Source organism: Choristoneura fumiferana, chromosome 15 (genome assembly GCF_025370935.1).
Source record: "Choristoneura fumiferana chromosome 15, NRCan_CFum_1, whole genome shotgun sequence".
NCBI lineage: Eukaryota > Metazoa > Arthropoda > Insecta > Lepidoptera > Tortricidae > Choristoneura > Choristoneura fumiferana.
Genome location: NC_133486.1, coordinates 14,519,154 through 14,591,242, shown reverse-complemented (window position 1 = coordinate 14,591,242; position 72,089 = coordinate 14,519,154). Strand labels below are relative to the sequence as shown.

Genomic DNA, 72,089 nt, shown 5'->3' with positions numbered 1-72,089 from the left:
GGACGAGATAACGGACGGTAATTACCTTTACGACGCGCGAGTTCATTGTTTTTTCCTAAACGTTCAACTGATCTAGTTTGAACCATTTGCAGCAAGAGATGCAGAAACAATTTGGTCTGTCAGGTAGATTATCAAAAAATATTGGACACGTATTTATTATTAACCATGAAAGCAATGCTAGGGGTTTCTTTGAAGGATAAAATCCGAAATCACATTATCCGGCAAAGAACGAAAGTCACCGACGTTACTTAGAGAATTAGTTCGCTGAAGTGGCGCTGGGCTGGCCACGTCTGTCGCAGGACCGATGAACGGTGGAGTAGATGAGTCCTCGAATGGAGACCACGGACGGGAAAACGTAGTGTAGGGCGTCCTGAGGGACGGTGGACGGACGACCTTAAGAGGGTCGCTGGCGGCGGATGGATACGAGGGGCTGAAGACAGAGTGTTGTGGCGCGCCATGGAAGAGGCCTATGTCCAGCAGTGGACTACTGTGGGCTGGTGATGATGATGATGATTTTATTTTGTTATCAATCAAACAAAAAATTACAACGATAAAGCGCGTCAAAGTTCGTGACGTCACTCCTTAGTTAAAGATGTATGTAGGTGTGACGTCACACGGAACTTTAACCGGCTATAATTCCGCGCCCGATATTTTTTGAAAATCTAACTGACGAACTAATTACATTTTTAAACACTAGCCTATTGGAACTGCATTGGCGTTAACAGTTAGTCTAACTTCTAGACGGCAATGAGCTGCCTTTTCTTATGTGTGTCAAGTAAGTCCTCAGAGCTGAAGAAGGCGTTACAGTAGACGCAGACGGCGCGAAAGTAGAACCTAAATTCATATTCCCCTCTCACTAGTTTGAGAGAAAAGTGAGCAAGAGAGTAATATGATTTTTAGTTTGACTTTCGTACCGATTACTATACTTTGGGATATTCCTGGATGTCCGTGTCCCTTTGTTTGTACTACGAACTAGAGTGTGATTTCCACAGTGCTAACTGGGAAAAAAAATCAGTAGTTAAATACAAAAGGGTGTGGAGAAAAGGGAATGCTTGTTACTTAGTAGGGCGCTAATTTCCAGTCCATTAATGAACCAAAACCTGTCTTTGAAGTAGTTGGGGGGTGGTTCTGGTTCATTGAGTCCTTTTGTCCTGGTCTATTTGGTAAAAGACGTGACATAAAGAGACCCTGAAACTTTAGTTTGTAGACCCCTAAGCATGCAATCCGCATGTTCCTTGCAGCTTGATATCGTGTATTTATCGTTGAACAGAACGACTGTGACCTGACCTGGCCTTATTGTCTAACACACTTGTACTAACAATCGTTTCCACCATTTCTTTCTGTCACACGATGTAATGCGAGGGTAGAAAGAGATGGTGAATGCGATCTCGAAAGTCAGCGCGTTAGACACGGCCTCTGATTGTGACTTTAATGTTTCCTTCTGTTATTTTGCTATCGTGGAACAGCGAAAGGTAAATAGAAAAAAAAATGTTAGGCATTGTGTTCGTGGTTGTCGCACTTCATTCCTTGCAATGCCTGCACATACTTCATTCAATTGGTTCTTTAGTAGGTATTTTTTCATTCATGCTTCCGAAATTAGGGTGACGGCACCAATCATGGACATGTTAAGCACAGTAGTATCCAGTAATGGACAGCAAGGATTCAATGCCTTATAGCTCACCATTCATGAACTTTACCAGTACGTCCGTTTCTTAATATCAAGTTAGCGGAAAAAATATTCCATTATTGGTTCCTGTCCATGACTGGTGCCTTCATAATTCTTAACTTCTTGTAATAATACTTGCATTTATATCACTTTTCTAGTGAGGGGTAAAACATCTATTTGTAGATTAGTACTTTGTCTTGGGTACATTTTATGGGTACCAGGGTTTTTAAGTAACAGGATTTTTCGATATTTTGACGGAACATATCGCGTTTAGCTATGATTGTGACTCTAAAAGATGCGTCGAAGTATCAGGAACTCATTAACAGTTATCGCGTTCTAGATCCAGTATAAAATATGTCTGACATGCCTACAATGGCAGTTTACAAGGGTTAGTAGCACCACCGGTTCCACGAATCAACTTCTCTTCTCCTATAATAAAAATTGCAAAGAGGACCATTTTGAATGGGGGTCCTTCCAAGTAAGTGTATTTAGCAATTATTCTGGCTTGAGGCACCCCAGCAGCTTTAGTGGAGCTCTCATTCTTTCTCAGGAACTTCGCGTTCCTAAGTCTACTTTGCATTCTGACGTAAGGCGCTCCAGGGGCTTTAACCAGCGTTCTTCCGCAGGGACTTTGCGTACGTGGCACGAGACCGCGCGACTCGGCGCCACATGTGCCACGTGTTCCGGTGCGAGGCGCCAGCGCGGTCTATTGCCAACGCGCTGCGTGATATCTGCAAACGCATCATGATTGAGCGAAGCCTGCAGCCGCCGCCGCGCCCCACTGACTTGCCAGCCGCGCGCCGCCCGCGACCGCTCTCCGGTAAGTTTCTGATCTCCTGGTAGATCAGAACTAGTTGCACTTAAGCACATCATGATACAATTGGTCTGCGACCGCCTCTGAACTCCAAACTTGCCAGCCGCGCGGCGCCCGCAGCCGCTCTTCGATAAGCTTCTGATCTGGTAGGTCAGGACTACTTGCATCAAAGGACACTTCCAAACTCACAATCATAGAAGTGTGGAGATCAATCGTCGAATCCAACACGGATGGACAGCGTTTGGGAAACTTCCCAACGTCTTTTCGTCCCAAATTCCTCAGTGCCTTAAGACGAAAATCTTTAACGTGGTGATAAATAGGCTCAGAGCTGTTCAGCTAGCTACGGAGAGAGCTATGTGCGGGATCGAATCAGAAATGAAGAGATACGTAGAAGAACGAGGACATCGACATAGCCAAGCGAATTAGCTCGTTGAAGTGCCAATGGGCAGAAAAGATGGCCATTGAGGTCGAAAAGTTCTCGAATGGAGACCGCGGATCGGCAAGCGCAACGTAGTACGTCCACGTCCACCAACGAGATGGACAGATGACCTGGTTAAAGCCGCGGGTTCACGGCCCCTTTAAACCGATATGATGACGGCTGATATAATGATGATGATGTTGAAAAACAAACGGTCTAAAGGGGAAGACTTATGTCCAAGAGTGGACGTCCTACGGCTGCAAAAACAAAAAGAGCAAACTAAATAAAACCTTATAATAAAAAACATGAGGCTTATTTGAATGTGCGTAGGTAATTTGGGTATTCGAAGAGGTCTGATGAGATGAGTCTGTTGTCCACAACACCAGGGGCCTCATTCCCGACGCCGATGGAGGAGCCCCGCAAAACGGTGCGCGCGCGCTACCTGGGCAGCGCGGAGGTGCCCCGTGCGACCGGCATGGACGTGCTCAACGACGCGCTGGAGCGGCTCGCCGCGGCGCGTGCGCCGTCCGCCTGGCGCCCCGTCGCCGTCGCCGTGGCGCCCTCTATGATCACCATCACCGAGGAAGGGGTGAGATACTCAGTTCTAGTGTTTACCTTCTGGCTTCTGGCTTCTCACGCGTGTCTAAGTCATTCATTAGATACAGCAGTTGAATTAGAATTTCGGGATTTTACAAAATTAACGTTTGAATTACATCGTGGCTTTTTATTGATGTTGTATTATAAATAGTGCCAAATTTCGTCACTCCACATCATACCCAGCAGGTGACGAGATTTTATCCCTATCCCGTGGGAATATCGGGATAAAAATGTGTACCAAATTTCATCCTCAGGGGAGGTGGTCGGTCACGGGCTGGATCTAGGCTAGGAAGGACAACAGTACATTTTTCTAAGCTCATTGATTTTGATATGTTTCTGCGACAAACAGATTTTGCGATTTTTAGGGGCTGTTTCACCATCCATTGATAAGTGTTAACTGACGGTTAAATGTGATGCCGTCTCCGTCTATTCGAACAAAACAAATAGAGACGGCATCACATTTAACCGTCAGTTAACACTAATCAATGGATGGTGAAACAGCCCCTAAGTGGATCCACAATTGATTATCTTTTTGTTCGCAGGAGTCAAGCCCGATAGTGGAGTGCCGCGTGCGCTACCTGTCGTTCCTGGGCATCGGGCGCGACGTGCGGCGCTGCGCGTTCATCGTGCACACCGCGCAGGACCTGTACGTGGCGCACGCGTTCCACGCCGAGCCCTCCTCCGGCGCGCTCTGCAAGACCATCGAGGCTGCTTGCAAGGTAACTTCACTCAACTATATCTCAACGCCAGCAACGCACCTGTGATACCCCTCGTGTTGGCAGGTATCCATGGGCGCTTCCCATCAGGTGACCCTCATGCTCGTTTGCCTCCACTTATATATATAAAAATACCACCATACCCATTATCTGCTGCCATTACAGCAAATCCTAAAGCCATCTAATGAGCAAACATAGAATCTCCGAGTCTTACATCGCCCGGTACGATATAATATAGACATCTACCGACGTGCTTCCTTAAGACTTCGGCCCCCGAAGCATTAGAACATGCCTGGAAAGTCTCTATCTCTCTAGAACACCTCTCCCATGTCGGTGGACCCCGAAAATTGACAAAGACGCAACCTTCGAAGACATCCAAGACGAAGACGCAGTCTCACAGCACGTCAGACACACTGTGCACCACTACCGTGTCTACATATGTCTGGTGTCTGCGTGTGACAACCTCAATACAACACAGCTCATGCAGCTCGAACGCATTGAACTAAACACTCACCAACAAGGCTCTGGCTCTGAGCAACTACGCACCCAATCAACTAGGACCTGCAAGCGTCCACATGACGCACAGACTGCACCGCAATCTACAAACATATTTCGGTGCTTGGGTCGATCTTTGATCCCCATCGGTTTTTTCCTAGCGCTTTTCTTTACAAGACGATGTGTTGTCGGCAGCTCCGCTACCAGAAGTGTCTGGACGCGCACGGAGGCGCGCCGCCGCGGTCACCGGGCGCGGGATCGGGCACGGGCGAGGGGCGCGCGTCGCTCGGCCAGACCCTCAAGTCGCTGGTCGGATCCCTCACCGGCCGTCGGAACTCCTGAATGCAAGCGCCACGCCAGAGAGAGGTCACTACAAAACCTTATGCATTATTTATTGTATTAACGTCAAAGTCAAAGGCTTTATTCAATTTAGGCTAGAAAACAATAGGTAAGGCGAGATGGAAGGATGATTAAGCCGCGGATTCACGGTGGATGTAGGATTGCAGGCCGCTTCCAACGGAAGCAACTGGGGTCTATGAAGGAGGCCTATGTCCAACGTTGGACGTCCTACGACTGTTATAATGATGACGATGAAACAATAAGGCCAGCCATAGATTTCTCGTAGATCAGAGCAGAATCCGGGTTAATCAGAACAGAACGTTCTGATCGGCGATGCTGTAGATTTGCTTGGTGACCGGGCATTTTCACAACCCGTGTCGGTCGTATGTATGTGACGAGTGGTACATTTTGTGTTTTATTCGCCTCCCGATTTTAATTCATTTCTGCTCTATCCTAGGTAGAACAGAACAGAATCGGTACTAGGCGTTATAAATGTCGAAAGATCTCATCCCGCTTATATCGCTGGACAGAATGTTGTGGAAATGATTGTTATTCTGAGTAGGTAGGTACGTTAAACACAGCGCCGACTAGCCCTTGATCAAGGTAGAGTGAGATTGTCTGACCTCTTGCTCTAACCCAGGTGCGGCGCTGGTTAAACAATGTGACCTCTAGTCACAAAGATCTAAAACAGTTACGTACAGTCAACGTCATAAATAAGTGATCACTTTTGTACCTACTCGCTTTAACGTCATGTTTGAAAAGCCATACGAAATGGTGTAACGACTGAATGCGACAAGGTACAGAAATGATCACTTGTTTATGATGTGGACTGTACTTACCAAGCAATACGACGGGTAAAATCTTGAAATTTCCGCTGTGTTTTGAGTCTTGAAATTTTGGAGTTTTTCTTAACACAACCTCAATGAAGACCACGATATAAATTTTGGGAATTCCAGCTCCAATACCAGATCGAATAGTTTACGCGTGCGAAGCCGCGGGTAAACTATAGTACTTATGAAATATGTTATTTTCAGATAATACCCCACCGGCCTGCGCTGTCGCCTGGCGCGCGCCGACCCGCGCTCGCGTAGCAGCTTGTGCAACGGTTGCAGTTGCTTGGGATTCTGTCTCATTCCAACACTATCCTGTTTTAAATACTCTTCAATTCCATTTAGTTGTTTCATCGGAGAGTTGGATGCTAAAGTCACAGGCCCGTAACGTTATTTTTTGATTCAGGCGACTGATTCAGTGAACTAGTTAGTACCTATATTTTACTTTTCAGTAACGCGAAAGTTGGCGCAGTAAGAAGGATGGTTCAGACACTAATAAGAAAAAAAAGTTGGTCTCTCCTGTGGATATTGTTGACGACTTCGAGCCTAAAAGTAATGTTTTATAGAATGGGGTACAAGTTCGTAGATGCAGATAAAACGCTGTAAGTTAACAGATACAAATACTTACAGCAAGAAAGGAAGGAAGGACCCAGCAGTTTCAAATTGAGTTTCCATGGAGGCATCAAATACCTACTTAACACCACTAGTTCTTAAAAATCGCACAAAGCGTTTTAGCTCATCTTTTATTAGGAACTCAGACAGCTGAGGAGTGGAATTCCCCGCCGTCGTCTACTAAACACTATAATTTGACCGTCTTCAAATCAATGAAGCATGCTTTCAGAACACATCCTTGCTTACCACCATACCACACAATAAAAACAAGTCGTCCTAGCCGTCCTGGGTTAAGACGCTTACCATTTTCTGATATCTCTCCTTAAATATATCTATAAATGTCTTGGTAGGTGTATAACTCAGTTCCTCTACCGTGTAGGTACGATCAAGGGCTAATTCACGAGCCCCTATGGATCCATTTCACAGTAAACGTCATAGTGGCATCGCATTAATTAACTATGAAAATCGTAATGAGTTTTCATTTGAAAAGGTTCCATGGTGTTCATGGCTTATGAATTAAAGTCCTTGAGTGTATTACAAAAATGTCGGTGATAGTTTAGCGACTCCTAATGCCATCTAGTGAGCAAATATAGAAACTCTAACATCTTCCAACGCGCCATCGAAGTTTCGCAACTCGAACGCATTTTAAACAAGTTCCGACGCTCTACCTTCGGACTTCGGTCCTCAGGCGTAACATCTGCCTGCTGAGAGATCTCTATTGTAACCTCTTCTCACAATAGGAAAGCAGAACACTAGTAGGTAATAACAGCAGATCTGAACAGTCTCTTCCTTCTAGAACGAGAGGGCTTATGCTGTAATTCCAGTTGCGATACCCGAGTCAGTGGCGATAGAAACATAATTGAATGAGGTTTTGGACAGCTGAAATGTCGCTAGATGGCGTTAGTATAGGTTCGTTTGACATTTGCGTCGCGCTCGTGATTGGAATAACTAAATGAGCCAATCGCAAGCAAGACGTAATGTCAAAAGGACAACACGATAACGCCATCTAGCGATATTTCGCCTGTCGAAAAACCCTTATTGTTTCGTAAATATGCAGGTTTACTTGCGTTTTTCCTTGACTCAGAAAAAAAAACAATCAATAAATTCCGAAAAACTCAAGAGGTCAGAGGGTTTTAATCTATGACCACCTGCTTAGGAGACCATAGGTCTAACTACTATGCTACTTCTTTAACTGCAAGCAACTGCAATCAGCCTGAATGGGACTCGACAATTTTTTAAATTACTTTTGATCGATAGTGAAGCTTATAAATTAAGTACAATATTTATCGTCATACAAATTTCACAACTAGCTTCACGCTATGTTCTTGAAGATGTATTTTATGTACCATCAGCCAAATAAGTGGTCTATCAATTTTTAAACAAGTTCCTATGAAATGAATATGTCGCTAAAGTCGAACTTTGTTGACAGACACGTCTTAGGTACGTATTCGTAATGCCATTATTATTTTATGATTTTAAAAAATAATAAATAAATATGCAAACGATTATCAACTTTAGGGTGGTAGACCACATGATGATATTTGGTTGTGGTGATATTTGGCTGATGGTACATAAATTTTATGTGTAATTTGTCTTCAACAAACAGATTGATTATTTGGAGTCTTTTTGTATTTTTTATCTCAACTCCAAATTTGTTACTTATACGGTCATACACGTAAAACACGGTTTTACGGTTATACGGTCGAAAATACAAACTGGGACATGGATGCACAGAAAAACCAGAAAAAGACACCAGCGCTGGGAATCGAACCCAGGTCTTCAGCATTCCGTGCTGCGTGCCATACTGGACAGGGCTACCACTGGACAGAGTACAGACACGAATTTCTCCTATGCACACATATCTCAGGTTGCTTATTTCCACTGCGCTACTTAAGCAGCAGCACTAGCGACATCTATGTTTCGCTCTCATCGAGAGACGATACATTCTTTCGGAACTAATCGCTCACCCAGACAAGAGACGTCGCTACTAAGCAATCAAATTATTCTTTTTGTATTTTTTATTTCAACTCCAAATTTGTTTTTCTGTGCATTAATGTCTCAGTTTGTATTTTCGATATTCAACAAACAGCATAAGGCTGCTATCATCCAATGCCACATATACAACCATTTTGGTTGAAGTATAGCCATTGTGTGTAACACGCCGATTAAATGGTTGAATATGCAGACCTGTGCATTGGTACCTATCTAAGCGAAGTGCGAGAAAAATGACCATAAATTAAACCGAGAATACCGCTGTGGCAAGCACGTTTTTGTGCAAGTACCTAACATGCTTGTGTCATATGGCATATCAGTGGTATGAAGTTTGACTTACTTGCATAAAAATGTAGAAGCTATAAATATGTGTACCTACCACTCTGCTATACTAGTTATATGAAAGCTGTGCTAAGGAAATTAGTAAGTAATGTTGGGTGTTCCTCGCGGGGGTGTCTAATGATTTGTTTAACAACAAATTGCATGATCTCTGAGAACATAATAAAAGTTTGACATAATCTGTTGTCGCATAATAAACGAGTATTTAATAGTCATATTGAATAACATTTTAAACGCATAATGCCCATTTTACATAACGACAAAAAGAAACGAGTTAGACTAAGTCGATGAAGCTCCGCTTGCGGAGCTCCTATTCCGAGCAATTGAAGAGCCCTTCCTGCCCTGTTTTTTAAGTCTTACACAGAACCTAATATGTTAAATGATATTATGAGTATGACCCCTCTGATCGTTCTGTCAAATGTTAGTGTGGATTTCGATCATTATACAAAATGGCATTATTTTATAATGAACATTAAGACAAATGTTGAAATATGATAGGTAAATGGGTGTTATTTAATTTCAAGAAAGGATATGCACTTTGTTGTTATAGGTACTAAACGTTTATTATGATTTTACTTATACGTTATTAGCCACAAAGTTGGTTTAAAAAACTATGCAGATTGAACGGCACTCGTTCCTCGCAAGTCGCTTAGCATAGCAACTGTAGCATTGGTAGTTTAGCAGCATAAGTGGTATCGCAGACGCCTCACAGACTGCAGCAACATACATATCTATTAGTTTTTGTATGTGTGTCCTAGCAAACCGAATTACTTGGTATTTTGATGCATATTTAATTCTCAATCCCTGGGTCGTCCTATAACAAACAAAATATTAGGGAATGTTAAGACAATTTCGGTTATACTACTTGTTTCTTATTTACTTTACTATTCAATTGGGCCCTGGCCATGAATATAAGTAGGTACTTACTTAATATGTAAGTCTATTCATAGAGAAGTTCCTCTGTTTAGCAGTTTTGCTAGATATACCTATAACCTACCGAATTCCAAATTAGGATTGCAGTTTGGAATTATCAACGAATTAAATATGCATCAAAATCTAGCTTCTAGACGTCATAGTGCAGTAATATATAAAGAAGTATTCATAACCATAATACTATCAAACTGTAAAACCATGTATAGGTTTTTTTAAAGAAGTCAAGTAAAAGATGAGGTGGATACTAGATGAATAGGTACCTATTTACTATTTTGTTAACATTAACATAGATATTTGACTTGATAACTAAGAGTGGAAGGTAGGTATATTAAAGAATTCTTCACAATTGATCTCATTTTGAAAAGGTTACGTTTAATGTAATGAGTGAAATAACAGTTGCTTATTGAGGTTTATGTAAATTCCGCTACTTTTGTAGTAAAAACGTCGAAAAAAACGTTCCTTCAAATACTTATTTATCTTGTGCAAATGAGTGTTTACGTCTGTCTATAATTATTTCAAGAAACATATTCGAGATCGAGAAACAGAGCTTTCTGCGTTTTAGTTTAATTTAAATTAGTTTCTCATGCCTCGAACTGTGTCTAAAATTAAAAAAAAACCCGCATCGCCTCGCTAAGCTATCAAAAAGCTGGCGGTCACATTTTCACTTCACATCATAAAGGTTGGCACATTTTTCTTTGAAACTTGACTGCCAGAATGGCTTTCACTAGGCAAAGAGTTTGAGGTAGATTGTATATGCTTTAGCTCCTAAACTTAAACTATAATAAATAACACTCCCTAGTCCATAGCAGTTCATTTAAAGCTTTTGTAAATTGGACGCCATATTTGTTAAACCTAATTAATCCCTCTGTGACTTCGACCGTCACCAATAATAGCTTGTTTAATTGTAAATTTAGGTTTAATATTAAATAAAGTATTAATAAATGACCCTGTGGAGTTTGTAAATAATTGTAAACAATGGAATTCGTTTAGTTGTAGGGTAGATAATACTGGAGTGTTAAATGGTGTGAGCTAAATGTGACAGATTCGAGATTACCAGTTATAAAAAACGGACGGTTTGTGACGCAATGTAATGTTATTAGCTGCGGACCCCCTTGCAAAGACACGTCGGGTAGCCATCGCTTTCCTATCTCTGTCGCTCCATGAGAGTAGGCTTGAGTGAGAAAGAATACGATGGCCAGAATAATCCTGCTGCGGTGACTTCGCAACGGTGTCTCATCCAATCTGTCGAGCACGGTATGAACTAGACATAAGAATTCATTTGGTTGAAACTATACTTAGTCCCGACGTTGGACGTAGCATAGTCAAATTCAATCCTATTTGTATAGTAAAAGATATTATTTTTGCTTAGGCTTGTACAAGTTTATAAATTGTGTGAATTTACTTGCAAAAAATAAATATTTTTGGTATGACACCGCAATGTATGTTAAAAATTTAACTTGTAAGCTTATCTCGGGGGTGTGTTGTTAGAAATTATTTAAACAAGTACATTATCCAGACAAAATAATCTGTAACCTCATAATAACAAGGGTGTTGTAAACACATTGAGCTTTTTACAGTTATATTACACAATATCTAAAATTAAGTCGCGTTCGTAATTAAAATTGTAGCTAAAATAATGAACGCATCCTAACACTGAAATAAAGCCGCCATTTTGATTGCATCCGAGTGAACAACAAAATGGCCGCTTGGGCGGTTTGTTTGGCGCCAGATTTACTGTTTTTTGTTGATTTTGATAAAAATAATGGTGAGATGAATGTTTATCGTATAGAGCGTACTGGGACCCACAAGTTTTCGAATTAACTCCCAAACGAGTTCCAAAGTTAAATGTGACAAGAAGGGTAAAATAATAAAAGTAATAATAGTGTTTTTTGTGTGTCTGTAACACTACAGCAAATAAGATACCTATCTATATAACACGGTAGAGAAAATGACCCTTTTGTGAACCTATACAGAAATGTAAAATTTTACCTACGCAATATTAGTGGTCAACGCACGCAAGTGACACTTCAATTCAAAAAGGCCAATTTCATCTACTGAAACTAGAATAAGGCGTTCGGGTTAGAAATCACAAACTAGCTTCAAAGTATATTTCAAATATTAGTATCAGTGTCGCTTCTCACTATATAAAACCTATGTCAGTATAAAAATACACTGAGCTGTTCTAATTATACGTAAAATAGTGTTAATCACACTTTAAAGTTAAGTAATTAAAAAAAAACATTATTTATACAAAATATAAATCGATATTTAAGGGCCCCTCAGTCGGCTGAGCGAAACTGCGTACGGGGTCTGTTTCACAAAGGTACATATCTTAAAATACAAATCAAGTTTGAAAACGGTCTCGTACTCTTGTACTATTATATGTAATAATGGGTGGATCAACTATTTCTTGTTGTTATTCTGTCCCGTCAGCGAGGGGACAAAAGTAGTTACACATAGTTTGTTAGAAGAAATGTTGTGTCACATTATACCAACATGCTTTTTAGATGACCAATCATAAAAAGGGCTTAAAAACTACCACAAAAATGTATGTTTGGCATATTTTTATCCTAGAAACTTACGGTTTAATGAGCGACTCAGGAGACCGTAACTATAGCAACGAGTGACAAGAAATAGTTGATTGACCCAAATAGTACAAGAGCTCGTACTCATTTCGTATTTTTCTCTGATTTGTAAAATATTTCTGTAGCTTCGTGAGACAGGCCGCGGGGCCCGACTAGGCGCAATAGATGTGAAAAATGCAAGCTTCGACTGCCTTTTATCAGATGAAGTATATGTCAATATTTTCTATAAAATGTAAACGTTTATATGTAGTTGGTTAGTTAGCTTCGGAATCCCTGTTTTTTAGCTCACTGTTGGAAATATAAACGATGGGAATAATGTTATATACTGTCATCGCTTTAACAGCTTAAAAGCCTTCAAACTGTGGCTTTTAATGAATACTTTTGTGAAATTAATAAAAAAATATTAATAAACACACGTATCGTCTTTTAATAACCCATGATCACGGTTTCCCATTCATCAAACCTACGCGTCTGTTCCAGACGAATTTTGGCGTGTTGCCTGTGCACAACATCTTTGGTGGCTGACCAGACCGATGCGAGAGCGACATGTTCGCCCACAGGCCAGACAAGAGAAGTCTGCGGATGTTGGTGCAGAACCGCCTTGGTGTCGTTTCTGTCTCTTGTCAGCAAGTGCCTTGAGCCAGGCTTCATCGCAATACTTTACGGTTTCCCATACAAACAGCAATACTGATTTCTACCATAATAATAATTATAAACATCGGCCGATTTTGAGCAATTATTGACATTTTGTCAGTCAACATGGTCAAACACGCAGGCTAGGTTTGAAGTTTTCTTTTTTAAAATGTATTTAATAAACTTAATTCTGTCCATGGTTTACTGATTACCTACAAAACTGATTTTGGTGATTATGTACTTCGAATTAGGTAAGCAACGTTGAAATGAAATCGTTTATTGCATGACCACAGCAAAAAAGCAAAAAAAAGCCGTTTTGAAAAGCAAAAAGTAAAAACCCAAACTTATAAAAATTGGTCGGAATCAGAAAGCATGGCAGAAACGTATCAAGAAAATTCCACGTACAGTCAACTGGATCACGTACAATACAATACAATACAAATATTCTTTATTGATCACCAAAAGCAGTACAGAGACATTACAAAAATAGAAAAACCACCAGATTGGAACCATTTCACAGTAAACGTCATAGTGACATCGCATTAATTAACAAGGATAGTCGCAATGACTTTTCCTTTGAAAAGGTTCCATGGTGACCTATGAATTAAATTCCTTGACTGTACGCGATTCAGTTTCCTTGACTGTACGGCCGGTTCATTTCGGATCTTCAGTATTGAAACCACATATTCTCTATTCATTATAAATATTTATTCATAATTATTACATTCGGGCATACCGGCCTAGATTACACTTGTACGAAAAACCACGTTACATCTCGACGTATTAAGGTACACCGTGGTTTCCCTCTAATAACATAAATCAAGCTTTAAACACAACAGGGCATAAAAACTAAGACAAGTGTAGACGAGGCTTTAATTTGGAATCGGTACCTCATAATTGATAAATTTCAACTTAAACTGAAAGTTTTCTATTGTTATTAAATAGATTACATTATTTAGTTACTGCTCCATTTAATACGTACAAATCAAAGGTATCGGTCTTATATCATTTTATATTATAATAGATACTTTATAGCACAGTCAAAGCTTTTTTTGGAAACTTCCGCCATGTGTCAAACTTCGCTCAGTGCCTAAAACGCAAATAAGCGTTCATTATGGTTCATAGTAACGCAACGTTATATGAACATCTAGTGGCTTTTAAAGCACATGTGAAAGTGAGAAAAACGCTCATATGCGTTCAAGGTACTGAATGCGTTAAAATTGAGGTAAGATGCCCCAGACATTGTCAAGTGCGGTTGATGTACGGTCTGATAAATCGTGCTCTTATGGCAAATTACATGAGAACACGAATTATCAGGTCATTATACTGTCTTTCATTCTGAGTCGACAATTATAGGACACGCATTAGCTGCACCTAGATTGTCCACTGACTGAATAAACCAGCTTAGGGTTCGATAGTAATACTTCTGTGGCGTATTTAGACTGTTTCTAAATAAAGTCTATACATAATATGTATCTGGTGTTGCAAACCAAGTTTAATTATTTCGATTTTTTTGTTAAATTTAATAAAAAATATTTCATTGTTGATTATTTAGATGAAAGCAAAAGGAAAAATAATAGTTAAATAGTAATCACTACTCACGTGACAGCTACAATAAATGTGTTGTATTGGCGATCAACGCATGTAAAAATCAATAAATATTCACCCAAGTTGTAGAAATTACTAAATAAAAGTAGATAGTAAGAGACAGAACTATCCGCCTCGCCAAAGAGCAGCATTTAAAAAGAACTGCTTTATTTGTAATTTTTATTCAAATCTACATAATTTGCTTCTGTTCTGTCATGACAGTCGACAGCAACAATAGCCAAGACACGATTAATAAGACAATAGCTAAAAGAAAATGCTTTTTTACATACTTCTAGTAAAACTCCTGGTAAAATGTGATGTGATTGTTTTACAACTATATAACTATTTTAATACTGGGCGTTATTCAGTTTGTCTGTATTTAAGTGTAGAGCTGTCATAGAGTAATAATAACTACTAGTGGGGAAACTCGGCCCTCTTAAGAGAGTAACGCGGTGCGGGGTCGCCCCCCACCCCTTTGGTCCACTCTATCAGAGTCAGGACGATCTGCAGTGCGCGTTGAGATTTAGCGCAGAAAGATGTACGCCCACGCCCACTATTAGAAATCATTACGCTATGGCACTATGATAAACATTGATATTTTATTTCGTTTTTTAACTCCAGAACTCGTGGACACTATGAACCACGTTCGAAGTAAGTACTATCATAAAGGTGCACAATCTATTAAATTATTTTGGTGTTATGTAAACCATTGATGAGCTATGCCAAATAAAGGGAAAAGTATTTTAAATATTGTAGATAGAAAATGTTTCTGAAAGAAGACTTCATTTTTATTTATAAAAGCAACTTAGACTACATTAAAGGATTTTTAATACTCCCTGTCTGAACCGGGAATCAACACCGACAAAAATAAAAAACCCGCATTTTCCCAAAAAATTTTTTTTAATAAAAAAATCTACCTACAATATAGTACACTGTACTGTATTCAGAGACGATTATCAACTTCAATTTAAGCAAATAATCGACTCGTTCCAATTAAAAATTTTGGCACGGGAAATAATCACAACAGATCGATTAAATTTAAATAGTCATCTCTGAGTACAAAAATAATGAAATAAATCTTTTTTTCATGGAGCAGTAACGCATGAGGAGGCAAACAGAATACTAAATGATATCTATACAAAATACAGAGCGCTCTATACGAACCTAACGTAAAATAACAGATCGCAGATGTGGTATCATCGTGGAGCATGCCTAGCGCAGGCATTTTGAAACTATAATTTAGCATTTGGTGTAAGTTTTGTGCTGCAACAAACGTCTCCAAGACGAAAGCGTCAAAATGAAAAGAAAAAATAGGAAACGAAAAAATGCATACGGCGTGTATTGCCAGTGTCAAACTAAACTACTATAAAGTGCCAGTAGCCATGTTGGACAGGAGATTATCTTGTTAGGTCAAATTTGTAAATTTAGTGAGAGTTGCACCAAGTTACTGTATCAGTATACTGTGATGTATTAGTATCGCTAGGATAATTTAAAGCGAACGCGTACGATACTTTTTTAATCTTACACCAGACGCTCCGATTAAGACTTAACAAATAAAAGGATTCAATGAGCGTAAAACATATGGAACGAATTCTCCGTCGTTTTTTCCACAGTACAAAAACAGAATAATTACGTATTTAGCAAAGCCTCTGGCTTTAAACTTTGTTACCAGAGACGGGATTTTTGTGATAAAACCTAAGACCGTCGCAATCTTCGAGCGCTGGATTTTTTATATCTATAATTGTGAAATAGAGGAAAACGTATTTTTGTAATTTTGTAAAATAAGAAAAATAAAGAAAATAAATCATAAATAGAGTGTAATTTAAGTAGTTTTTATCAACCGCTTTATTTTCTATTTCGCAACAGAACTATAGAAATCTATAAACAATCAGCACTTCGAAGATTGTGACAGTCTAATGTTTTGCCGCAAAAAATCTGATCTCTGTTTATTAAGGTGCAATTCCACCAGTGTACGGCACTGTGCTGCACATTATATGGCACGTTTGATGGACTAACGTGCGTTAAATATGAAGAAAAATCGTGACCAACATTTGCGTCACCAATTTTTTTATTATTATTTGCTTGTTTCAAAATGTCTACGCTTACCTTCTCAGTATGGAATAAATAGTCTATAGTGTATAATATATTAAAACAACAGCTTCCAGAGCTACGTTTTCTTCATTTGTGGTTGCGGTAGAGCATTAACCTGAAATAAAAAAGAAATGTTTCAAATGTGACTCTTTTTCTTTGTAAAAATAAGTAGTATACATAACAAAAAAAAGGAAGAAAATAACACACCCAACTGTTGAAAAACCTTCGAAATTGTCATTTCCAAGTTCAAAATCTCAATAGCCGAACCGATATTAATGAAACATGGCTAAGAAAAAGGATAGTAGCTTTCACAATAAAAACAGCAACAAAATCAGTTCATCTGTTTGAGAGCTACGATGCCACAGACAGGCAGACATTTGCGACAAACTTATAACACCCCTCTTTTTGCAGCGGGGGTTAAAATCCAAAAATAGCTGACAACAGCTTGTCGAAGAGTAGGTACAGTCACCAGCATTAATATCTGCCACAGCGGAGCGTGCAAAAATATCTGATACGTCCTTCCGGCCCTAGAAATAGAGTCGTATCAGATATTTATACACGCTTGTTGTGTCAGATATTGGTGCTGGTGACTGTACCCATAATAGAAAAACACTTATAAAATATTAGTACCATAGCACAAAGAGAGACAACTTTGTAATTATTTACATAAGCTAATGAAGCGGACGCGCTACGGTGTTAATGTGATGATTGTGATCTATGACCATGATGATTACTTTGCTACGACATGATATCCCAACCGCTCGGAAGTCGTCACGTTATTGCAGAGTTGATATTGTAGTCATGTTCAGAACAAAATTTACTAAAGACATGTTACAGCCTGCGGTAGGGAAGAGTAGTGGTGACCGTTAATGCGCGCAATTACAAAACAAGTTGACGGGGGCGACTGAGGGAAGCGCGGGGCGGGTGCTGGCAAGCGTAAACTGTAATAGCGTCTGTCACATGGGTAGAATTTAACGGTTAGCACTACACTTACGTACCGCCAGCTGAACATAGTGGGAAGAAAATTCGTTTTGCATGCATGCATATATGAAGGTAGTGGGGTAAAACCATAGGTTAAAAAGTGTCTGTCATATCCGAGTCTAGTGTTATCCCACTGTACATTACACGCCAAGTTAGTTTATGAAGAAAAATAATAGAAAGGGGCTGTTTCACCATCTATTGATTAGTGTTAACTGTCGGTTAGGTGTGATGCCGTCTCTATTTGTTTTGTTCAAATAGATGGAGACGGCATCACATTTAACCGTCGGTTAACGCTAATCAATGGATGGTGAAACAACCCCTAAATCTAGTAGAAACAAGTCGAGATAAAGCTTTTGTAAGGATTAGTCTCATGCCAAGCCTCATGCAGTTTCGATTAGAATTTAAATACGAATATTTTGCCATCGTTTTAAGAGATAGGGGATAAACAAATTTTAATTTTTTCGATGTCGATCCTTACCTGTGACGACTTTACATCCATCCATTTTGTTCAAAGAAGTTCGCTCTGCGCTGAAACAGATTGTTTACCTATAGAAAACTAATTTGGAACCGTGAGCGGGGTCTATATTGAAAATCGGCAGAGAGCAAAATTAAATGTTTTTAGTTAGTGTTGGGTACCCAAAAGACCCTATTAGGTACAAGTAATTCGCTGTATCTGTCTGTTTGTCTGTCACATGGCTTATGCTGTATCTTTTTAACAGTTACAATGACACTTAGAAGTGAAGTATTAAAGAGAGGACCAGAATCGTGTTTATTTGGTATGATCACATTCCGTACAAGATTCCGACTGACACTTGGCTTATTCTAATTTGTAAAGTTAAATTCCAAGATTATGTATCTATTCAAATTAGGACATATTCAAGTCTTTTTCTTAGATAGAGAAATTTTATAACAATGAGGAAAATAAGAATAAAGCGCTTATCGCTAATTGATATGCGATCAAAGTCAAATCTTTAATTTATGAGAATATCGCACATAAGTAAAAACATAAAAAAAATGTAAACAGAAATTTAAAAAATAGCAAGTTTTACAGGACATTCATTCAGCAAGGCGAGAAAAGATAAGATAAAATATTAGTACATTGATAATGATTGGAAAACATGGCTGTACAACATAATAGTGTAAGCACACTTATGTGTAACAATAGATAACAACAGTTCAACAACCAAGATAACTTCCGTTCATAAATAGAGACGTAAATAAATTAACGCATTCGCTACCGGCTCAGTTCAAAATCCAAAATGTTGCATTGCCGGGAGGCAGTGAATGCATTAATATTGAACCTTTCATTAAGGTTTGTCACGTGCAATATTATTTGGGGTAAAAAGAAAAGACGGTTTACCTGATGGAAAGCAATAACCACAACCACTACCTATTTGACACCGCAACTTGAGGGCAATACCAGATAGCCGACCCTTTCAGAAACATATTTTTCACGACCGTACCCCATTGGTTAGAGAACCTGACTACGAGGCTTGGAGTCCCGGGTTTGATCCATGGTTGAGGCAGATCTTGTAGGAAAAATACAAATATTTGTTCTCCAGTTTTGGGTGTTTAATATCTATTTAAGTTATGTATCTATCTATTTAAGCATGTTTATCCGTTGCTTAGTACCCAAAACACAAGCTTTGCTTACTTTGCGACTAGGTCAATTGGTGTCAAGTGTCCCGTGGTATTTATTTATTTACATATAGGATCTTTAAAGTTGAAGTTGTTTTGCTAAGGCATTTTGTACGAGGAAAAATAAAGCAATACTGGACAACCCATCAAGGTTAGAATGGCAGGACAAACAGTTCCTCAGAACACTGCATATGATGTATATGGTGCGGAATGAAAATGGAATCATTAAATTAATAAATATGACTGTAACTCCAAAGTTACAATAACTTGGTACAGATACCACCAATGCCATTGTACCTAGTATTTTTTAAGATCAGACACAAAAATAAAAAAAATAACACGACACGACATTACTTTTTACAATTCCAATGCTGTTTTCGTTTAATTCAAGAACGGGATCCATTTACAGTCGAAGGTATAAATATCTACAGAACAGACAGCGTCAAATATATGTATACACCGGCCTTAAGGTTAGTGGCATCAAATTCAACTGTTTGGTTAATGGCAACCGGTCGCTTTAGGTCCGGGTTAAGTTGAAGGGCGAGGGCGGCTCGCTCGCCTTCCTCGCCCTTCGTGAGGCTAGCAACCATTACTGCCCATTGGCAGGGGCAAAGTACACATTGTATCAGACCGGTGGTTAGTAGCATAAAGTTGTATAGATATGTTTGTCGCCTTGGTAACGGGCATATGTATTTATGCCCTTCACTGTATGTGTGACAGCAAAACATCTCATCTTAAAAAAAGTAGTTACAATGTGAGAAGCTCATAGCTCATACACTAGTCATGAAATCATTCCAGAATAATTCAGTAGATGTTTGGTTAAGTTTGAAAGTCGACAAATGTTTCCATTTAATACATTACATTAGATGTTCAAAGTGTAACGCGTTAAAGGTGTGACTTTATTAATCATACTAACATTTTCACTGTCCATCGCTTTCGCCACTGTCATGAGCTGATACTTGCGTGCATTACAGGTAATGCACAAATGTACCGAATCATCTATTTATGACGTCACGTAGACGTGGCAGAGCTAGTTTGACAGTGCATTACATGTAATGCACGGACAGTTAAAGTGCTAGCGTTACCGATACACGCAAAAGGTTGCGAGTGTATTTGTCTGTGTATATGGTTGTTGTTTGTTCTAGATTTTGGTGATATTCGGCACAGACAGTGCAGTCACCTTTAATCAATATCTGCCACACCAGATTGTGCAAAAATTTCTGTCAAAATCTACCCGCCCCGGAAAGAGAGTTATTCATATTTATGTAGGCTTTGCCTTTGGTAGAATGTCTCATCTTCTTTGCAACCGGAATCTCAAACTCTCCACAAGATGTCGCTTAGTGCGTTATGTTTTTTCCGTTCTTCTGTATGGAGTGGAAGCTTGGACGTTGACTCAAGCCATGTGCAAGAGGTTGGAAGCTTTCGAGATGTGGGTATACAGAAGAATGTTAAAGATATCATCGACGGATAGAGTAAGGAACGAAACGGTATTGCAGAGAATGAATAAAAGCTTGGAAGTGATGCGTACTATAAAACTGAGGAAGCTGTTGTATTTGGGGCATATAGTGCGTAACAACAAGTATGGTCTGCTTCAGCTTATTATCCAGGGGGTTCGGAATGAGTACCAGATCCCTCTTTCGAGCGGCAGTCTCTAAGGTTAGGATAGCCCTAATGATCGCCGACCTCCGATAGGAGATGGCACCGGAAGAAGAAGAATGTACCTACATGGATTATGAATGACTATATAGAGAACAGTTTGACACATCATAAAAAGCTTGAAATTAAAAGTTTTTCGAAGCCTTTATTTATTTTATATCGAGAGTGAACTAATAATTAATCATTAACATTTTTATTTTGTTTTATTAGTAGTTAACAATAATATACTGTTCCAAATGTTCAGTATTAAAATTGTGTCTTCGATCATTCAAAATATTTATATATGTGGGTATATAGTATTTGAATTTGGGTGTTATACATATTAGCATTTATTGCTTCTCGCAATCAATCATTCACTATCCTAACCAGAAATATTGCGAATCTAGTGAAAATAGAACGATAGGATGTTTTTTGTAGATTAGTGCTTACATTCGATTTGATCCAGCATTTAATGTTAGCAATACGACTGGGCGGAGGAAGATCGTAAATGTAACATTGTTGAAAAAAAAGAATGATAACATTTATTTAAGGTCTTTTACGAAAAAAACGGAATCTGAGACAAAATTTGTGGTATTTTTTTTATGAATTATATCGGGTTTTGTTCCGCGTACCTTTAACGAAGTCTAAAATATAATATTTGTGGTAGTACTGTAACACAGGCAGTTAGTCAAACTTCCTCAACAATCTACTGAAAAATTCAGAATGGAGAATGATTATGATTAATAACAGTGACCAACCCAGAAGCGAATGTCTACGCATAGCCAAGCATGAAGTGCTGAGGCGAGAACAGGAAACTTACAATTTGTCTTTATCATTACGACCGTCCCCGAAAATAGCATTTCTGGAGCCGAATTGCATTTTGGAAGACTTCTCGTGCTTGGCTGGAGAAAAACCAGAGTTATAACTTACCTTTATGGCGCCAAAGACGTAAAGCATTATAACGCTCGCCATTTAAAAGTAAAATCGATTCTCATAAAAAAATGTAATTTTTAGACGATGTCTGCTTTGCCTTTAACCAGGCGATTATGTAATTCTCTTGATTTATTAAAAATAAATAAAATATATAATTTTTAATAACTAATTAAGTGTTAAGCTTACCACTGTTTAGGACTCCTCCAAATGAGTTGAATTTTGGGGTTTCTTGTGAATGCTGTAACGTTAAAATGATGCATTAACTTTGACTCTTTTGGTCAGCGGACTGGAAGACGAGCTGTCGGTAGGCCTCCAACAAGATGGAGCAATGACCTGGTTTAAGATCGCATGATCGCGGTAGATGCGGAAAGCACAAGACCGGTCTGAGTAGAAAGCCTTGGGGGAGGCCTATGTCCAGCGGTGGACGACTTTCGGCTGATATGATGATGATGAACTTTAAATAAACTTGTATTTTTCCAAATCTATAAATGTCAGATATTTAAAATGTACAGATGAGAGGAAATTTAACGGAACTACAGATAAAGTGACAATCATAAAGATCAGAGTTGTCTAGGTGCATACCACCCCATTGTCAACCAAGTACAGATCAAATTAATAATATTCTTCCATCATAATATTATGTTGGATATCTTGCTCTCTCATTTAGTTTCAGTAAACTTTAGTAAGCTAGTTGAGAAAGCAAGATAAATACACGCACTTAAGCACGAGTACACGTGACGTCACGGGCCCCTACTCCTGAACTTTGACGCGCTTCATCTTTGTTTGACTGACAAAAACGTGTCCAATATTTTCAAACTGACAAACTAAATTGGGATGTCCCAATTTTTGACAACATATAATAAATCGAAAACCATTTGGAGAAATAGGCTTCGTGAAGCGTTTTCAGAAATCAGATTCCAAAAATGTGATAAACTGATTTAAATAAACAAAATTTAAGTAATGACCCTCATTTGACCCCTGGAGTATCTCGTCACTAATAAACTAATAAAGTCACTAATAAAGCAGGTCTACACTCTTAAGCAAATTGACAGTTTGAAATGTCCTGCTTATAATAGCAAAGAGTGACAAAGATAGAACTTTAATCACATGATGCGCAACTGGCCTTAAACAGTTGTCATTTATCGTAAAGTCCGAAATGTCCCAATGTATTTTTACAAATTAAATTATTAATTTACTATGTTACAAGTAAATATAAAAGAATTTAAATATCAGATTTTTAAAAATATATCTATTTATTATCACACCATTAAATAAACAAAGAAATAATCGAAGCTAAAAGAAAAGAAATAAAATAAAACTATTTGTCATGGTTCATTTAGGACCCTAAACCGTGCTTGAATTATTGACAAATTGTAATGCCACAGATTATGTTATGTACAACCTGAATTTTTCCAGGCAATGGAATGTGGCTGTCTCACTGTGACGTCATCCAGCGTATTTCGTAAAAAAATATAAAAAAATAAATACTGATCCAAATTCAAAATCAATGAAAATGGTTATCTTAAAATATCCTATTCTTTCCAAAAATAAGATAAAAACTATAGGTTACTTTTTTTGGTGCATCCCAATTGAATATTGTTTTACCTAGGACATTACCCAATCTTTGTTCAGCTCTCTGTTACTTCACTACGCATAATTAATGATCAGAACATAACTAACCTCCATTTCCTTTAAATTCTTCATGACTGTGCTAAAATCGTCTTCCGGTAGGTCATCAGTCTTCTCCCTCCGATGGTTCTCCGGCTTCTCCTTCGCACGCTCTTTAGGATTGGAGGAATGTTTCGCCTCCTTCTTGTGATTTGAATCAACACTCACTTTGTCTTTTGAAGGCACTGGGTCACACTTTTCATTGTTATGTTCACTTTTAGAGTCCTCAATAACTTCAACGTCACTGCTGCTGTCGTCGACTGCCACCACCGGCTCTGGCTGAACGTCTCCTAAAGGATCTAAGTCTGATATGATTACGATTTCTTTCTTCTTTTTAACTTCAGGCGGTCTTTTATCCGGCTTTGCAAATGTCGGGGAATGATGTACGGGGACTAAAGCAGGCCTGGGTATGTTGTTCTCCGCTACTCTCATGTTCTCTATTTGTTTTTTCGTAACTTCTTCTTTCGTTGTTGGACTAGGCGTTGGTTCTTTCTTGTTTGGCTGGTAACTCGTGTCTACATGCAAGGGAGAATCGACTCTTTTCTCTTTGACGTTCTGCGTTTTTTCCTTAGGTTTAAGCTTCTCTTTCTTAGCCATTTCGTTCAACATAGCGGGTGATTTTACTCTAAGTAGCGGTTCCTTTCTGTCCATAACAGTCGCGTTGATCATTTTCTTTTCTTTCTGGCTGACTACAGGTGTGATGGTTATACTGCCTATACTGTTCGGGACGTATTCTTCTTTACTTTTATCCGTCGCTTCTATTTTATCTGGTGTTTCGACTATTAGTTCTTTGCTTAGAGGGAAGCCGAATACGGTAGGGATTTTTGTTTTTTCCTTGTCTTCTTCGGTGTCAAGTGGCCGGAGTGTGGTGGTGACAGTGAGCGAGCTCGGGAAGGATATTTGTTCGGGCGCAGGCGCGGGCGGCGGAGGCGCGGGCGCGGGCGCGGGCGCGGGGGCAACGACTTGCGACGAGGGCCGTTGACGCTTCACGTCCGACACTTTCAGTTCTTTGTTGAGGCTGAAATATAAACGAGAGTTTGTTTAGTTTGAGTTATTTTATTATAAATAAATAAATTATTGCGAGTTTCACTTCGAATATTTTAATTATTTTTAAAAGCGTGTCGGACACGCCTAAGATAGGGTTCCGTAGCCGTTACAACAAAATAAAGTAATATTATTTTATGGATTTCGTATTTTGTAAGGAATCTTCGAAGTTTAAGTACATTTTATACCTTAGATTAGACCGCTATTTACTTCTAAAGTAGGTACTAATCATTCTCAAACAATCTTATAGTTTTCCTTCCAAGTTTGATATACCACTATGAATTAATTTTCAAACCAACAGTTAAGCTTTCACTAAAAATTTGCACTTAAAGTTGCTTAGTTGAATATTTCGCAAACAGATCACTGTGAGTCGTAAAATCGTCTTCACAGCCCTACCATGCTTTTTGACGGAAAGTCAATGCTGAAGATAGGAAGAAAAGCGTCAGGCCACGCCAGCCGGGCCCGGCCGCGCGCTGTGTGTGTGTGTGTGTGTGTCACTCACTCAGCCTGTCGCAGCAGCGTGGGCATGCGCACGAAGCCGGCTGGGAACAGCGGCAGCGCGCGTCGCAGCAGCACGGCGGGCGCGTCCGCACCGGCCAGCCGCGCCAGCCGCGCCAGCAGCGCCCGGCCGCGCGCTGTGTGTGTGTGTGTGTGTGTCACTCACTCAGCCTGTCGCAGCAGCGTGGGCATGCGCACGAAGCCGGCTGGGAACAGCGGCAGCGCGCGTCGCAGCAGCACGGCGGGCGCGTCCGCACCGGCCAGCCGCGCCAGCCGCGCCAGCAGCGCCCGGCCGCGCGCTGTGTGTGTGTGTGTGTGTGTGTCACTCACTCAGCCTGTCGCAGCAGCGTGGGCATGCGCACGAAGCCGGCTGGGAACAGCGGCAGCGCGCGTCGCAGCAGCACGGCGGGCGCGTCCGCACCGGCCAGCCGCGCCAGCCGCGCCAGCAGCGCCCGGCCGCGCGCTGTGTGTGTGTGTGTGTGTGTCACTCACTCAGCCTGTCGCAGCAGCGTGGGCATGCGCACGAAGCCGGCTGGAACAGCGGCAGCGCGCGTCGCAGCAGCACGGCGGGCGCGTCCGCACCGGCCAGCCGCGCCAGCCGCGCCAGCAGCGCCCGGCCGCGCGCTGTGTGTGTGTGTGTGTGTGTCACTCACTCAGCCTGTCGCAGCAGCGTGGGCATGCGCACGAAGCCGGCTGGGAACAGCGGCAGCGCGCGTCGCAGCAGCACGGCGGGCGCGTCCGCACCGGCCAGCCGCGCCAGCCGCGCCAGCAGCGCCCGGCCGCGCGCTGTGTGTGTGTGTGTGTGTGTCACTCACTCAGCCTGTCGCAGCAGCGTGGGCATGCGCACGAAGCCGGCTGGGAACAGCGGCAGCGCGCGTCGCAGCAGCACGGCGGGCGCGTCCGCACCGGCCAGCCGCGCCAGCCGCGCCAGCAGCGCCCGGCCGCGCGCTGTGTGTGTGTGTGTGTGTGTGTCACTCACTCAGCCTGTCGCAGCAGCGTGGGCATGCGCACGAAGCCGGCTGGGAACAGCGGCAGCGCGCGTCGCAGCAGCACGGCGGGCGCGTCCGCACCGGCCAGCCGCGCCAGCCGCGCCAGCAGCGCCCGGCCGCGCGCTGTGTGTGTGTGTGTGTGTGTGTCACTCACTCAGCCTGTCGCAGCAGCGTGGGCATGCGCACGAAGCCGGCTGGGAACAGCGGCAGCGCGCGTCGCAGCAGCACGGCGGGCGCGTCCGCACCGGCCAGCCGCGCCAGCCGCGCCAGCAGCGCCCGGCCGCGCGCTGTGTGTGTGTGTGTGTGTGTGTCACTCACTCAGCCTGTCGCAGCAGCGTGGGCATGCGCACGAAGCCGGCTGGGAACAGCGGCAGCGCGCGTCGCAGCAGCACGGCGGGCGCGTCCGCACCGGCCAGCCGCGCCAGCCGCGCCAGCAGCGCCCGGCCGCGCGCTGTGTGTGTGTGTGTGTGTGTGTCACTCACTCAGCCTGTCGCAGCAGCGTGGGCATGCGCACGAAGCCGGCTGGGAACAGCGGCAGCGCGCGTCGCAGCAGCACGGCGGGCGCGTCCGCACCGGCCAGCCGCGCCAGCCGCGCCAGCAGCGCCCGGCCGCGCGCTGTGTGTGTGTGTGTGTGTGTCACTCACTCAGCCTGTCGCAGCAGCGTGGGCATGCGCACGAAGCCGGCTGGGAACAGCGGCAGCGCGCGTCGCAGCAGCACGGCGGGCGCGTCCGCACCGGCCAGCCGCGCCAGCCGCGCCAGCAGCGCCCGGCCGCGCGCTGTGTGTGTGTGTGTGTGTGTGTCACTCACTCAGCCTGTCGCAGCAGCGTGGGCATGCGCACGAAGCCGGCTGGGAACAGCGGCAGCGCGCGTCGCAGCAGCACGGCGGGCGCGTCCGCACCGGCCAGCCGCGCCAGCCGCGCCAGCAGCGCCCGGCCGCGCGCTGTGTGTGTGTGTGTGTGTGTCACTCACTCAGCCTGTCGCAGCAGCGTGGGCATGCGCACGAAGCCGGCTGGGAACAGCGGCAGCGCGCGTCGCAGCAGCACGGCGGGCGCGTCCGCACCGGCCAGCCGCGCCAGCCGCGCCAGCAGCGCCCGGCCGCGCGCTGTGTGTGTGTGTGTGTGTCACTCACTCAGCCTGTCGCAGCAGCGTGGGCATGCGCACGAAGCCGGCTGGGAACAGCGGCAGCGCGCGTCGCAGCAGCACGGCGGGCGCGTCCGCACCGGCCAGCCGCGCCAGCCGCGCCAGCAGCGCCCGGCCGCGCGCTGTGTGTGTGTGTGTGTGTCACTCACTCAGCCTGTCGCAGCAGCGTGGGCATGCGCACGAAGCCGGCTGGGAACAGCGGCAGCGCGCGTCGCAGCAGCACGGCGGGCGCGTCCGCACCGGCCAGCCGCGCCAGCCGCGCCAGCAGCGCCCGGCCGCGCGCTGTGTGTGTGTGTGTGTGTGTCACTCACTCAGCCTGTCGCAGCAGCGTGGGCATGCGCACGAAGCCGGCTGGGAACAGCGGCAGCGCGCGTCGCAGCAGCACGGCGGGCGCGTCCGCACCGGCCAGCCGCGCCAGCCGCGCCAGCAGCGCCCGGCCGCGCGCTGTGTGTGTGTGTGTGTGTCACTCACTCAGCCTGTCGCAGCAGCGTGGGCATGCGCACGAAGCCGGCTGGGAACAGCGGCAGCGCGCGTCGCAGCAGCACGGCGGGCGCGTCCGCACCGGCCAGCCGCGCCAGCCGCGCCAGCAGCGCCCGGCCGCGCGCTGTGTGTGTGTGTGTGTGTGTCACTCACTCAGCCTGTCGCAGCAGCGTGGGCATGCGCACGAAGCCGGCTGGGAACAGCGGCAGCGCGCGTCGCAGCAGCACGGCGGGCGCGTCCGCACCGGCCAGCCGCGCCAGCCGCGCCAGCAGCGCCCGGCCGCGCGCTGTGTGTGTGTGTGTGTGTGTGGGTGTGTCGCTCACTCAGCCCGTCGCAGCAGCCGGCCAGCGCCCGCACGAAGCCGGCTGTGTGTGTGCGTCACTCGCGCGTGCAGCAACAGCAGCGGCGCGTCCCGCACCGGCCAGTGTGTGCCAGCCGCGCCAGCAGCGCCCGGCCGCGCGCTGTGTGTGTGTGTGTGTGTGTCACTCAGCCTGTCGCAGCAGCGTGGGCATGCGCACGAAGCCGGCTGGGAACAGCGGCAGCGCGCGTCGCAGCAGCACGGCGGGCGCGTCCGCACCGGCCAGCCGCGCCAGCCGCGCCAGCAGCGCCCGGCCGCGCGCTGTGTGTGTGTGTGTGTGTGTGTCACTCACTCAGCCTGTCGCAGCAGCGTGGGCATGCGCACGAAGCCGGCTGGGAACAGCGGCAGCGCGCGTCGCAGCAGCACGGCGGGCGCGTCCGCACCGGCCAGCCGCGCCAGCCGCGCCAGCAGCGCCCGGCCGCGCGCTGTGTGTGTGTGTGTGTGTGTGTCACTCACTCAGCCTGTCGCAGCAGCGTGGGCATGCGCACGAAGCCGGCTGGGAACAGCGGCAGCGCGCGTCGCAGCAGCACGGCGGGCGCGTCCGCACCGGCCAGCCGCGCCAGCCGCGCCAGCAGCGCCCGGCTGCGCGGGCACCACGGGAACCGACGCTTCGGGAGACGCTTCTCTATCGTCCGGCCGTCGGAGGCCACTTGGAGTTTCTTCCTGCAAAATAATAATGATATATTGTATTTCAATCCTATTTATGAAAAGTGTAAACAAAGAGGCCATTAACCCGACCACTGACATTTAGTGACGTGAAAACCTAGAACCTATTGCAATATAATTAATCTGTTCAGTAAATCGATTACTTTATTAATTGAATAGATGAAATTATTTTTGTGTATTTTATTATTTAAAATACTTCATTTAATTCCAAAGACTGCTTATCCATACTAATATTATAAATGCGAAAGTGTGTGTTTGTTTGTCCATCTTTCACGTCGAAAAGGAGCAACGGATCGACGTGATTTTTGGCATAGAGATAGTTTATGGGCGAGAGTGACATTTGCTACTTTTTAACCCCGGAATAATGCACAGTTCCCGAGGGAACAACGCGCGATAACCGAAACCACGCGGGCGAAGCCGCGGGCAAAAGCTAGTTCAATTATAAAAGCAGTAACTATTTTTTTAATTTTAAGGTGCTACTAATGTTGAAATTCAGACATTTGTCAAGAAAATCATAGTGAAATGAAAACTTGAATTAGTTTGTTTGACTGTACACAACCCAACCCAACAACCCTGTAGCCAACTTCCAAAAATGCAAAACTTTTTAGAGGAAATCATACATCTCAAGTATACATCACTGGATAAAAATTGTAATTAATTCAAACAGCTAAAATAAAATTGATTACCTCTCTTCCATGACCCTGTCGCATTCTTGCTGATAACTAGCCATCATGCTGGGCTGACGATCATCTATTAATGCTTTTAACCTGAAATAACATGAATTATAAATGAGCAAAAAAAATGGCTGCCTTAAAAAAAGTATTAAGGTTAAGGGTAAGGTTAAGTTAAGTCATGTGGTACTGATGTTTTATGCAACACCAATGAAAACCATGAAGTAATATTCGGGAGTTCGCAAGGGATTTTTCAAGTGATTGGGCGTTTTTCCATTAGCCGGCCCGGCACCGGGGAAGCAAAAATGTATGACAATGTATGGCTCGCTTATTCACTTACCGGCGCCGGCGTTGAGCCCCACCGGCGGCGCCGTCCACTCGGTGCTGGCCCGGCAAAACCTCGCCGGCAAAATGCCGGTGCCGTGCCGGTGCCAGGCCGGCCAATGGAAAAACACCCATTTCCTCCCACAGCAGGGTAGCCAACACTAGCTTTGCCTACCCTCAATGCACGCCATAGTCTTTAGGTGCTCCTGGCGTTCAAAGGATTACCCATAACTAACGTGACCATTTTTTTATGATTCAGAACGGGACATTAGTTTATTTAGTTTACATAGTATATTTATGGGCCATAACTACCTCTGCAGTGTTTCTACAATCTTTGCTTCTCTCTCCTCGGGCGTCAGCCGGCTAAAGTCGTCATCGGCGTCGTCGGGCGCCTTCCGCTTGTTGGCGGTGGCGGCGGCCGCGGGAGCGGGCGCCGGCGGGGCACTGGCGGCAGGAACTTCTGGAATTGGGCAGTTAACTCGTAGGCAACAAAAAACTCAGCGGCACAAAATTCGGCCCACTCTACACCGTGTTATTTTTATACATACATACATAAAATCACACCTCTTTCCCAACGGGGTAGGCAGAGACTACATCCTTCCACTTGCTACGATTCTGGCATACAACTCTCGCTTCCTCTACATTCATCAATCTTTTCATGCATGCACGTCGGTTTAGAGTACTCCTGACCCGACCTTTCTTCAGAACGTCCCCGATTTGATCCTGGTACGTCAGTCTAGGCCAAATGTAAGCCAAACAAATAATTACGAGTCGAAGTGGTTGCTATGGCCGAAATCGGTCGGTTTGTCATCATCGTCACAGGTCAAATGAAGTTAATTTCCTCAGGTTGTAGTGTAGGACCTTGTGCAAGGCCCGCCCGGATTGCTACCACCATCTTGCTCGCTAATCCTGCCGTGAGCCTACCCCTGGTGTTGCAGATGTTTATGGGCGGTGGTGATGTCTTACCATCAGGACACCCACTTGCTCGTTTTCCATCAAGCACAAAATAAAAAATAAAAAAACTTCCCATATCTCTGATGGAAACGGAGCCTAAGGACGCTATGGCTGTACAGATATTTATGTTGTTGACTGTGAGTGTACTCACGAGTATTATGGACAGGCTTGGCCGGGGCCGGGGCCGGGGCTGGTGCTGTGGGGGGGGTGTGCGCGGCGGGCTGCGTGAGCGCGCGCACGCGATGCAGCAGCTTGGCGCGGGAGGCGTGCAGCGCGCGCGCCGCCCGGCCCCACGCCGCGCGCTTGTGACGCGTCGCAGCGTTGCACGAACACAGCGCCTTCTCCAGGCTGCAACATTCATTCAATGAGGGCTATCGTTTTTTGTCTCACTAGATGGCGCACTGTTGCGTGAGGTTTTTAAGTATGACTTTCAAAGTCTGTTATACGGGCGTGAAAACAAAGTTTAGATTAAAATCATATTTAATACACCTTAAAACCGTGCGTAGCTCACCCAAAAACTATGAGATTTGACATTTCGGAGACCTCACGCTACACTAGCGCCTCAAGTGGCGAATTCATACGCGATAGCCCTCATTAAACCACATAATGCCCACATTCACATTATTCCAGTAAAATCGTGCCAGTGGCGATACATTGCGGGGTCACAATCCAAACGAGTTACACAAGATTGATCGAGATTCGCAGTGACATACTACTGGAACGGTTTTATTGGAATAATGTGAACCGGGCTTTACAAATGAAACGGATACAAAATTCTGATCTATTGTCAAGAAGACATTAATATCTAAGGTGTATTATAAAGTTAATGATTATATCATGGACAGGGATATTTGGAAATAATTCCGATCTGCATTAGCGATCCCTTCAAATAGCGAACCTACTGTGTTAAAAATAAAGTTGTGACATATAGATATCATTTAATAATATTGTAAATCTGTTCTCAACAGAGGTTTTTCCGAACCGGTGGTAGATTTTTTTTGACATTCATAAGTACTTGTTATAGCCAAAATTGAATAAAGATATTTTGACTTTGACTTTGAACCATACACTTTTAAGAAGTCACCGAGGAGACATTATCATGACAACAAGCTACACTAAAAAGATGATGAAATGTGTATTACAAATTGTTTCTTTTCAAACAAAATAAAATAAATATTTATGGGGACCCATACAACAAATGTTTTTTTTGCCGTTTTTTACTAATGTCTAATGAATGTTATATAGATGGTACGGTGCCCTTCGTGCGCGAGTTCGAATCGCACTTGGCCGATTTTATAAAGTATATTGACCTGATCAAATGTTTCTCATTGCTAGCAGTGAGCTGTGCTACGGGCAAGCCAGGATTCTCAGCCTTCTGCTTGCTGACTGCTGCCTCTATCAGCTCCAACACCAGAGCCACTGGCTGAGGCAGCTTCACTTCAGACTTTTCCACATCCCTGAAAGAAAAATACAAGAGTTATATGCGGCAGTATTAAACCCGTTCATTTTCTACAAAATTGAGTGGAACTATGACAAAGACAAAAATAAAAAAAGTCTTTCTCTTGCACTCTCATTGGAAATTGTATTTCACGCAAGGAACAATGCCGGGTGACTAAATCGCGAAATTGTTGTTTTTTTATTCAGATGACGAATTAGCTCGTTGAAGTAGCAATGAGGGTTTTCACAGAGGCGAAATGTCACTAGATGGCGTTAGTATCGTGAGGTCCGTTTGACGTTTGCTTGCGATTGGCTCATTTACTTATTCAACCAATGAGGGCTATCGCGTTTGAATTCGCCACTAGAGGCGCTAGTGTAGCTTGAGGTCTCCGAAATGTCAAATCTCATAGTTTTTGGGTGAGCTACGCGGGTTTATTTATAATTAGAATAATTTTGTGAATATTTTGGAATATCTGAAATTAATTATGGCAAATATGCGTTCCGGGGCAATGAATGTCTGTGTTTTGAGACAGTTTTGTCTTTCGGAAACCTTTGTCCTCCCTTTTTTCCGAACAAAACAGGGACTATGCAACACTGTGGCATGCTCGATATTTTTATGGTACGGTTTTAAGGTGTATTAAATATGATTTTAATCTAAACTTTGTTTTCACGCCCGTAATAAAAGACTTTGAAAGCCATACTTAAAAACCTCACGCAACAGTGCGCCATCTAGTGAGACAAAAAACGATAGCCCTCATTACGAGCAAACGTCAAACAGAGCTCACGCTACTAACGCCATCTAGCGATATTTCACCTCTGTGTAAACCCTCATTGGCAGGCCATATAACACGGAAAATAGATGGCCATCTGTTTTTTGTGGCCAAAAAGTTCTCGAATGGAGACCGTGAATCGGCAAACGCAGCGTAGGACGTCCACCAAGATGGTCTGGTTAAAGCCGCGGGTTCCCGGTGGATGCAGGGCGCTTCCAACCGAAGCAACTGGACGTATCCGGCAAGCCTGTGTCCAACAGTGGACGTCCAACAGCTGTTGATTCTCTTACCGTCGTGTTCTACGTTTCAAGAGACTTACCGCGAGCTATCAGAGGTGACGGCGTTCTCGGAGCTAGGAGCTGGCTTGGAGGCCGCGGAGTCCGAGTGAGAAGTGCGAGAGTCCGCGCTCTCCGCGTCGCCGTGCCCATTATCTGCGACAATAAGGCAATTTTGAACTTCCAACTGATACTAATTATTATACCTACGTAGGTATAGCGTGTCAGGAATCTTAATGAGAGATTAAGGGGCTGTTTCACCATCCATTGATTAGTGTTAACTGACGGTTAAATGTGATGCCATCTCTATTTCTTTTGTTCGAATAGACGGAGACGGCATCACATTTAACCGTCAGTTAACACTAATCAATGGATGGTGAAACACCCCTAAATAGATATTGATCACCTTCTGATAAAACACATTATAAACACATGTCAAGATATTCACAAAAGGATGCTCAAAATAAATGTATCATCCCAGCTTATATACGTCCCAGTGCTGGCCACAGGCCTCCCCTCAGAATGAGAGGGCTTGGGTGGGAAGTAGTCCAGTGGGAACTTCACACACACCATTGAATTGCTTCGCACGTTTGTGTAGGTTTCCTCACGATGTTTTCCTTCACCGTAAAGCTCGTGGTAAATTTCAAATGTAATTCCACACATTAATTTGGAAAAACTCACGAGGTGCGGGCCGGGGTTTGAACCCACGATCGTCTGCTAGAGAGGCCATAGGTCAAACCGCTCAGCCACCACGGCTTACAAAAAATAAATAGTGTATAAGAGTGACGGCGAAGTGTGAGTATGTGACCAGAGGTACGAGACTAGGTTTGAACCCACGATTCTCTATACAATTAGACTAGTTTAGGGTCCTTCTATTAATCATGTTATCTTGATATCTTCTTCTATCTTGATCTTCCACAAAATAGAGCAAACATACATTAGAATATTTGATCTGAGGCCCTGTCTAACACTTGCAATCACTGTCTCACGGTAAAAGACGAGGGTAGAACGAGGAATGCGATCGCGAACTGTCAGCCATATACCAAAACTCGAACTTCGTATGTTGCCGTCCCGCTGACGCTTATGTCATTTAATACGCGAGTGAAAGGGACGGTGCGATACGAACTACGATTTGCGAGTTTCGTAGTAGCCCCTCTGTTCCTTGGAGTCGAGTGATAAAATAAACGAAACAATACCGTCCGAAGTCTGCTTCCCTGATGTGGCAGCCGATGAGTCCGTTCTTCTGATTTTCTTCGCCTTCTTTTTATCAACATCTTTGTTTTTCTAAAACAATAACGACATTATGACAGTATGCATCGAAGTATAGGTATTTTGTCTCTACTGAAAAATTTAAAAATTGCACCAGCAGAATTGATTTGGCAATCAAAATAATTAAATTACTTAAATTTATTGTATCAGGCGTTATTTTGCGGAGGTCCACACAAATCTTATCTTCTATCTATTACATTATCTATTGTTATTCTATTCTATTTTATCTTATGATAATTAAGATCGCGGGTGAGCAAAGTTATTATTTGTAGCTCATTAAACTAATTATGTACTTTTACTATCAATTAAATTATAATTATTTTTATACAACTATTCTAAATCATCTGAATACATTTCGTTGCTGATTTATCCGATTGCTCTGATTGCATCATTTCAATAAAATCATAGTTCCTCAAAGAACCTTACATTCCTTAGCAATGTTATTTTTTCATTAACTTTATATGGATCCAAACAGTAAGCATACGCTTCCGTTTTAAACAAATAATTTATCCATCTACTTAAATCAATTCATATTTGATGGATGTTAAATTGAGAACTTCCTTCTTGTTTAAATTTGGTTAAAATAGAAAATTTACCTTCTTTCGGTGCTCGTTATGTGAATGCACCTCCCCATTGGGTATTACAGCCTTCGGTTCCTTCTCATCAGTACTGGAGTCCGATGAACTCTCAGAGGACTCCTCCTCGCCGCTGCTGCTTGATGAAATACGTCTCTGTGGAAGTAACAACACTGACTTACATACTATGCGTACCTAGTTTAAACTAGTGCAAGAGACATTAAATTACGAAGGCTTTCTTTTTTGAAAATCATACAAGATAGGCATTGTATATTCTATGACGGAGCTGATGCCGTAAGCACAAGCTATTTATACCAAAATTTTGACATTACTTTTTTTGCATAAACATTGATAGTTTACACATAATTTGCCTCTTCTGGGGATTGAAACTGCTCCACCAGCTTCATAATTAGATTCTCTAACCACTATCGAATGCCAACTACTCATTTTAGTTCATATACAATATATTGAATAAAATCGGTATTGTGTAATAATAATAATAGAATATTAAAACTATGCTTCGGCTCTGGTTTCATCTAGAAAAACTATGTTTGAATCTGATATTTTTAAATATATGTACCCAATGTACCTTATTTCTTCTTCCATTCTCAGCATCAGAAGTTAATCGGTTCTCCGGGACATTCTTGAACTCCAAGGAACCGCTGTTGATGTAGAATCCTCCATAGAAAGTGTCGCATTCAGGCGGCACTATCTCATCATACTGGAAGCAATTAAAGCAATAATTATATGTAAATTAAGCTTTTAATTAAAATAGTCCTAATTCTTTTTTCATTTACTCTTGTCTTAGGCAATAGGTAAACAATATTGATATGTCTTTTTAGTGTAAAATACTTTTTCAAAATAAGTATTATAAAAATAATACTTTAACCTTATTGTAAAAAGCGAGAAAAAGGTTAAACAAGTGGGTCATTTTCAGTGATTTTTGAAGCATAAAAAACCAGCATTTTATTAAATAGCCTACAGTATGTATACTGTTTCTTCAATACAATAACCATGAATAAATTCACGCGTACTGCATACAATACAATTTATACAATTCATGAGGAGCATTGTCCATAGCATAATTATCGAATATTTATTTATACAAGTGTAAGTTACGCGCATTTACAAAATTTAGCACATTTTTGTAGTAATTAAAATAACATTTATTATTGAACCAGTTTGACACTTTTTGAGGTGCAACAAATTCAGCTATTCATATAAATACTAATATTATAAATGCGAAAGTATGTTTGTCCGTCTTTCACGTCGAAACGAATCGACGGATCGACGTGATTTTTGGCATAGAGATAGTTTATAGGCCAGAGAGTGACATTGGCTGCTTTTTATAATAGCGCGTGATAACCGAATTCCACGAGGACAAATCGGCGGGCAAAAGCTAGTCATATATTATATTGTAACTAGGTTTTGCCCACGACGTCGTCTGCGTAGAATTCGGCTATCGCGCGCTGTTCCTTCGGGAAATGTGCATATTCCGGGATAAATAGTAGCCTATCTCTATGGCAAAAATCACGTCGATCCGTCGTTTCTTTTCCACGTGAAAGACCGACAAACATACGCACTTTCACATTTATAATATTACTAGCTTTTGCCCGCGGCTTCGCCCGCGTGGAATTCGGTTATCACGCGCTGTTTCCTCGAGAACTGGTCACTTTTCCGGGGTAAAAAGTAGCCTATGTCACTCTCTGGCCCATAAACTATCTCTATGCCAAAAATCAAGTCGATACAAACATACAAACACACTTTCGCATTTATAATAATATTAGTAATAGTATGGATTTGTTGTACCTCAAAATGTCTCAAACTGGTTGAATAACATAAGAAAGTCCCGAAAACGCATATATGCGTTCGCGGCACTTAATGCCTTAATACTTACATTATCTGTGTTGTCAATGAATGAGTCATTGTCATCATAACCGGCCCCAATGTCCGCAAAATCATCATTTTTCGTGCGGCCTTTCCTTCCATATGTACTTTTGCCCCCCTGCAATTAAATAAACAAAATAAATAAATATCATGGGACAACTGACATCTACCCAAACCAAGCAAAGCTTTGTACTATGGGTACCGGGGTTACCTAGTAAACATTCTTATATTTTCCTACTAATATTATAAATGTGAAAGTTTGTGAGTGAGTGAGTGAGTGAGTGAGTATGTTTGTTACTTCTTCACGCTGAAACGGCTCTACGGATTTGGATGAAATTTGGCGAAAAGTTAGTTTATAACCTGGATTAAAACATAGGATACTTTTTATCCCGATATTCCCACGGGATAGGGATAAAATCTCGAAATAATAACCGCTGGGCTTAGAGTCATGAAATTTGGTAACGAGGTAGTTGGACGTCTGGAATAACACATAAGCGACTAATTGACCCGATATTCCCACGGGATACCTAGGGATAAATCTCGAAATAACAACCACTGGCTTAGAGCCAAGAAATTTGGCATGTAGGTAGCTGGACCTCTGAAAATAACGCAGAAGCTATTTTTTTACTCCGATATTCCCACGGGATAGGGATAAAATCTTAAAATAATAACCGCTGAGCTGAGAGTCATGAAATTTGGTATGTAGGTAGTTGGACGTCTGGAATAACACATAGGCAACTTTTTGGCCCGATATTCCCACGGGATACCTAGGGATAAAATCTTGAAATAACAACCACTGGGCTTAGAGCCATGAAATTTAGTATGTAGGTAGCTGGACCTCTGGAATAACACATACGCTACTTTTTATCCCGATATTTCCACGGGATAGGATTAAATCTCGAAATAATAACCGCTGGGCTTAGAGTCATGAAATTTGGTATGTAGGTAGCTGGACGTCTAGAATAACACATAAGCGACTTTTTGACCCGATATTCCCACGGGATACTTAGGGATAATATCTTGAAATAACAACCACTGGGCTTAGAGCCATGAAATTTGGTATGTAGGTAGCTGGACCTCCGGAATAACACATAAGCTATTTTTTATTCCGATATTCCTACGGGATAGGGATAAAATCTCGAAATAATAACCACTGGGCTTAGAGTCATGAAATTTGGTATGTAGGTAGCTGGATGTCTAGAAAAACACATAGACGATTTTTTGACACGATATTCCCACGGGATACCTAGGGATAAAATGTCGAAATAACAACCGCTGGGCTTAGAGGCATGAAATTTGGTATGTAGGTAGCCGGACGTCTGGAATAACACATACGCTACTTTTTCCCGATATTCCCACGGGATAGTTTTGTAACTAAGGGACCCCATACATCCCTATATTATTATTATATTATTTTTATTTTGTATTTATTTCTTTAATTGTATACTGTAGTTTTTAAGTATTTTATTTTGAAAAAATGACTTTCTGCCAAGTTTCTTGCGGCGCATTCTTCTTGGCAATGATGGTCTTTCCGAAAGCGCTGGTAGTTTAAAAAAAAAGTGTAAAAGTGCCCATTGCGGCCTATTTACTGAATGAATGAATTTGAATTTTAAATTTGAATTTGGATTGGGAAAAAATTTGAAATTTCAGCACTGGGTTTTAGGGTCTTGAATTTTGTACAGTCATTCACAACACAACCTCAATGAAGACCACGATATAAATTTTGAAAATTTCCAGGGGAATTTTGTAAAATCCCGAAAATTGGAATTGCAACTACCAGACCGAAAAGTTTACGCGTGCGAAGCCGCGGGTAAAAGCTAGTAAATATATAATATTAAGCCACTAAGACTCGAGACAAAAAAGCAAACTTTCATATCATTCATAAAAATATTTGTCCCAACCGGGGATTGAACCCAGGATCTCAATCTTCTTGTCAGGTTCTCTAACTACTTGACTATCTTGTCATGACGTTGGCTTTCCCGTCGGTAATTATCATTATTGTTTTAAATGTTAGGTTGTACAGGCATCAGCTCGCACATTTCCGTGCAAGTAGCTCACCTGCTCGAGTCCTATTTATATGAACTAAACTAGAAATAAAATCTGCAATCCACAGGCATGTCTAATCTGGGCTTAATATGTCTGGTGAAAAACATTTCTCAAGCTTTTTCAAGATTTTTTATGGTACTTGCATTGTCATCTTGACAACCACACTTTTCATTCAATTAAATGTATTCAGATGAAAAAGCAAACACAATTTTTAATTTATTTTACCAATAAAAATCAAGTGGTCTTATATGAAAGTTATTATTATTAAGTTATACAAATCGACTTACATATTTTTGTTCAAACTTCTTGGCAACCCGTTCCACATCATCATCATTGTCTGAAAATGGATCTGCCTTGTTGGTTTTACCATTTTCAACTATCTTCTTTCTCTGAAATCAAATTAAGCGACATATTAACACCTAGCCTATTCCTTTCCCATACAGAAGCCGAACTTATTCTCAATGTTATTGTTTCTTGTCTATGTTATACTATGTAATAAATGCAAAGGTTTATGAGTGTGTGAGGTGTTTGTTACTGCTTCATTTTAAAACAGCTTTAATTTTTTTTTAAGTTTCTATTTGGTATGTGGCATGTAGAAGACGCCCCAGTAAAAAAAAAGTCATGAAATATGGCATAGTTGTTTGTAATGCAATGTGAAAGAAAACTGCAATGTAATCTTTGGGAATTCCCATGGGGATTTTAGTTTGCTATTCCTTCAAGCTATAATGTCTGAATAGTTTTGAATGAAATCTGGAATGACGTCTCAAATAACAAATAGGCTACTTTTTATCAGGATGAAATCTCAAAATTTCAAGTGCTATGATTATACTCTGTTTAATTTAAGGTTTGAATTAACGGCACTGGCGTATCGAGTTATTGTGGCCTGGATTTTTGTTTGTGTGAAGATATCAGTATTATAGAATTTTGAGTTGGTAACTCAACATCCTGGGGAGGGTAATAGACCATACTGGGGTGGGCACGGCCCACCCGGCCCCCCTCTATATACACCTATAATAAACAGTCAAGATGTACCACATGTTGCACGGTTTTTTCGAACATAAATTAAATAACATGAATTTATTAGCAATATTTATTGTTTATTTTTACTATTGAAGTTAACACAGTTTTAAATAGTTTCATTTAAAAACGTGTGCAATTTTTTAAAAATGCAACGGATATCCGGCAACTATTTTACTATTCGGCCGAATACCGGATAGTTGAGTATTATCTGGCCGGATACCGGATGGTAAAAAACTTATAGTCATGATTAAAAACTGGTATTTATTTATTAATTTATTTATCAATTATTGACATCAGTTTATATTCCAAGGGGATGTTCCACCACCCATTGATTAATTTTAACTGACGGATAAATGTGATACCGTCTAGCGTCTATTCAAACAAAACAAACAGAAACAACATCATATTTATATGTCAGTTAAAATTAATCATGGGTGGTGAAACAGCCCCTAAGTTAATTAATTATACTCTACAAGTTGCAACCTGCAAGAGGTGGCATGCGAATATCTGGTATCCGGCCAAACCGCTATCCGTTTCATCTACAAATTTTACCGTTCAGTTTCAAATGTTAAAATAGACCCTTATCACAAATTGAAAATACAAACTGAAATAAAGATGCACAGAAAAACCAGAAAAATAAGACCAGCACTGGGAATCGAACCCAGGTCCTCGGCATTCCGTGCCGCGTGCTGTACCGCTACACCACTGCTGGACAACGGTACAGACACGAATTTCCCCTATTCACCACACATCTCAGCTTGTTTGTTTCTTATTTAGCCACTTAAGCAGTGACGTTAGCGACATCTATACCGTAGCCCTCATTGAGAAACTTTCGGCACTCCATTGGAACTATTTGGAACTAACCGCTCACCCGGACAAGAGATATTGTTATCAAGCAATCAAATTAAGATTGCTTTTTGGAATCTAAATGTCACTAGCGTCACTGCTTAAGTGGCTAAATAAGAAACAAACAAGCTGAGATGTGTGGTGCATAGGGGAAATTTGTGTCTGTACCGTTGTCCAGCAGTGGTGTAGCGGTATAGCACGCAGCACGGAATGCCGAGAACCTGGGTTCGATTCCCAGTGCTGGTCTTATTTTGCTGGTTTTTCTGTGCATCTATATTTCAGTTTGTATTTTCAATTTAGGTTTTACGGGATGACCGTAAAAGTAAAAATTTGGAATTTAAATAAAAAATACAAAAAGATTCCAAAAAACCAATCTTAGACCCTTATCACATCATTAAGAAAATTTTACTAATGAAAGTATTACCACATCAATCTTCAAACAAAATATAATCTGTTCAAATTATCATCATCATAAAACATACTTAAGGTTTAGTGTAAATTCTCAAATAACGCACGTATAAACGCATTTTTGCCATAGAGAGAGACGCAGTTATACGATAGAGCGGGAACATGAAGTAGCTCTCACTTGCACACGCCTGCATCTCCTTGTTCGCGAGAGCGAAAAAGATGCACGATATCGTTTTATCATGTGAATGACAGAGAAGCAATGGCCAATGACCGACACCCCGACACGCTTATCGGCCAATTAGAGAGAGACAGACTTACCGGCTGAGCGCGGGAGAATCGCTAACTGCTGGCACAAAGGTGCGATAGATAGACAAAAAAACCATCATCATCAAGAACTTACTTCAAAAACTACGATTCCCTATTCCTACTATAAAATCTAGACTAGAACAAACTACAAAAATAACATAAAACCCAAAACAACAACAAAAAATACAGTCCGGCACGCGTAATGTAGAATTACAAAGTCAAAGGCGCCATCTATTAACCCAATCTATAAATAGACTGACAGGTCGCGCAAATAAAATAACCTCTAAAATATACATACTACGTTAAATAATTACACCCATTCCATCATTTACATAACCTGGCCCACACAACTAAATCGCAATGTCAATCATTCACGCGCACACAACTGCAACTAACACTTAACCTCTCCTATATACTTAACCATCATACATAACGGCAATCGATAGTAACGACCAAAATATTATCCACTATAATACATAAATAAGCACCCCAATGCCGAACCCTGCATATTTCCAAGCTATACATTTCAACTCGGCCGCATTATAGTATGATGTTTGCAAACAAAGTAAATAAGCACTAAATATCTGTAAGATCACTGCATAGGCAATAAGCCATTTAAAATAAAAAAAAAGGAATAAAAATACACCTCAACTGTGTGTAAGAGCAGCACGACGATACGGGCATACCTAGACAAGTACATACATCCGCTATCTCATTATATACATCGATATCTATTACCTATATACCCAAAAGTTATAGCAAACAGCTGTTAATTCTTTCTAATGAAATCAATTTAAAAGTTAGAGAAAAAATAACCTAACAACACGATAGACTATCACTCAAAACAACACTGCATTCGGCGGGCTAACCTAGGTCACAAAGGTAGGACTTTCGCCAGCTAATTACTGTCCTACGTGTTTATGGTTTCGTCAGCAGTCATGCGACGTGGTGCTAATAATAATAATACAAGATAAACGCAAATTTTCCCACAAAAACTACGAAATCGAAATGTTCTTCACAATCAAAACATTACTCTCGTATGTCCTAGGTTGACAACGATCATTCTAAGATTGTTGCAAACATGGCGACCGCTATCTGAGCTTCTCGTGCAGCTCGTGGACGCGAATTCATGTAACAAACCTAATACAAAGCACTGTAACGTAAGCAAAAAATATCCTAAAACGATCTCAGTTCGCCTCATTTCTAAGCAGCTGTGCTCATCAACCCTTCAAGTTACACGCTTAATTTATTTTAGACAGATTCCCTGATCTATAAGGAGCTGGAAAACCAGTATGGTTGCGTAAATTGCTATGATTTTCTGTTATAACTTACGTCTTCTGCAATGACTAGTTCCTTGTAATTCAACTCTGGATATTTACTTTCGTTGCTTTCATCCAGATTTATAGTTAATCTCACTGTTTTACACACACTATTCTTTGCACTTTTAGGGGCACCCACTGTTATAAGAGTAGCACGTTTAGGGTCCGACATTTTTTACCAAATTCTAGCATAAAATGATTTTTTTCAAGGCATGACACGGCCTGCATTTTCAAACAGTGTAGCACATTTCCACCATGTTGGAATTCATTGTTTGGGTTGTGAGCGCCGCGGATGGAAGGCGAACTAATATTAAGTTACGTGTTTATTATCATAGATGGCAACATTTGTTGCTTGCAAATGACAACAGATGTCCTCATAGTCGTTCAAAACTTCTTTTGATTCCTATATAAATAAACTTAACATTTTAATAAAAGACAGTTTGACAATCAATTAATTACAACTGCATTAGATCATGGATCTTACGAGCTTATTTATTTCGCCAAGTAATTTATAAGTTTAATATTGAAAGCTGTCATTTTGCCCTCATTGAATTCGACGCTACAAGTCAAGTATTGAGCTAAACGATTTTGCTTGTTACCACTAGATGGCACTTTTCTCAAGTTAAGAATGAAATCTGCTTTATCCACCAAGAAAATTTAAATTTTCGTTGGTCTTTGTTTGAACACAGAGTTGGAGTGAAGTACTAAAGAAATCAGAAAAAAATATTCATTATCAAAGAGGTGGATCAATAAAATTTTGACCATGTCGTCTAATGCCAGTTATATTTATGTATTTATTAATTAATTATGGCAGTTATTTACTTAATTTAATAGCCATAGGTGTAGAGTAGGATGGGAGTAATCGGTTAGATTAAACTCAAATAAATGATAGTCGCGGATTGAATGCCAGCAGGCAGTAAGGTGGGCACCAGCGGAGCGGCGAGCGAGTTCTTTGCTCATTGCGCGGCAGAGACGATCTACCTACGCTACACAGTGGCTACCTGAGGGAGGGCCTACTCTGACTGAAGTTCGAAAATCGAAGTTCGTATCGTATCGTCCCTCTCGTTCTCGTATTAAATAGTATAAGTGTCAGAGGGACCGCACGACACGAACTTCGAGTTTCGAGTTTCGTAGTACCTAGCCGCTGGCAGAAAATGCATTTCAATTCAACAGAGAAAACGCTCGCTCGCTATCTTCCAGTCCGCAGCCTTCTAAGGGCCGCATACACTCTGAAAATAATTCCGTTTCGGAATTTCGTAGTAATACCTACTATCCCTACTAATATTATAAATGCGAAAGTAACTCTGTCTGTCTGTCTGTCTGTCTGTTACGCTTTCACGTCGAAACCACTGAACCGATTTTGATGAAATTTGGTATATAGGTATTTTGAACCCCAAGGATCAATATAGGATACCTTTTATTCCGATAGAGGGCACCACCGCGCGATAACCTAGATCCGCGCAGACGAAGTCGCTGGCATAAGCTAGTACCTACTATATATAATAATATCGATACATTGTAGTAATATGTACATCATCATCTTCATCCCATCCTATATACATCCCACTGCTGGGCACAGGCCTCCTCTCAGAACAAGAGGGCTTGTACTCTGTGTGTCTGCTGTGTTGGCTGCTTGTGTTATTGTAATATGTAATTTACTTAATTAATTATGTTGAAAGTGAAAAAATCAAGATGACTAAATAATAATAGTAGGTACCTGGAAGTGACTTTTAATAGGTAGTTTCCTGAGCGACGGAGCTTTTCTTTTATTAATCGTATTAAAAAAAGCTTTTGAAATAAAACGTAAACCACCAAATAAGATATATCCCGCCAAAAACATTCTGTAACAAGAGCGTGTCGGACACGCCCAAAATAGGGTTCCGTAGACATTACGAAAAAATTAAGTAATATCTTTCTAAGGATTTCGTAGTTTATACGGAATCTTCCAAGTTTAGGTATATTTTATACCTTAGGCTGCTATTAACTCTTAAACTACTAATACTTCTCAAGCAAACTGAGCCGTTATAGTTTTCCTTGTAAGTTTGATATACTTACAACCACTGCGAATTTTTTCAAATTTTTCCACCCACCGGTTTAGATTTTAGAGGGGGGGGGGTTTGGGGGGGACGCCATATTTTAAAGAAAATTTGCACTTTAAAGTTGAATATTTCGCAAACAACTCACTGAATCGAAAAATCGTCTTAGAAAATCCCCAATTTAAAATATTTGTCTTTGGATCGTTGCTGAGTCAATAGAAACTAAGTGCTCTGCCCCAATTTGAATAAATTGAAGTTATTAAAAAAGGCCACTATCCGCAAAAAGTGGGGAGATAACGAAAAGAAGTTTCAAGTTAGATGCGTTAGTAAGAATATTTTTTTGCGTCCTTCCCCCTCTAAAATCTAAACCGGTGGGTGGAAAATTTTGAAAAAATCCAGAATGGTAATGGTAGTAATTAGTATATCAAACTTTCAAGGAAAACTATAACGGCTAAGTTTGTTTGAGAATTATTAGTAGTTTAAGAGTAAATAGCAGCCTAAGGTACTATAAAATATACGTTTATGTTTGTTTTTTATGGCGTTAAATAAATGTATTTTCTTTCTTTCTTTCTTTCTTTCTAAAATATACCTAAACTTGGAAGATTCCGTATAAAATACGAAATTCTTAGAAAAATATTACTTATTTTTTTCGTAATGGCTACGGAACCCTATTTTGGGCGTGTCCAACACGCTCTTGGCCGGTTTTTATTGCTTTAAATTTAAGACCATTGTAACCAAAACTTATTGCAAATAAATGAATTATGAATTATTACCATCAGGCGTGTTTGGTCAAACTCGAGACTATTTCTGAGTAAAAAAAACCTTGTCCACATCTACGCTTCTGAGCATCTACATCTGATAGTCCTTAAGAAGGGTATTTTTGGAAAACGCTGATGACTTGGACATTATGAAACCAAGATTCCTATTAAGATACGGGACATTAGTCTCACTTAAGACTCGTTTAGTTTTCGTTCCAGTAGCTGGCAGTGTTTAGGTAGTGTCCAATTTCGCTTTATTTTTTAGAGTTCCATGCTAGCTATGTACAGGAGGACTGAGTCACGTACCACGGTGGAACCTTGTCACGATCAATTCGCTTTCAGTTTGATAATTATATGGAACTTGTCGGTGCGGTTTTTGGACATGTTTTAACATAGTGCAGCCTGAATGGAGGATGGAAATGTAAAAAATATCATATTTGAGCCAAAGCTCACAGAATTACAACAATACAATACAACAACGCTTTATTGAACATCAACAAATAGTAAGCGTGTGTGAACGTACCTTTACAGAGCGATGTTGTTAGTGTTGTGTGCTACCCTACATTTGACAGTTGTAATGATGATGAAAACGCGGGTAGTTGTGTGCCGGTGTCAGTTTCGTCGGGTAGTCGCGCGAGCAGAGCAGCGGCGCGCAGTGCGCGTGTTGCAGCAGCCGCTGAGTCGCGTTGCTCCGAAGACGAAGGGCTACGGATTAGCCCGAAACATGTCGAGCTAAACTCGATTTAAGACGTGAGTTATCCGGGTCATTATATTTAATAAATAGTAAGCAGTACAAAAAACACATATTAGTATTGAGATTTACCGCATTTACATAATTTTTATAAAGTCTTTGCTTTGTCTGAGAAGAATTCGATTATTGTTATTCTTCGGGGCTGTGCAAATTTCCGTGGTAAAAACTATACAATCTTGGTTCTAAAGTGGTAACAGACAAACAGTTTAATTTCGCAATTTATAATATTAATGTATATTCATGGCGTATAAATAATACACGCGGATAAAAATTTAAAATGTCTAGATCTATGTAACTAAAAATACAAACTGAGACATATTGGATGCACAGAAAAACCAGAAAAAGAGACCAGCGCTGGGAATCGAACCCAGTTCCTCAGCATTCCGTGCTGCATACCATACACTACCACTGGACAGGAGTACAGACACGAATTTCTCCTATGCACAAATATCTCAGTTTGCTTATTTAAAAACTCCAAATAACCAATCATATCTATGTAAATAAAATAATACAATACAATACAATGACTCGTTAGGTACTGAACACCACACAAAAAATATCGTGGTGTTCAATAAAGAGTGACGTGTACGCACGCAGAGAAAATTATAATACATCTGCCGTATATATATATATATATACAGACGGCCTTATCGCTTCAGAGCGATCTCTAATAAATAATAAATCATTATCATCATCCCAGCCTATTTACAACCCACTGCTGGGCACAGGCCTCCTCTCTGAATTAGAGGGCTTGAGCCATAGTTCCCACGCGGGCCCAGTGCGGATGGGGAACTTCACACATACCATTGAATTACTTCACAGGTGTGTGCAGGTTTCCTCACATGTTTTCCTTCACGCAAAGCTCGTGGTAAATTTCAAATGTAATTAAAACCCGGCCCGCACCTCTGAGTTTTTCAAAATTCATTTGCGAAATTACATTCGAAATTTACCACAAGCTTTACGGTGAAAGAAAACATCGTGAGGAAAAAATTAATAATACTTAGTTTTTTTTTATTCGACTGAATGGCAAACGAACAAGTGGGTCTTCTGATGGTAAGAGATCACCACCGCCCATAAACATCTGCAACACCAGGGGTATTGCAGATGCGTTGCCAACCTAGAGGCCTACCTCAAGTGCCAGTAATTTCACCGGCTGTCTTACTCTCCACGCCGAAACACAACAGTGCAAGCACTGCTGCTTCACGGCAGGATAAGCGAGCAAGATGGTGGTAGCAATCCGGGAGGACCTTTGCGCAAGGTCCTACCACCTGCAAAGTTAATAAATAAGTAACACTTTGAACAGAAATTCAAAGAAAAAAACTAAGCAATTCTAAAATAGGAACAATTCAAAAGCCTATGAAATATTTTAGTCGAGTACTCAACCCACGTAAAGACAGCACCAAGTATTATTCCACAATCCTGAGATATGGAGGTACTTTCAGAATATTATTCATTAGGACCGAAATTTGACCTCTTCGTGACCCGGTTTTAAGATGCCTATTCCCTTGGTTCCGTAATGATAATTTCTTCCACCCTTTAAAATAATATACTTAGCCGTAATTCGAAGATCGGATTTATGCTTAGGTCAGATAATAATGTCTGTTTTCTTAGATTAAGACGTTAAATTAAACGGTTAAGGTGAGCTTTCAAATAAATTTACTTAACTTAAAATGTTTTGACCTGATTTGATATGAGTGCCATGGAGGATGAATGTTGAAGTGGCAATGGCCCAAACGGCAGGCCATACCGGTCGAACATCACCATGTGATTTACCCTATGGTACTGGTGGTGGTGATGGTGGTATGCCTCTCTACGTGACTCTATAGTCACGCAGAGAGCTTATGGAGTTAATGCTCGGAGTTTCTTTACGTGAATCCGGAATACGAAAGTTCTTCCAAAAACTAAAGTTACGGACAGTCCGGAGAATATCCATACTAATATTATAAATGCGAAAGTGTGTGTGTGTTTGTATGTTTGTCCGTCTTTCACGTCGAAACGGATCGACGGATCGACGTGATTTTTGGCATAGAGGGAACGCCGCGCGATAACCGAATTACACGCGGGCGAAACCGCTGTCAAAAGCTAGTATTATTATATCTGCGGCTTCAAATTACTCAGAAAAGTTTCAGTAGGTTATCGGTGCCCTTAGTGCAAGTTTTCGGTTACAAAATACGTCTCGATCGCGTTCGCGTTAAAATCTCAATTTGTATGCAAACACGAACAGCGCCTCTAGCGGAACGTTTGCGATGTTCGTGTTTACATACAAATTGAGATTTTAACGCGAACGCGATCGAGACGTATTTTGTAACTGAAAACTTACACTAGGGGTACGGTTTGTTTGACAAACCGTTTGGTTAATGATAATGTTAATGGGTGTCTATGGACCTATGATTACTTTTCATCGGGTGACCCACCTGCTTGTTTGCTCTCGAGCAGCTGCCCGTTTATTACACAAAAAACCCGGTAAAGGTATCGACGATCAGTTAGATTTTGCACGTCTCTGCCACCATATTTAGCTTAATACCACAGAATATATATTAGTACTAACGTATTGAATGAATTAATGAATGATTTATTTATTTTGAAAAACATCACAACAATGTTACAGTATTTACAAAGCCTGTCTAAGAAACAAAGATATAGTGAATTTATTGTTGAGGTGATTCCATAAAAGGATTTCACTCAGCATTTGTCGATACATAAAATGCAAAGACGCTGATTTTCAGTGAATCCGTTTAGACAATTACAAGACATAAAGGTATCGTAACGTAAAGCATCGCAAAGCATAACAACATAAGCGCGTGTGCAGCTGTACCCAAATATAATATCATCATCATCCCAGCCTATATACGTCCCACTGCTGGGCACAGGCCTCCTCTCAGAACAAGAGGGCTTGGGCCATAGTTCCCACGCGGCCCAGTGCGGATTGGGAACTTCACACGCACCATTGAATTTCTTCGCAGGTTTGTGCAGGTTTCCTCACGATGTTTTCCTTCACCGCAAAGCTCGTGGTAAATTTCAAATGTAATTCCGCACATGAATTTCGAAAAACTCAGAGGTGCGAGCCGGGGTTTGAACCCACGACCCTCTGTTTGAGAGGCGATAGCTCAAACCACTAGGCCACCACGGCTTAGAAATATAAATATAATATAAATTATGTTAATACTATATAATATTATATGTTAATACTAAACGCTAACTAGTTGTTAATCTACCAGGGCCCAGTTTCTCGTAGCATATTAGTCTAATTATTAATGTTTTGTCTCATAAATTGTATGAGAAAATGAGACAAAACACTAATATTATTAGACTAATATGCTTCGAGAATCTGGACCCTGGCAGATTCCGGCATTATATTAGTTATTCTGTGCCTAAGTTGTAACAATATTCATAAAGCGACGGTAGTCTCAAAATGGCATGCATTCAAGCTGCAGATAGAATAAATACTCGTTACTTTGGACGTCCAATACGGTCCTAGATCCCTGTAATATTTTCGCTGAAAATACTCTGGAAAAGTCGATACCGTATCCACGTATCGGGTACATAGAGTATACTAAGTATTGGAGTAATTTAATAGAGCAAACGGTAACAGGCAAATATACCGGTACTAAAGCGGTATAATAATATGCTTGCATTACCCAGGTCATCCATCGATGGTGGCCGTCCTACGCAGCGCTTGCCGATCCGCGGTCTCCATTCGAGAACTTTTCGGCCCCAAAGGCCATCTGTTCTCCATGCTATCACTGAAAAAACAAAAAACCGGCCAAGAGCGTGTCGGAACCGCCGAAAATAGGGTTTAGTAGCTATTACGAAAAAATTAAGTAATATTTTTCTTAGCCGTTATAGTTTTTCTTGAAAGTTTGATATACTTACTACCATCCTGAATTTTTTAGAATTTTCCACCCGGTTTAGATTTTAGAGGGGGGGGGGACGCTCGATTTTTATGAAAATTTGCACTAAAGTTGAATATTTCGCAAACAAAACACAGAATCGAAAAATCGTCTTAGCAAACCCCTAATGGTTTTAAAAGACCTATCCAACCAACGATACTCCACACTATAGGGTTGAATGAGAAAAAAAAATCACCCCCACAAACAAAATTAGTAGTACAAAATTAGTTTTTAGTTTACCTATATATCCTTGCAAAATTACAGCTTTCTAGCATTGATAGTCCCTGAGCAAAGCCGCGGACGGACAGACAGACAGACAGACATGGCGAAACTATAAGGGTTCCGTTTTTGCCATTTTGGCTCCGGAACCCTAAAAAACGTTTTCTCACAGTAACAAAAATTTTTTTTGGTTGTTACATAAGTCGAGTGACTACAAAACTAAGGCCTAGCTAAAAGTTAGGTGATGTACTTATTTAACATAACTTTGGTACCTACCTAATTAGTAAATTTTGGCTAAACGTCAAGTAAGCCAAACTACTCGTAGTTCAGCTATCATTTTTTTCAGATGGCCTGCCCAGTCATTGTCACTTCAACATGCTAATTCGCTTGGCCATGTCAGTGACTCTCGTTCCTCTACGTATCTCCTAACACGAAAGACTAAGTCGCTTAGTGGATAAAATTTAAATATGTATTCAATTTGTCTGTCACGCGTGCTACTCTGTGAGCGTCGCCCAGGTGCATATTGCATGCGATTGCATCCCCCGGTATAACACGGTTTTACATATCATTAGCTTTTATAAAACGTGTATTGTGAAATACTCTTTATTGCGTCTCGTAAGGGCCTTGAGTTAAAAAAAACAGTCAAGAGCGAGTTCCGTACAAATTTTTAGGTACCTATGAATATCCAGGATTAGCAAAGCCCTCATCTTAGCCTATACATCACACTGCAGAACACAGGCCTATTCTCGGAATAAGAGGGCTTGGGCCATAGCTTAGCTAGTTTGTTAAGAAACTTCACACAGACCAATAAATATTTCTTTTCGTGCGTGCAGGCCTCCTCACGAATTTTACATTACTGTAAAGTTATTTTTAAGTAGTATAAATGTTTTTCTCATCATCGAAATCGTGACATTCCTTAAAACAAATCTTTCTGGTCTAGTTTCAAAGATTTTACTAATATATCTAAATAGGGTACCCTGTATATCCAACTGACCAATAATATCTTCATAAACCGATAGATCAGCAGTTAGAACAATATTTTCCCGCGGACGAGGAACTATGGCCGTTAGGTAGTTTAATGTCGTAGAAACAATATGTGTTTTATTGCTGTTACATTTCCCGCTAAGAGGGCATCCAGATGCATTATATTTTTCCAATAATACCTACTTACGTTTACGCCTTCGACCAGTGTATGTTACCAGTGAGTTAGGTGGTTATAGGTCTAAAAAGTTGCGCTCAGCAGGCTTGTATAGTACAGTCAGCAAAAAAAGAGGAGGGCTACAATGCTTAAAATGAACCAAACACTCTCTTATCAGGTACAGAGCTCAGTAATGCAATGGGTGCGACCTTATTAGAATTAATGATGACGAATTTATCAAAATACAGAAGGTATGTGGATTGAGACAGAAATATTATTTTAATTTTCACATTTTGTTATCATTTTTATTACTTTCCACAATTATATATTTTTAGAACTCCAAACAAATCTTGTCGCCGGATTCAGCTCTCCAGGGTGTAAACGTTGGAGCGTTTTCACATTATCCGATCCGATATCGGTGTCGGACGTGCTGCGAGGGATGTGTTTTTCATGGACCAATAGAAACGCTTCATTTACCTATCCCCGCACAGCACATCTCTAGTGGAAACGGAGCCTTAGTACCTACGCCATTAGTTGAAAGGCTTAAAATCTGCTATTAATTAAATTAATTAACTAAAATTTAATTTAATTAAATAATAAAAAAAATATTAATGTGTTTTAACTCATTTGCTCATAAAGCACAGTACCTGGGCGACTGAGCTCCGCTCGGGCTAAGACTCGGTAACCAGTGTTTTCCCGGAGATAAGACCAAGCTAGATCGATTTTTCATCCCTGAAAACCCCTACATACCAAATTTCATCGAAATTGTTGGTGCAGTTTCCGAGGTTCTGATGATATACTCGTAAATATACAAGAATTGCTCGGTTAACGGTACTATCAGTCAGAGGCGTCTTTACCTATAGTGCAGGGTGTGCGTTGCACACGGGCGCAGCGGTGTTAGGGGCGCCGGCCGCGGCACTTTGTACCTATTTCATTTTGACCGCGCGCTTCCTAGATGGCGGTAAAGTAATAATTGCACACGGGCGCTACATGGGCTAAAGACGCCGCTGCTATCAGTACCACTACCATGAGTTTACAGTGACTACTCGATAGCGACGGCGTCAATTATTAGTATAGAGAATTGTACAGCGCCTCTACAAATAATTTACGCCGTCGCTATCGAGTACTGTCACTGTAAACTCATGGTAGTGGTACAGATAGATAGATAGATATTATTTGATTAATAACATTTGAAGATTGTACTGAAACTGAAATTGAGCTGATCTGTTTCCACTCTGCTGCGCTGAGCGAGGACAGGTAAGTAAATTAAGCTTCTCTATTGGTTCATGACAAACATAATGCTCGCACTACATCCTCGCACATCTCTGGTGGAAATGCAGCTTTAAACTGGCGCTAAAATTTTTTTTTAACGAAAACGCATTGACCCGCAGCATAATTGGTAATTAACACAAAATCTACCCTAACAGTTATCCTCCACTTTCACCCCACAAACCCTAACAACACAATTCCCCAATTAACAAGATTAATTGAAAACTAATATCCGTGACAATAAACACTAGGAATTAATATGGGAACTTTGCCGCGAAGTTTTCCAATCATCCCGCTCATTGTACTGCCCGCAATTTATGGTGACACTGGCGAGAGTGTGGGGTGTTCCTCGTGTGACATAGCCGCGATTGGACATGTTATTTTTAACGGATCCTTTCGACTGCCTTATTTTTATAAGCCGTGCTGTCGCATGAAAATTTACTATAGGTACCTACCTTCCGCCGCCTAACTTTGCCTAAATGTTCATTGCCACGACTAGTACCACAAAAGCTATAAAGGTATAATTCCAATAATTGATTAGGCACTAGGTATACCCTTAAGCGATTCGAACACAATCCAATGGTATCATCCCATCATCCCAGCCTATATACGTCCCACTGCGGGGCACAGGCCTCCTCTCAGAACAAGAGGGCTTGGGCCATAGTTTCTGTTTGTGGCATGTATGTATGTAGCTCTTAAACTGGCAAACCGATTTGGATGCGGTCTTTTTACGTGAAAGTATCATTGTGTTGATTTTTAGCTATGTTTGATAAACATCGTTTTAGCCGTTTTTGTTCAGATATTGAACTTTAAAATGACAATGTCGGGGGTATTTCAACTTTTCTAAGGTTAGGTTAGGTTATTTGAAATGATTCTTCGGAAGGTAGTTTTCCGGAATAAAAACTATCCTATGTCCTTCCTAGAGTCTCAAACTATCTTCAACATCGGTTCAGCGGCTTAAGTATGAAGAGGTAACAGACAGACATACTTTCGAATTTATAATATTAGTAAGGATAGTAGGGATTGCATGTCTACAGCTCTTAAAAAGTACGTCAATTAGTTGTTGCTTCAATAAGACTATTGCCTAGTATCGAATCGGAGCTCCGCAAAAGTGGGAAGCACCCGGAACTTAGTTCTTCTTCTGCAAGGCTGTTGCCAGCGGAATAAAGCTATAATTGTGTTAGCGTTTCTTGATCGTACAATACCTACAAATGGCTGTCATAACTTTTTAACCGATTATACAAAGGAGGATGTTTTTCGATAGTATGTATGTATGTATCATCATCATCCCAGCCTATAAACAAACTGCTGAGGACAGGCCTCCTCTGAGAATGAGAGGGCTTGGGACATAGTTCCCATGCGGGCCCAGTGCGGGTTGGAAACTTTACACACACTATTGAATTGTTTGGCAGGTCAGTGTAGATTTCCTCACGATGTTTTCCTTCACGGTAAACAAATTAAGTATTAAATTAAATTATATTTGGCATTTTTATGAAGCTTTGAATTATCAGATCGTGATTATTATTTTAATTCGGGGCGACGATTACACATTGTACTTTATCCCAGTAAGGCCCAACGTCCTAAATTTAGGACATACGTCAAAGCTAACGTCTAACATTGACATAAGGGGCTGTTTCACCACCCATCGATTAATTTGACCTGACGGTTAAATGTGATGCCGTCTCCGTCTATTCCAACAAAACAAACAGAGAAGGCATCACATTTATCCGTTAGTTAAAATTAATCGATGGAGGGTGAAACAGGGGTAAGTTTCAAATTCTAATGATCAAATTTTGGCCTTCCAAGGTGTACCCTTCAGTGCCACACCACTGCCATCATAATTCGCATTTAGCTAAGCCCTCGTTTTTATTCAAAGTACTTTCTCTAGTTCCTAGTTAGCATTCTAATGCCTTATTTAGTAACATTCCACGTACGTGCAGCACATTAGGGGCACTAATTTAATTCTACCCCAACTACGGACGTGTATAATGGGTTGTAGAAATAATTCCGAATTTCACTTGAAAACGTACAGGAGTTCTAAATCTGGGTTTAGGAACAGAACAATTCAGTTTCAGAACACGAAATTCATGTTGTTTCTGTTACCTACTAGTTTTTAACCCCCGACGTAAAAAAGGGGTGTTATAAGTTCGACCGCTATGTGTGTCTGTCTGTCTGTGGCACCGTAGTTCTTAAACGGGTAGACTGATTTTAATGCGGTTTTTTTATTTGACGGTTCAGCCGTTTTTGAGATATTGAACTTTGAAGTGACAAATTCGGGGGTATTCCAACTTTGGGTTGGTTTTGTTATGTATGGGGTCACTGGGCGGATGACTATTAAGGTGACGCATCGCTAAACAATTAATCGAAAACAGAGCGTTTGTACCCCGCAACCCGCTCACACCCCTCTACTTTTTACGCGGCTTGCGTGTCACAGTCGACCGTATGTTACACTGACAGCGCCTAGACAGCGCGCTAAAACAGACAGAGACGTCTTAGAGTTGCCCTTACAACTTTTTTTTTAGTTTTTTGCAAATAGCAATAGGTAATGAAATCACGAGTATTTTTAACTGACTTCAAAAAAAGGAGGAGGTTATCAATTCGGTTGTATTTTCTTTTTTTATGTTTGTTACCTCAGAACTCCGTCATTCGTCTAGTAATGCTTTCAATTAGGTCCCATATGCACCAAATCAGGATCTGATGATCGGATCCTAAGGAAATCGAGGGAAGTCTTCAAATATTGTAGGGACACCTATGGTAATTTCGATATCTTTAGTAGTAACTTGTGCATTTGCTCTTGAAAATCTTCATTTCGTGAAGTGGAACTATTAATGATGAAGACCACATTTGACCAACCGAGCTACTACTTGATAACAAGTACCTCACGGGTTGAATTTCAATGACTTTAACACAGTTGCTAAGCAATTTATGTAAGTTAATCGTAATGCATATGGTGAAATGGAACGGGTGACGATGCACCAGGACTCCTCAATAATGAAAGTCTCTGCATCGGAAAAAGCAATTTCTTAGATCTTTTACACTGAAAGGCGTGAAAAAAAAAATATAACGAAAAATTGAACTGACTACAAAAAACCATGAAAATAATTTTCTACCATTCTGAAGTCGGTGCCTCAGCACGAGCCAGCAGGAGTAATTGAAGCCCAATATACGCGTATAGTATGTAGGTGAGGTAGACGACTATATAGGTCCACTCCTGCTGGCTCGTGCTGAGGCACCGATTTCTGAATGGTAGAAAATTATTTTCATGTTTTTTTGTAGTCGGTTCAATTTTTTATTCTTATAGAACTATTTTACAAAATTTTATTAACTTGCAATATTTGTATTGTGTGTTGTTGTTGTTGTGTTGTTGTTTGTAAAATCTTGCAAGTGAATTTTGACTCACTTCTAGTGGTCTGATTGACGTGGAATTTGGCATAGGTACTTATGTGGGGTGGATGACAGTGCAAGTACAATCCACAAAAAGCACAGTCGTCAAGAGCTTGTATTAAAAATTAAATTTATAGATTTCGCCTGCCACCATATATTGTCCATTTGATAGTAAGTAGGTTGAGACCCATTAGACATAAGAAATCTCGGGCCGTAAATGTAGGCAAGTACTGCAGAGCAAAAAGTAAATAATACAAACATACGGTTTTACAGGTAATTTTTTATATTTATCTTTTTTAATATTAATATTTTACTTATTTACACTTAACACAGTTATTTACTAATTTAAATAGGTATTTATATTTTACATTTTACTTATTTATATTAATAAAAAAATATTATTTACACAAACATTATTAAAAGACAACACAATCATTTATAGCCGTTTGTTAAATTTATTCATTTAGATCTACAAGATCTGCCAATGGCTGTATTTAAACAATTTAAAACAATTTAAACAATTTAAACAATTTATTTTCAATAACAATTTCTTTTACATGACATTTATTAATGGCTGGAGCCTCCTTTTAAGCTTGATAAAGCCTGAGTCAGGAGGCACCGCTCCTCTGTAGTTATAGTCTGCATGTACAGTCAGCATCTAAAGCAGCTGGTCACTCTGCCGCAATAATACATATTTATCACTTGCATGGCGTTACGTATTTGTAACAAAGCTACTTCACCAATAAGGTATTTAACCAATAAGTTCTATAAACAGCCCGAAGAGGGCGTTGTTAAACTAGTATCATCATCCCATCATCCCAGCCTATATACGTCCCACTGCTGGGCACAGGCCTCCTCTCAGAACAAGAGGGCTTGGGCTATAGTTCCCACGCGGGCCCAGAGCGGATTGGGAACTTCACACGCACCATTGAATTGCTTCGCAGGTTTGTGCAGGTTTCCTCACGATGTTTTCCTTCACCGCAAAGCTCGTGGTAAATTTCAAATGTAATTCCGCACATGAATTTGGAAAAAACTCAGAGGTGCGAGCCGGGGTTTGAACCCACGACCCTCTGTTTGAGAGGCGATAGGTCAAACCACTAGGCCACCACGGCTTAAAACTAGTATATAAGGAGATAACTCTTAGAAATAAAGGCCTTTTTTCCGCCATCACCGCCGGCAACGGTCGGCACCAAACAATTAATCTGTATTTTATTCTTCCCAGAATTAAGATTGGTTTTTGGAGTCTTTTTGTATTTTTTTTATTTCAACTCCAAATTTTGTTACTTTTACGATCACCCGTAAAATCCACATCGAAAATACAAACTGAAACATAGATCAGAAAAATCAGGAAAGCGCTGGTCTCTTTTTCTGGTTTTTCCGTGCATCTATGTTTGTTTGTATTTTCCCAGAATTACCCAAATTTAACACCGTTATTATTCGGAAACTGACATAACATAATTTGAGTTGTCAACGTTAGCTACACACCGAAAACTCAGATTGCAAGCCTACTCGTACTTGATTTTCAGAAACTAATTTCATTATAGCTAATCTGCAATCAAACGAACACTTAGGTATGCTGAGAAAGTTTTACAAGTTCCATTATAAAATGATTAAAATCAATTATTCGGTGCCCCAAATCTTGATTTTCGGTCTCAATCTGAAACAAACGTTTATTTTACTCTAGATATTGTAAGGGTCAACTTTTTATTTAAGGTTCAACTGTGTTATTTTAGTACAATACAAATATTCGTAACACCACAGATCAGTACGGTCAGCATCAAAAGTAGCTGCGTATTTTAAACTTTGTCGTTATACAACAACGTACTTACACCATACAAATTTGGCAATATCCTAATACGACAAAGTAAAAAAATGATCCGCTACTTTGGGTGCTGACTATACAGTGAAATCACAGTAAAAAAGGCAAAGTAGAAAAAAGCTGTCTTATATCTTTAAAATTAACCTTTTTAGAACCTAAGTACAAAACAATACAATACTCCGACTCTTTATTGTACACCAAAGTACATTCGTTTACTGGCTTTAAGTTAATACAAAACTTACTGATACTTCAGATGCGCATTCTAATACTATGTTGAGAGATGAGTTATTTTTCTCACATTATATTTCTATCTATAATAGAAAAAAAAAACATTTTTACAAGTTTCAAACCAAAAAATATGATCGTTATTCTGCTCACGTAAAAATTGGCAATAAAAGAAATACTTACTGTAGCTGTAGACCTACATAGTTTCTTCAAGAAGGTCCTTATTATTCTTATCTGCAGTCCTTAAATAAATTTTCTTATTTATAAACTTGAATTTGTTATTAATTATACTATAATTACTATGTAGGTAGGTAGGCGTTTTCAAAAAAAAGTGTACCTTTTCTTTCAAAATGTATTTAATTTTTTCATATAAACTTTATGAGTCAGTTTTGTGACGCCCATACCGAGTGTATGAAAAAAAACGTTACAAAACTGTCATTTTTGATAGGGACTTTTTTTTAAACCATCGGAATCGATTGTACTTTTGATTCTGAGAAGGAAAAACTATATTTTTCCAAAATTGAAAAAAAAGAATGAATACGCTTTTTTGTGAAAACGCCCAGGTAGGTACTAAAATCTTACGAGATTAATACATTTTGTAACTGCATACATTGGCGAATTTTCTCGTTTTCTAAAGAAACGAAATTAAAATGAAGCGATATTAACTTGAGTTGATATTCAAAGTAAGTAGATCTTTAAAATTAATATGGATACATACCACTACATACCCTTGCATAAAATCGATTGACATTGTTTTATTTCCACCTAAATTCGAAGACGGCTCCATGACTTTATTCTCAGAACTTTGTTCTAATGATTGCTTCCTGAAAGATAATAATGTATTTTTATTATTTGTGTTACTGCTTATTGAAATATGAATAGTTTTGTAAGTATAGTCAATGGCTTTTTGTACAAACACTGAATTGCAATAATAAAAGGAATAAAATCGATTTTCTACAGTACCTTTAGATTTCTAAAGTTTAGAAGTTAATGTTTTCGAGTACTTAGGTACTTGCAGTTCACTATTGGTTCACACACATACTTTAGAATATTTTTAACTATTAATTACCTTACCTACTACCTACTTACCTATCTAAAAAGTAGGTAAGTACTTAGGTATTACCTATTATACTCGTATAAAACTAGAAGCAGATAGGGAATATTACTGCAATGTTCTGCCGTCAGAATGCAGCACTAGCACAAACCGTAATCGAATGCCTTTTAAATGTCCGTAAGATACCAAAATATCACATTATATCAATAAAATTTTTGGAAATATAGCTCTGTTACTTTCGATGTAAATATCATATTATTTTGTTAGTATGTCATATGTCATGAACCGTCATGGCGACAAACTAAGAACTGACGTTGTCATGGCGATTTGTTTACGTTTTGTGCTAGTGAACTGTAGAAATATAATGATTACTCACCTTTTCTTAATCATAACCATACATTGATGAATTAAACAACCTTTCTTTTTCCTTTTTGAAGATCCGTCATTTTTTTCCCATTTATTGCTCGGTATTATTTTATATGCGATCGATGGCGCGTGGCAGTTCGACTAGCATAGGTCCGTCGCTGACAACGCCGGCGGCGGTCTGAGGCATGCGCTGAGAGGGGACTGGTTTCATAGGGTTTCATACAAAATACGAGCGCGCGCTAGCTTATATTAAAATGTCGTAAGCGACAAAACGGTTTTTGTCGTTTCAACTACAAATTACAATTTAATAAAATAAAATCCAACTTGAAGGTTGAAGTATGGGTTAAAACTAATTTAATATGAAAATTTGGAATCTTAATTTGATCTGGGTTGCCTGTAACAAGCAAATCCCTGTCTTACAAGAGGTATCTTTGATATTTTTTTCTGTGCTATAAAATTTTACGAATCGTGTTTCGGCAACTTGGAAAACAAAGTCATTGAAATGAAGAATCAGGTTTTCAAATATCACTTTGATATGTTTTGTAATTGCTGAGATAAAACTAGATGTTTTTCACCAAAATGCCCAATTCGTCGTCTTAAGACGTGAGTTATCCGTTACAATATCATTTAATATGACTACAATTGTTTAAAAAAAGAGAACATACACACAACATTTTGCAGGTGGTAGGAGCTTGTGCGAGGTCCGCCCGGATTGCTACCACCATCTTGCTCGCTAATCCTGCCGTGAAACAGCAGTGCTTGCATTGTTGTGTTTCGGCGTGGAGAGTAAGACAGCCGGTGAAATTACTGGCACTTGAGGTATCCCATCTTAGGCCTCTGGGTTGGCAGCGCATCTGCAATCCCCCTGGTGTTGCCGGTGTCTATGGGCGGTGGTGATCTCTTATCATCAGGAGACCCACTTGCTCGTTTGCCATCCAGTTGATAAATAAAAAACATAATTGAAAAATAGTTTATTGCTGTAGTTTTTCTATATTACATATTTTCAGTGCATTCCTTTTATAGTTCACTATCCACTTATGTAGGGAAAATGACCTCTTTACATCTAGAGATGTAAGAGGTGCGTATTCGTAAAGTGATACTTCACCATTATTAGGAACATTATCACCATCAATACAAAAAATATTAATAGAAATAAGTCTTGTCCATCTTATGCTTTCGTCACTATATTGCATCCATCATCCGCCATTTAAATGGGGATGTATCTTATTTTTATAAGTAGAAAAAACTTTTGAAATTGAAAGTAGTTCAGTTATACTACGGATCGGCAAGTGCAGCGTAGGACGTCCACCAACGAGATGGATAGGTGATCTGGTTAAGGCCACGGCTTCACGGTGGATGCAGGCCTCTTTCACTGAAACTGGAAGTCTATGGGGAGGCCTATGTCCAACAGTGGACGTTTTGTGGCTCATATGTTGAAATTTGTCCAGTGGTTTAAGCTACAGAGGGTTTCAAACACATACAGACATACGTACATGCACTCGAAAATATATTATAATTTATAATTACTTCTTCAGGCAGTCGTGTAAAATTAATAAGGGTGTGGCCTGTAATATAAGCAAATAAAGCTCACGTTTTAAAACATAACCTGACCAACAAAAATTTGGAAACCTCAAAAACGGCTAAACCGATTTTGATGAAACATGTCTAAGGACCATCGCTAGAAAACTTCCTTTCAAATAAAAAAAATCGCATTAAAATCGATCCACCTGCTTAAGAGCTACGGTGCCACAGATAGACGCACAGACTCATAACACCCCTCTAAACCTGTAACCTGGAATAGAAATGCCCAGGGAATACGAATACGCTTTTTCCTGTTTCTTTACCTTATTTATTTCTGTTATAAACATACTCCCTGGAGTCTTCGAAACCCGAATATCAGCGCAAGTCATAAGTCACGTGCTACAATCTATTCCGTGGGATAAAGTCCTAATCCAGGACGGAAGTGGAACTGACTTGGAACTCTGTCAACGTAATCGAATCACGAATTACCCTGGTTTTGACGTGTGATCAAAAGTTTTTGCGTGAAATACGATCTATAATTTGGCTCTCTTTACCCGTAGCGAGGGAAAGGGACAGATGAGTCGTATAAAGTTTTCGCGGTAATATTTTTCTTTGCACGAGCTGATTTCGTGGATGAAAATAGGAAGGGAAAACTAGCGGGGACTTTTTGTGGTGTACGAATCTTAAATGCTTTTTATTTTCTTCGGTGAAGAGTGTTTTATTACGAATATATTACTTCAGTAATATAAATGTAGAAGTTTGTGTCTACTTATAATGTATGTTAGTTATTCTTTCGCACTAAAACGGGTGTTTTTTTAACCCCCAACGCAAAAAGAAGGGTGTTATAAGTTGTGTGTGTCTGTCTGTGGCACCGTAGCCTTAAACGGTTGGACCGATTTGAATGCATTTTTTTTATTTTAAAGCAGGTTGTCTAGCGATGGTACTTAGACATGTTTCATCAAAATCAGTTTAGCCGTTTTTGAGATATTGAACTTTGAAGTGTCAAAGTCGGGGTTTTCCAACTTGTTGTTGGTTAACACAGAAATAGGTTTGCATTTGGCCACAATTACGCCTCATGATAAGCGAAGATGTGGATCAAGATGGAGCACGCTTGCCCAATAAATGCCCCTTCACCTAGATTTGAAGACGGTCAGATTGTAGCAATCAGGGAACATATAAGACAGAGGGAAGGGAGGGTGGATAGATGAAGATGTAATTTGACACTCACTTATTTTTATTTACCCCAAGATTTAGGGGGAAAGGAATACGTCGTGAGGGACTCGCACACACCTCAATAAAATGTTTATTTATACAGCAACTTAATTATTTTTACAGATAACATCAGCCAAATATGTGGTCTACCACCCTAGAGTTGATAATCGTTTGCATGTCATAAAATAATAATGCCAAAAGACGTGTCTGTCAATTTGAAAATTCGACTTTAGTGACATATTAATTTGATAGGAACTTGTTTAAAAATTGGTAGACCACTTATTTAGCTGATGGCAAATTTTAGTTAATATAATATAAAATTTAAAGAAAAGAAAAAGTTTTTCATTCGCAGACTTATTAATTGACCCGTTATTACCTACACTAGGCTAGGCCTGTCTCTTATCATGACACAATACACATTATCCTTTAGAATATTAACATTTTCATTATCAAATAGGTAGGGTATAAGTTTAATATAACCTGGGAATAAAAATAATATAAACCTGGGAAGAAATCAAATGGTTTGTGTGAAACCATGGCCCAAGCCCTCTCACAAAAGAACTAGCACAAGGACTTTTAATTCATGAACAATGGAACCATTGCACAGTAAACGTCATATAGTGACATCGCATTAATTAACAAGGAAAATCATATTTCGGATGATATTCGTTTGAAAAGGTTCCGTATGTCCATACATACGGTCCCATGATGATGATTATGATGACGACAATAGAACGCAACGAAGAAACAATGGTTGGAACACGCAAGTTTTGCAATCATCAAAATGAAACTGTTGATCAGAACCTTTCAGCCACAAGTTGCATTCAAAGCTCATTACAGCATGAACATCTCTTACAGAACGTCAGCTGACTGATGGACGGACTTACCCCGAGAGCTCCGCATTTTTTATACACTTACCATATCTCAAGCAAAGAGGAGTTACCTACTAGAGGGAAAGTCTGTATAGATTCAGGGGCGCTGCTACGAAATTAAAAAATCGAAGTTCTTATCGTACCGTCCCTCTCACTCTCGTATTAAATAATACAATACAATACAATACAATAACTCTTTATTGCACACCAATACAGTAAACAGTACAGAGAACACAAGCATAATATAAGCATCAGCGGGACAGCAAGATACGAAGTTCAAATTGTGCACTTGTAGTATAGGCGTTACTTTGCGAAAGTCCATGTTTAAAATAAAATGGATAATCTTATTTGCTCCTCCTGGTCAAGCTATGCAAGCAAATAGCCGCGCTCTTTTTCTATGTTCAATCACTGTAACCCATACTCTCTCCCTACCAACAAACCCATCATCCAACTCATTCTCCACAGACATTTACTCTATAAAAACAAACAACACAACTTAAACAAAACGTCACCTCAAATTTCACACATAACATCACTATACAAAAAACGGACAAGAGCGTGTCGGAACCGCCGAAAATAGGGTTTAGTAGCCATTACAAAAAAAATAAGTAATATTTTTCTAAGGATTTCGTATTTTATACGGAATTTTCCAAGTTTAGGTATATTTTATACCTTAGGCTGCTATTTACTCTTAAACTACTAATAATTCGCAAGCAAACTTAGCCGTTCCAGTTTTTCTTGTAAGTTTGATATATTTACTATCATCCTGAATTTTTTCAAATTTTTCCATTCACTGGTTTAGATTTTAGTACGCTCGAATTTAATGAAAATTTGCACTTTAAAGTAGAATATTTCGCAAACAGATCACTGAATCGAAAAACCGTCTCAGCAAACCCCTAATGGTTTTAAAAGATCTATCCAACGATACCCCACACTATAGGGTTAGATGAGAAAAAAAATCACCCCCGCTTTACGTCTATGGGAGGTACCCTAAAAATTTTTTTTCTTGATTTTATTATTGTACCATTTGGTCGGCATAGTTTACATATATATTCGTGCAAAATTACAGCTTTCTAGCATTAATAGTCCCTGAGCAAAGCCGCGGACGGACGGACAGACAGACAGACAGACATGGCGAAACTATAAGGGTTCCGTTTTTGCCATTTTGGCTCCGGAACCCTAAAAAATCACCCAGACGCAAAGTTTATATCGAAAGCACGGTGCGTCTGGAGGACAACACCACAGACGATGTTAGCTGTTGTTCTTTATGAAAAAGAAAGAATTATCTATTATTAATCAGGATAATATAAGTACACTTATTTTCAATGTAATTTTGCTTAGAAAATCTCTATTATAAGCGTGTTTTACTATGTGTTGGTGTTCAATAAAGAGTCATTGTATTGAAAATACAAACTGAAATATAGATGCACAGAAAAACCAGAAAAATGAGACTATCACTGGGAATCGAACCCAGGTCCTCAGTATTCCGTACCTACCGCTACACCACTGATGGGAAAGTAAAAATTTGGAATTGAAATAAAAAATACAAAAAGATTCCAAAAAACCAATCTTAAGTTATTGTATTGTAAATTTTAACTATAATCCATCCATATCAATCATCCATCCATATATATACTTACTAATATTATAAATGCGAAAGTGCGTGTGTTTGTGTGTATGTTTGTCCGTCTTTCACGCCGTAATGGAGCGACGGATCGAGATTTTTGGCATAGAGATAGTTTATGGGCCAGAGAGTGACATAGGCTACTTTATATCCCGGAACAATGCACAGTTCACGAGGGAACAGCGCGCGATAACCAAACTCCACGTGGGCGTCACGGGCAAAAGCCCGTTATAAATTTGTAATAAACACCAGTTTAAAATCTTCCGTAAGCCAACACACACTCATCCTTCGCTACATAAAATGGCAGCGTTCAATTGTTACATACATATACATATAATGTATTGTTGTCAGTCCCTCTTTAGTCGACGACTCTATCGACGTTTTCTTCTGTCTCAGAGTAAAACTGAGACGTTCCGAAAGCGCAAAGTAAAATAAATTGTTGTTTAAGTCAAGGAAAGCCGGGATCAGCGCAAATAGGGTCAGGCGTGTCTAACAGATTTTTTAGAGGAATGCCTAAAGGGAGAATTGTTGGGTGCAATAAAATTAGCTAGAGTTTGAGGGTTGTTTGAACATGTTCATCTTGTAGGTACTATTGCTTGGTCCTCTCTGAATGAGAGGATTTGGCTGTAGTTCCCACGTGAGCCCAGTGAGGATCGGGAACTTCACACGTCCCATTGAATTGCTTCGCAGAATTAAATAGTTTCTTTGGGAAAGAAAATAAAAAAATATACTGAGCGGCAAAACATATGGCCCTTAAATATATGCAGTCATTAGTAATTTTGTATGTAGAGTGGGGCAAAATTTGTGCCGCTGAGTATAATATATATTATATTTAGTTCGTCAATTACGAGTAGATTAGAAAATATAAGATAAGTAGTAGTAGTAGTAGGTTGAGTTTCTTGCCGGATTCTTCTCAGCAGAGGTTTTTCCGAACCGGTGGTAGATTTTTTTTGACATTCATAAGTGCTTGTTATAGCCTAAATTGAATAATGATATTTTGACTTTGACTTTGACTTTGATAAGATACTTAGTTATATTTGCTTTCGTCAATTAAAGAAACGATGAAAAACCAAACCAACAAAAAATTGGGAAACCACCGACATTGTCACTTCAAAGTTCAATATCTCAAAAAAGGCTAAACAGATTTTGATAAAACATGTCTAAGAACCATCGCTTGAACCCTGGTTTCAAATAAAAAAATCGCATTCAAATCGGTTCACCCGTTTAAAAGCTACGGTGCCACAGACAGACACATAGCAGTCAAACTTATAACACCCCTCTTTTTGCGTCGGGGGTTAGAAATGTGACGTCACGCCGTACTAAAAAGTGTCGCATAAGTATGCACACTATGTATTAAGTTCTTTCTTTTGTATACTAACCCCCTATGGATTCTGTCCGAAATAAAGAATATTTAATTTAATTTAATTTAATAGAGTGACTTAACGGCACTTTAACTGGCTATCTACGAATAAACAATAAGTCAGGAATGGTAACTGTGTTAGAAAAATGGCCTTGCGTGTAGTAGGCGGGGCTTAAAAACCGTGTTCTGCGAGTCATCTGACATTGCATAACACCAATCCCATGTGACAAACCAATCCCTGCTTTGTTTCTGAATTTTAACCAATCAACAAGCACTTCTCTTTGCAACCTCGAAAATATCATTTTTTTCAGAATTTGTCCCGAGTTACGCTATTTGACTTAATATTTACTAGCTTTTGCCCGCGCCTCCGCCCGCGTTGTATTCGGTTATCGCGCGCTGTTCCCTCGGGAACTGTGCATTTTTCCGGGATTAAAAGTAGCCTATGGCGCGCTCGGGCCCATAAACTATCTCTATGCCAAAATCACGTCGATCCGTCGCTCCGTCGCTCCGTTACGGCGTGAAAGACGGACAAACACACAAACATACAAACACACTTTCGCTTTTATAATATTAGTATGGATTCGTAGATGCCTATATCTTCATCATTTATGTTTAATTGACTAAAGAAAAAAAAAACGTGTCGAATTATTTTCTGATTATTTATTGTTTAATTGCCCATTTTTTCATGTTTTTTTTTGTACGTATTACCAGTGTTAATCTAGTACTGTATAATTTAATTGTGACATATTAACACCCCTCTTTTCGCGCCGGGGGTTAAAAAACAACTATCTCATACAAAAAGAGATTATTATGTTTGTAACTTTTGTGACACAGTGGGCAAGTACACGCTCCAATTGAAAAAGTCCGCCAAGTTCCGACCACCTCCCTGATCCATGTTGAAGGACAAATCAAAAACAACAAAAAGCTTTATAACAATTCTGTTTATAAAACTTCACGACCTACTCGGAGGACTCTTATAAAATTTTCTTAGAAAATAATTTGTGAGTCGACTTCCGGAATGAAGTGAAATATAAGATTCCATTTGCATTTTACATGAAAAGAATTAGCTTGCGAACGCCGTAATGTTACCAGATCTAACAGGATTCCCGGAATATTTTTTATTATTTGGGAAATAATTTTCTTATATATTTATTTAAATGTAAAAAATATGTATTTCTAAAAATGTGTAAAAGCAAAATACACTCAGCAGCACAAAATTTGGCCCACTCTAGGTATCTACGTACAAATTTACTAGTCTATAACTGCATACATTAGACGGCCAGATATTTGCCGCTCAGTATAGGTTATTGAATATTAAAAAAAAACAGTGGTACAATAAGTTTCGCAAAAGGCTTATCTTTCTGTAAGTTTTCCATCGTCGTTACAAGTCCAAAGATTTTGCGTTAAATTGATCAAGATGATTGTGACGTCGACGCGCCGAAAAATAAATAAATAAATATCATGGGACACCAAACTTGACACCAATCGACCTAGTCCCAAACTAAACTAAAAGACTGATCATCATTAATATTATGAGTTTATGTATTAATTGAAAGAAAAAAGAAGGAAAATAAATTAATTTAACGTCATAAAAACATTACAATTGACATAACAATGGAAAAACAAACAAGACATTACATGCATGGTATGGTACATGACGCTAGAATTGAAGCATAAATGTAGTTTTCATAATTTCTGTACGCTATTCACTCTTTATCGACCCCTAACTAAATGCTCCTCTAATCCACTCCATCCAGTTAGAGCAGTGTTTTTCAAACTTTTTCATGTCGCGACCCCCCCCCCCCCTGGTTTGAAAAATATTTGGTACTTAACCCCCTGCCTCCACTTACAGTTACTTGTATTATCTTATGTTGATGACACAAACATTGAGTAATCTTGCATAATAACGGTGAGAGTATTTTAAAGATACTGCGACCCCCTTAAGGGACATCCACGACCCGGGGTCGCGACCCACAGATTGAAAAACATTGAGTTAGAGGTCCCTTAAAGAATTTTTTTTGGGGGTTTGGATAGCGATCAGAAATACTAAAAGCTACAACACAGTGCTTTAAATAATACAATTAATGAACCCACATCATCATCATCATCATGTCAGCCGAAAGACGTCCACTGCTGGACATAGTCCACTCAGACCGGTCTTGTGCTTTCCGCATCCACCGCGATCCCGCGATCTTAACCAAGTCGTCGCTCCATCTTGTTGGAGGCCTACCGACAGCTCGTCTCCCGGTCCGCGGACGCCATTCGAGAACCTTCTGATCCCATCGGCCATCAGTCCTGCGAGCAATGTGCCCCGCCCACTGCCACTTTAGTTTCGCAGAGGGCTATGGAGAGGGCTATGCTCGGGGTTTCTCTGCGGGATAGAATTAGAAATGATGATATCCGCAGTAGAACTAAGGTTACCGACATAGCCCGAAGAATTGCGAACCCACATACTAGTAATTAATAATGTTGCTGCGTCAACTACTATTTATTATTATATAATTTTATATACGACATGATTATTATGCAATTAATGAATTATTACAATGAATGTTTTTGTTTGATAAACGTAAAAGAATGGTGTTGGTAACAGTTATTAACTTTATTTATAATTTTCCGTAGTGTTTTTTTAAGGGGAAATCACCCCTTTTATATATTTTCACCAACTTTTTTATTGTAACTGGCAACACAGTTGGGAGATTTAAGCAAGCGCCATCGGTTTTCCTCGGCAGGACTTTTGGACTTCGTAAAAAATCGTTGTTACTTTTAACTTTATTGTTATTAATTTGTCGAAAAAAGCCAAGTTAACGGGAAAATTCAAAATAATAAGCTTCATTAAGCCCCTGTTGAGAAAGACATGTTTTGGAATTATTTTGACAAATACCTACTTAAGTAATCATTTTGTACCATTGTTTGCGAAAAAAGCATAGGAAAAAAGCTACACATAAAGTGTATATTTTTCCCAAAAGATCCCTCCATTAGGACCTGACACTTTAGGAGAATTATTTGAAAATAATATTTTTTATTTAAACAAATACAATGCAAAAAATAGACACTTAGAAAAATATTACTATTTAGACACCGTATTAACCACGTGTTATCGGTGAATACTGAAAATAAAGAAAAGCACTGGGTATAGACAAATATACATCAAGCATAATGAAAAACTGGGGGAAGGGGAATTATGTCCAACAGTGGACATCCTATCGCTGATATGATGGTGATGATGATGAACAAAGAGAAACTGAAACATATTATTAAAACGAAATTAGTTTAGACATGATTCTGAGCGCGATTCCTTTCTGCGTAGCAAAGCTAGCTCTTGGTATTATCTTTTAGTTTTAGTTATGTTCTCAAATAGTTGCATGTATTAGCATCTTATTAGCGTAGTCCGTTGCAGACGACGTTGCTTGCAGGAAGTGAAGTGAGGCCATTTAGGAATAGGGATGCGACGAATCTGGATAAAGACTGATCCACGACTTCCGATACTTGAGGAGTGGAATTCTCGGAATCAATAATATAATGTACTTTTTAATTAAAAGAGGTAGAGATAGATTGACGTGCAGAGCACGAAAGTGGGGGTGAGTTTTTTTCCATCAAAATCCATAGTGTAGCGTATCGCTGGACAGAGACCGTATTGTATAGGCACTTGTCCCACCGACGATGAGCGAGAAGCGAGCAGAGCGAGTAACTAGAAACGAGTGGGCAGCAGTGAAAAGCGAGTGTTCGAGCACGACGACGGGCGATTACTCGCTCCACTCGCTCGAGCCGGGCGGCCGCCAAGCTAACAGCGCTGAGCGAGTATCGCTGAGCTAGTTTTATAGCTCAGGGAGTTTTATAGCTCTTGTCGCTGCGACAAAGCTGCTGGCAGTGTGAACCGCCAGCGATCAACTATTAATATATATGTCTCTTTTACTCACACAGGATCTTCTTTCTTTTGTTCGTTTCTTGAGCGAGAAAATAGTCGATAGCCAATCGTTTCCTCGCCGGCGAAACAACTGCCGTAACGCCCGGGCGCTCGTAACGGTATTCATCATCTCTTTCTACTCTTACCCTATGCCCTATACTATACCATGTGACAGAAAGAAGTGATGTTAACTATTGTGATTCCAAATATGTTAGACCAGAAGGCCTCTGGTCTTTTAATAGTACATTACTGTAGTGGCCGGGAAGTAGTGGGTTGCCGGCCAAGCAGATATAGACATACACAGGACATATACGGTACATATACGGGATGCGAGGATAGGATGCTTCTGGCATATAGATACAGGTAAAAAAAATCAAACTTACAACCCCCTCTTTTTGCGTCGGGGGTTAAAAAATAACAATCCAGGCTTCCCATTTACTTTCCAGCCCAATCTACTTTCCAGCTCCAGAGCATAATAATGTGGCGATATTATTCGCCCGGGAGATTTATACGGCGGCTTACCGGCCTAGGTCTAGCTAGACTCTATTGAAATTTAGGTTTCCTCGCAAGCTCTAGAGACCTAGAATTATTTAAGATTTTCTTTGGAAGTTATCGCTCATATTATATTTTCAGGGTTCGGTACTGAAAAAAAAGGAAAAGGCGGGGCGTTTAGAGTATGCTGCTATATAGATACGAAGAATATATTTACCGTATCCTTTAGTTAGCTCATTTTACTGAAAGAAATCATTCTATTGTTTTTAAGACAAAGAACATTTGCATTTAAAGATTGTTTAAGAAAATTCGCTTGTCTCAACCGGGCAGATTGAAGGAGCCAAAATATGAAAAAAAACTTGCTATTTCATAAAACATTTGGTCTCTGAAATAAAGGAATAAAATATAAAATTAAACATTAACTTTATTTATTACGTAGCGCGCTGAGTAGCAGGCCGTATCGGGTCCATTTGGGTGGTTTCGCTAGCTACGTAAGAGTGCTCACCAATGGCCTGCCCCAGGGATCAGTTTTGGCACTACTGTTTAACTTGTACGTACATGACCTACCTCACACCACCTGCCGAAAATTTGATTACGCGGACGACCTGGCTCTTGTGGCACAGGGTGGGAGCATGGGGGCTGTTGAACCCGTCCTGGAAAAGGACCTAGAACTGATAAGACGATTACTTTGTCCGCTGGCGTCTGTGTCCTAACGCTTCAAAAACTGAGATCTCTTGCTTCCATCTGTGCAACAAGCTGGCCAACACAGAGCTAAGGGTGATATTCAGTAATAACCTTCTCCACTACAATTTCTACCCCAAATACCAGGGAGTAACGCTGGATAGAAGTCTTAGCTTTAGACAATACCTCGTCACACTGTCCGCTAAGCTGAAGACCCGCAACATTATCGTCCAAAAACTCATTGGTACTACCTGGGGTGCCAGCGCGTCCACACTTCGAACCACGGCATTATCGTTGGTGTACTCGACTGCTGAGTACTGCTCGGCGGCCTGGTTGAACAGCGCCCATACTTCCGCAATTGATGTCCAACTGAACCACACGATGCGCCTTATCACCGGCTGTCTTAAATCAACTCCCACGAACTGTTTGCCAGCACTCAGCCACATTCTGCCGCCACACTCGCGCAGGGAGAATTGCCTCAACCGCGAGCTGACAAAAATTTGATCGAACGCAGAGCTGCCTATACACCACGACCTTGATGAGTTCAAGGCCACAAGGCTAAAGTCCCGCCTCCCTCCCGCTCTAAAATTCATGACCCAGAGCCCGAGAAAACCCTGTTTGATTCCTGGACAGCAGATTGGGAATCTAGGCGTTTACCCAGGGACTTGTTTGAGCTTGATGTCAGGTGCCGGCCAGGTGGTTTTGAGGAGCCCCGGTGTGTCTGGT

At 40.5% G+C, this 72,089-nt stretch overlaps 2 protein-coding genes and 1 long non-coding RNA gene across 6 annotated transcripts in view; 1 reads left to right on the top strand and 2 right to left on the bottom strand.

The window, feature by feature from the left end:
• LOC141435822 (protein Fe65 homolog) overlaps positions 1-12,751 on the top strand; it is a 110,683-nt gene extending 97,932 nt beyond the window's left edge. For all 3 annotated transcript variants that reach the window (XM_074098650.1, XM_074098651.1, XM_074098652.1), the window contains exons 8-13: positions 1-17; positions 2,293-2,486; positions 3,285-3,487; positions 4,038-4,214; positions 4,902-5,072; positions 6,080-12,751. The exon at positions 1-17 is cut by the window's left edge and continues 111 nt beyond it. In XM_074098650.1, coding sequence (XP_073954751.1) covers positions 1-17; positions 2,293-2,486; positions 3,285-3,487; positions 4,038-4,214; positions 4,902-5,048 — 738 coding nt within the window. In that variant the 3' untranslated portion in view covers positions 5,049-5,072; positions 6,080-12,751. The remainder of the gene's footprint in view (positions 18-2,292; positions 2,487-3,284; positions 3,488-4,037; positions 4,215-4,901; positions 5,073-6,079) is intronic.
• A 3,573-nt stretch (positions 12,752-16,324) lies between these two features.
• On the bottom strand, positions 16,325-43,054 carry LOC141435819 (uncharacterized). The gene is made up of 17 exons (XM_074098644.1): positions 42,799-43,054; positions 39,174-39,275; positions 36,851-36,958; positions 35,543-35,674; positions 34,975-35,109; positions 34,306-34,393; positions 33,154-33,265; positions 31,938-32,084; positions 30,779-30,975; positions 29,986-30,133; positions 29,365-29,445; positions 28,469-28,675; positions 23,515-24,520; positions 22,021-22,072; positions 21,722-21,803; positions 18,107-18,156; positions 16,325-16,762 (listed from the first exon to the last, which is right to left on the bottom strand). Exons 1-17 carry the CDS (start codon positions 42,955-42,957, stop codon positions 16,758-16,760), a joined length of 2,811 nt encoding a protein of 936 aa, XP_073954745.1. The 5' UTR covers positions 42,958-43,054; the 3' UTR covers positions 16,325-16,757.
• A 14,754-nt stretch (positions 43,055-57,808) lies between these two features.
• On the bottom strand, positions 57,809-59,198 carry LOC141435493 (uncharacterized). Of its 2 annotated transcripts, none has more exons than XR_012452173.1 (3): positions 58,458-59,198; positions 58,292-58,360; positions 57,809-57,887 (listed from the first exon to the last, which is right to left on the bottom strand). It is a non-coding gene; the product is annotated as an uncharacterized lncRNA (long non-coding RNA). The 2 variants fall into 2 exon arrangements; XR_012452174.1 differs by lacking the exon at positions 58,292-58,360 and having other exon boundaries at positions 58,458-58,516; positions 58,993-59,198.
• Positions 59,199-72,089: the final 12,891 nt, after the last annotated feature.

Bases quoted from the DNA above. Each gene is read 5' to 3' on its own strand.
- LOC141435819 (XM_074098644.1), bottom strand. From the start codon at position 42,957: ATGTCGGACCCTAAACGTGCTACTCTTATAACAGTGGGTGCCCCTAAA. The intron at 36,959-39,173 runs GTAAGTCGATTT...ATTTAATTGCAG, and splicing joins AGAAGTTTGAACAAAAATAT to GGGGGCAAAAGTACATATGG. The intron at 35,675-36,850 runs GTAAGTATTAAG...AATTGCTTCCAG, and splicing joins TCATTGACAACACAGATAAT to TATGATGAGATAGTGCCGCC.